Below are 72,089 nucleotides of genomic sequence, written 5' to 3'. Positions count from 1 at the left end.
TGGGAATATTCCTCCCTCGTACTCCTTCCTGCCGCGGCACGCACACCGCGCTGGGAATATTCCTCCCTCGTACTCCTTCCTGCTGCGGCACGCGCTCCGCGCTGGGAATATTCCTCCCTCGTACTCCTTCCTGCCGCGGCACGCGCTCCGCGCTGGGAATATTCCTCCCTCGTACTCCTTCCTGCCGCGGCACACGCTCCGCGCTGGGAATATTCCTCCCTCGTACTCCTTCCTGCCGCGGCACACGCTCCGCGCTGGGAATATTCCTCCCTCGTACTCCTTCCTGCCGCGGCACACGCTCCGCGCTGGGAATATTCCTCCCTCGTACTCCTTCCTGCCGCGGCACGCGCTCCGCGCTGGGAATATTCCTCCCTCGTACTCCTTCCTGCCGCGGCACGCGCTCCGCGCTGGGAATATTCCTCCCTCGTACTCCTTCCTGCCGCGGCACGCGCTCCGCGCTGGGAATATTCCTCCCTCGTACTCCTTCCTGCCGCGGCCCGCGCTCCGCGCTGGGAATATTCCTCCCTCGTACTCCTTCCTGCCGCGGCACGCGCTCCGCGCTGGGAATATTCCTCCCTCGTACTCCTTCCTGCCGCGGCCCGCGCTCCGCGCTGGGAATATTCCTCCCTCGTACTCCTTCCTGCCGCGGCCCGCGCTCCGCGCTGGGAATATTCCTCCCTCGTACTCCTTCCTGCCGCAGCACGCGCTCCGCGCTGGGAATATTCCTCCCTCGTACTCCTTCCTGCCGCGGCCCGCACTCCGCGCTGGGAATATTCCTCCCTCGTACTCCTTCCTGCTGCGGCACGCGCTCCGCGCTGGGAATATTCCTCCCTCGTACTCCTTCCTGCCGCGGCCCGCGCTCCGCGCTGGGAATATTCCTCCCTCGTACTCCTTCCTGCCGCGGCACGCGCTCCGCGCTGGGAATATTCCTCCCTCGTACTCCTTCCTGCGGCGGCACGCGCTCCGCGCTGGGAATATTCCTCCCTCGTACTCCTTCCTGCCGCGGCACGCGCTCCGCGCTGGGAATATTACTCCCTCGTACTCCTTCCTGCCGCGGCATGCGCTCCGAGCTGGGAATATTCCTCCCTCGTACCCCTTCCTGCCGCGGCACGCGCTCCGCGCTGGGAATATTCCTCCCTCGTACTCCTTCCTGCCGCGGCCCGCGCTCCGCGCTGGGAATATTCCTCCCTCGTACTCCTTCCTGCCGCGGCGCGCGCTCCGCGCAGGGAATATTCCTCCCTCGTACTCCTTCCTGCCGCGGCACGCGCTCCGCGCTGGGAATATTCCTCCCTCGTACTCCTTCCTGCCACGGCACGCGCTCCGCGCTGGGAATATTCCTCCCTCGTACTCCTTCCTGCCGCGGCCCACGCTCCGCGCTGGGAATATTCCTCCCTCGTACTCCTTCCTGCGGCGGCACGCGCTCCGCGCTGGGAATATTCCTCCCTCGTACTCCTTCCTGCCGCGGCACGCGCTCCGCGCTGGGAATATTCCTCCCTCGTACTCCTTCCTGCGGCGGCACGCGCTCCGCGCTGGGAATATTCCTCCCTCGTACTCCTTCCTGCCGCGGCACGCGCTCCGCGCTGGGAATATTCCTCCCTCGTACTCCTTCCTGCGGCGGCACGCGCTCCGCGCTGGGAATATTCCTCCCTCGTACTCCTTCCTGCCGCGGCCCGCGCTCCGCGCTGGGAATATTCCTCCCTCGTACTCCTTCCTGCCGCGGCCCGCGCTCCGCGCTGGGAATATTCCTCCCTCGTACTCCTTCCTGCCGCAGCACGCGCTCCGCGCTGGGAATATTCCTCCCTCGTACTCCTTCCTGCCGCGGCCCGCACTCCGCGCTGGGAATATTCCTCCCTCGTACTCCTTCCTGCCGCGGCACGCGCTCCGCGCTGGGAATATTCCTCCCTCGTACTCCTTCCTGCCGCGGCCCGCGCTCCGCGCTGGGAATATTCCTCCCTCGTACTCCTTCCTGCCGCGGCACGCGCTCCGCGCTGGGAATATTCCTCCCTCGTACTCCTTCCTGCGGCGGCCCGCACTCCGCGCTGGGAATATTCCTCCCTCGTACTCCTTCCTGCTTTGGCCCGCGCTCCGCGCTGGGAATATTCCTCCCTCGTACTCCTTCCTGCCGCGGCACGCGCTCCGAGCTGGGAATATTCCTCCCTCGTACTCCTTCCTGCCACGGCACGCGCTCCGCGCTGGGAATATTCCTCCCTCGTACTCCTTCCTGCCGCGGCCCGCGCTCCGCGCTGGGAATATTCCTCCCTCTTACTCCTTCCTGCCACGGCACGCGCTCCGCGCTGGGAATATTCCTCCCTCGTACTCCTTCCTGCCACGGCACGCGCTCCGCGCTGGGAATATTCCTCCCTCGTACTCCTTCCTGCCACGGCACGCGCTCCGCGCTGGGAATATTCCTCCCTCGTACTCCTTCCTGCCGCGGCCCACGCTCCGCGCTGGGAATATTCCTCCCTCGTACTCCTTCCTGCGGCGGCACGCGCTCCGCGCTAGGAATATTCCTCCCTCGTACTCCTTCCTGCCGCGGCACGCGCTCCGCGCTGGGAATATTCCTCCCTCGTACTCCTTCCTGCGGCGGCACGTGCTCCGCGCTGGGAATATTCCTCCCTCGTACTCCTTCCTGCCGCGGCACGCGCTCCGCGCTGGGAATATTCCTCCCTCGTACTCCTTCCTGCGGCGGCACACGCTCCGCGCTGGGAATATTCCTCCCTCGTACTCCTTCCTGCTGCGGCGCGCGCTCCGCGCTGGGAATATTCCTCCCTCGTACTCCTTCCTGCCGCGGCACGCGCTCCGCGCTGGGAATATTCCTCCCTCGTACTCCTTCCTGCCGCGGCACGTGCTCCGCGCTGGGAATATTCCTCCCTCGTACTCCTTCCTGCCGCGGCACGCGCTCCGCGCTGGGAATATTACTCCCTCGTACTCCTTCCTGCCGCGGCACGCGCTCCGCGCTGCGAATATTCCTCCCTCGTACTCCTTCCTGCCGCGGCCCGCACTCCGCGCTGGGAATATTCCTCCCTCGTACTCCTTCCTGCCGCGGCACGCGCTCCGCGCTGGGAATATTCCTCCCTCGTACTCCTTCCTGCCGCGGCATGCGCTCCGCGCTGGGAATATTCCTCCCTCGTACTCCTACCTGCCGCGGCCCGCACTCCGCGCTGGGAATATTCCTCCCTCGTACTCCTTCCTGCCGCGGCACGCGCTCCGCGCTGGGAATATTCCTCCCTCGTACTCCTTCCTGCCGCGGCCCGCACTCCGCGCTGGGAATATTCCTCCCTCGTACTCCTTCCTGCCGCGGCACGCGCTCCGCGCTGGGAATATTCCTCCCTCGTACTCCTTCCTGCCGCGGCATGCGCTCCGCGCTGGGAATATTCCTCCCTCGTACTCCTACCTGCCGCGGCCCGCACTCCGCGCTGGGAATATTCCTCCCTCGTACTCCTTCCTGCCGCGGCATGCGCTCCGCGCTGGGAATATTCCTCCCTCGTACTCCTTCCTGCCGCGGCCCGCACTCCGCGCTGGGAATATTCCTCCCTCGTACTCCTTCCTGCCGCGGCACGCGCTCCGCGCTGGGAATATTCCTCCCTCGTACTCCTTCCTGCCGCGGCCCGCACTCCGCGCTGGGAATATTCCTCCCTCGTACTCCTACCTGCCGCGGCACGCGCTCCGCGCTTGGAATATTCCTCCCTCGTACTCCTTCCTGCCGCGGCACGCTGGGAATATTCCTCCCTCGTACTCCTTCCTGCCGCGGCCCGCGCTCCGCGCTGGGAATATTCCTCCCTCGTACTCCTTCCTGCCGCGGCACGCGCTCCGAGCTGGGAATATTCCTCCCTCGTACTCCTTCCTGCCGCGGCGCGCTGGGAATATTCCTCCCTCGTACTCCTTCCTGCCGCGGCACGCGCTCCGCGCTGGGAATATTCCTCACTCGTACTCCTTCCTGCCGCGGCACGCGCTCCGCGCTGGGAATATTCCTCCCTCGTACTCCTTCCTGCCGCGGCATGCGCTCCGCGCTGGGAATATTCCTCCCTCGTACTCCTTCCTGCCGCGGCGCGCTGGGAATATTCCTCCCTCGTACTCCTTCCTGCCGCGGCACGCGCTCCGCGCTGGGAATATTCCTCCCTCGTACTCCTTCCTGCCGCGGCCCGCACTCCGCGCTGGGAATATTCCTCCCTCGTACTCCTTCCTGCCGCGGCACGCGCTCCGCGCTGGGAATATTCCTCCCTCGTACTCCTTCCTGCCGCGGCATGCGCTCCGCGCTGGGAATATTCCTCCCTCGTACTCCTTCCTGCCGCGGCCCGCACTCCGCGCTGGGAATATTCCTCCCTCGTACTCCTTCCTGCCGCGGCACGCGCTCCGCGCTTGGAATATTCCTCCCTCGTACTCCTTCCTGCCGCGGCACGCTGGGAATATTCCTCCCTCGTACTCCTTCCTGCCGCGGCCCGCGCTCCGCGCTGGGAATATTCCTCCCTCGTACTCCGCGCTGGGAATATTCCTCTTTCGTACTCCTTCCTGCCGCGGCCCGCGCTCCGCGCTGGGAATATTCCTCCCTCGTACTCCTTCCTGCCGCGGCGCGCGCTCCGCGCAGGGAATATTCCTCCCTCGTACTCCTTCCTGCCGCGGCACGCGCTCCGCGCTGGGAATATTCCTCCCTCGTACTCCTTCCTGCCACGGCACGCGCTCCGCGCTGGGAATATTCCTCCCTCGTACTCCTTCCTGCCGCGGCCCACGCTCCGCGCTGGGAATATTCCTCCCTCGTACTCCTTCCTGCGGCGGCACGCGCTCCGCGCTGGGAATATTCCTCCCTCGTACTCCTTCCTGCCGCGGCCCGCGCTCCGCGCTGGGAATATTCCTCCCTCGTACTCCTTCCTGCCGCGGCCCGCGCTCCGCGCTGGGAATATTCCTCCCTCGTACTCCTTCCTGCCGCAGCACGCGCTCCGCGCTGGGAATATTCCTCCCTCGTACTCCTTCCTGCCACGGCCCGCACTCCGCGCTGGGAATATTCCTCCCTCGTACTCCTTCCTGCCGCGGCACGCGCTCCGCGCTGGGAATATTCCTCCCTCGTACTCCTTCCTGCCGCGGCCCGCGCTCCGCGCTGGGAATATTCCTCCCTCGTACTCCTTCCTGCCGCGGCACGCGCTCCGCGCTGGGAATATTCCTCCCTCGTACTCCTTCCTGCGGCGGCCCGCACTCCGCGCTGGGAATATTCCTCCCTCGTACTCCTTCCTGCTTTGGCCCGCGCTCCGCGCTGGGAATATTCCTCCCTCGTACTCCTTCCTGCCGCGGCACGCGCTCCGCGCTGGGAATATTCCTCCCTCGTACTCCTTCCTGCCACGGCACGCGCTCCGCGCTGGGAATATTCCTCCCTCGTACTCCTTCCTGCCGCGGCCCGCGCTCCGCGCTGGGAATATTCCTCCCTCTTACTCCTTCCTGCCACGGCACGCGCTCCGCGCTGGGAATATTCCTCCCTCGTACTCCTTCCTGCCGCGGCCCGCGCTCCGCGCTGGGAATATTCCTCCCTCGTACTCCTTCCTGCCACGGCACGCGCTCCGCGCTGGGAATATTCCTCCCTCGTACTCCTTCCTGCCGCGGCCCACGCTCCGCGCTGGGAATATTCCTCCCTCGTACTCCTTCCTGCGGCGGCACGCGCTCCGCGCTGGGAATATTCCTCCCTCGTACTCCTTCCTGCCGCGGCACGCGCTCCGCGCTGGGAATATTCCTCCCTCGTACTCCTTCCTGCGGCGGCACGTGCTCCGCGCTGGGAATATTACTCCCTCGTACTCCTTCCTGCCGCGGCACGTGCTCCGCGCTGGGAATATTCCTCCCTCGTACTCCTTCCTGCCGCGGCACGCGCTCTGCGCTGGGAATATTCCTCCCTCGTACTCCTTCCTGCCGCGGCACGCGCTCCGCGCTGGGAATATTCCTCCCTCGTACTCCTTCCTGCGGCGGCACGCGCTCCGCGCTGGGAATATTACTCCCTCGTACTCCTTCCTGCCGCGGCACGCGCTCCGAGCTGAGAATATTCCTCCCTCGTACTCCTTCCTGCCGCGGCCCACGCTCCGCGCTGGGAATATTCCTCCCTCGTACTCCTTCCTGCCGCGGCACGCGCTCCGCGCTGGGAATATTACTCCCTCGTACTCCTTCCTGCCGCGGCACGCGCTCCGCGCTGCGAATATTCCTCCCTCGTACTCCTTCCTGCCGCGGCCCGCACTCCGCGCTGGGAATATTCCTCCCTCGTACTCCTTCCTGCCGCGGCACGCGCTCCGCGCTGGGAATATTCCTCCCTCGTACTCCTTCCTGCCGCGGCATGCGCTCCGCGCTGGGAATATTCCTCCCTCGTACTCCTTCCTGCCGCGGCCCGCACTCCGCGCTGGGAATATTCCTCCCTCGTACTCCTTCCTGCCGCGGCACGCGCTCCGCGCTTGGAATATTCCTCCCTCGTACTCCTTCCTGCCGCGGCACGCTGGGAATATTCCTCCCTCGTACTCCTTCCTGCCGCGGCCCGCGCTCCGCGCTGGGAATATTCCTCCCTCGTACTCCTTCCTGCCGCGGCACGCGCTCCGATCTGGGAATATTCCTCCCTCGTACTCCTTCCTGCCGCGGCGCGCTGGGAATATTCCTCCCTCGTACTCCTTCCTGCCGCGGCACGCGCTCCGCGCTGGGAATATTCCTCCCTCGTACTCCTTCCTGCCGCGGCACGCGCTCCGCGCTGGGAATATTCCTCCCTCGTACTCCTTCCTGCCGCGGCATGCGCTCCGCGCTGGGAATATTCCTCCCTCGTACTCCTTCCTGCCGCGGCGCGCTGGGAATATTCCTCCCTCGTACTCCTTCCTGCCGCGGCACGCGCTCCGCGCTGGGAATATTCCTCCCTCGTACTCCTTCCTGCCGCGGCCCGCACTCCGCGCTGGGAATATTCCTCCCTCGTACTCCTTCCTGCCGCGGCACGCGCTCCGCGCTGGGAATATTCCTCCCTCGTACTCCTTCCTGCCGCGGCATGCGCTCCGCGCTGGGAATATTCCTCCCTCGTACTCCTTCCTGCCGCGGCCCGCACTCCGCGCTGGGAATATTCCTCCCTCGTACTCCTTCCTGCCGCGGCACGCGCTCCGCGCTGGGAATATTCCTCCCTCGTACTCCTTCCTGCCGCGGCACGCGCTCCGCGCTTGGAATATTCCTCCCTCGTACTCCTTCCTGCCGCGGCACGCTGGGAATATTCCTCCCTCGTACTCCTTCCTGCCGCGGCCCGCGCTCCGCGCTGGGAATATTCCTCCCTCGTACTCCTTCCTGCCGCGGCACGCGCTCCGCGCTGGGAATATTCCTCCCTCGTACTCCTTCCTGCCGCGGCACACGCTCCGCGCTGGGAATATTCCTCCCTCGTACTCCTTCCTGCGGCGGCACGCGCTCCGAGCTGGGAATATTCCTCCCTCGTACTCCTTCCTGCCGCGGCACGCTGGGAATATTCCTCCCTCGTACTCCTTCCTGCCGCGGCCCGCGCTCCGCGCTGGGAATATTCCTCCCTCGTACTCCTTCCTGCCGCGGCACGCGCTCCGAGCTGGGAATATTCCTCCCTCGTACTCCTTCCTGCCGCGGCGCGCTGGGAATATTCCTCCCTCGTACTCCTTCCTGCCGCGGCACGCGCTCCGAGCTGGGAATATTCCTCCCTCGTACTCCTTCCTGCCGCGGCACGCGCTCCGCGCTGGGAATATTCCTCCCTCGTACTCCTTCCTGCCGCGGCCCGCGCTCCGCGCTGGGAATATTCCTCCCTCGTACTCCTTCCTGCCGCGGCACGCGCTCCGCGCTGGGAATATTCCTCCCTCGTACTCCTTCCTGCCGCGGCCCACGCTCCGCGCTGGGAATATTCCTCCCTCGTACTCCTTCCTGCCGCGGCCCGCGCTCCGCGCTGGGAATATTCCTCCCTCGTACTCCTTCCTGCGGTGGCACGCGCTCCGCGCTGGGAATATTCCTCCCTCGTACTCCTTCCTGCCGCGGCACGCGCTCCGCGCTGGGAATATTCCTCCCTCGTACTCCTTCCTGCCGCGGCACGCGCTCCGCGCTGGGAATATTCCTCCCTCGTACTCCTTCCTGCCGCGGCACGCGCTCCGCGCTGGGAATATTCCTCCCTCGTACTCCTTCCTGCCGCGGCCCGCGCTCCGCGCTGGGAATATTCCTCCCTCGTACTCCTTCCTGCCGCGGCACGCGCTCCGCGCTGGGAATATTCCTCCCTCGTACTCCTTCCTGCCGCGGCCCGCGCTTCGCGCTAGGAATATTCCTCCCTCGTACTCCTTCCTGCCGCGGCACGCGCTCTGCGCTGGGAATATTCCTCCCTCGTACTCCTTCCTGCCGCGGCCCGCGCTCCGCGCTGGGAATATTCCTCCCTCGTACTCCTTCCTGCCGCGGCACGCGCTCCGCGCTGGGAATATTCCTCCCTCGTACTCCTTCCTGCCGCGGCACGCGCTCCGCGCTGGGAATATTCCTCCCTCGTACTCCTTCCTGCCGCGGCGCGCTGGGAATATTCCTCCCTCGTACTCCTTCTGTGTGTTTCAGATTTCGGTATTCGCATCCCTGTGGGACACGTCGATTTCTTCATCAACGGTGGCAGAGACCAGCCGGGCTGTCCCTCCTTCCGGAAACGTGAGCCGAACCGACTGCCGCTGCAATCCCCAAATATTACTGAAGGACCGGGGGGCTCAACTCCAGTCCTCCACTCCCCCCCCCCCCCAAACAGGTCTGGCTTTCAGGATATTGCAGCTTCAGCACAGGTGGCTCAATCAGAAGCTCAGTTGAAAACTGAGCCACCTGTGCTGAAGCAGGGACTGATTGAGCCACCTGTGCTGAAGCAGGAATATCCTGAAAACCTGACCCGTTGGGGGGGTCTTGAGAATTGGAGTTGAACACCCCTGCTGTAGAAGATAACCTCGACGCTTGAGTTTAGAAACACTTTAGGGCCGGTTTAGTAGTGAACACTCCGAGCACCTTTTTTGGCACACGAAAATCTCATTTTAAATAGCGCTTGTGTGCGTCTCCGTACTCACCTAAACATTTCTGCGCCGGCCGTGTCACAAATGGACTGTGCTTGGTGTACCGATGCAGAAGCTATGTGCTAAAAATAAAGGTTTCTGTGCAACCCACAAATGGAGAAAGCGCTTCAAAAGTGTCCGCAAAATTCAACTGTTCGCAAACCGTTATAATAGTGTTTGCGCAGAATGAAGCTGCGATGTTCCAACCCAAAAAATGTATTCCATACCGCACGGGGGTTTCCTTAGCACAATGTCATCTTTTACAGTATGGCTATTATAAATAAATAATAATAATAATATTATAAATAATATTCCACGAATCACTGATATTTACTAATACTCGTTATAAAGAAATAACAAATACACATTGTTTTCATTTAAATTGGATCCTTGGGGTATTCAGCGTGAGGGCGGTGTCATATTAAAGAACAAACTGTGACGTGTGTATTAAGTCTGCCCACGTACGACACAGTTGTGTTACGGTTTGCATTCCTTTTTATCTCTGAAACATTGACGTGGCGCCTCAGGGACTAATCTGAGGCCTTCCCTGTACTGAGAAAACAAATTGTACTGTGGTTTAAAGAGGCAATCCAGGCCGCTTAAAAAATGTTTTTTGTTTTAATATATCCCGCCTTTCATTACCTTTTATTGAAAACGAATTAATTAAGCTGGCGATCGATTAGCTCTCCCGTGATCGATCAGCAAAGGTCCGGCTTCCCAGGTCAATCCGTCAGTCAGTGTAACTCAGCAGCTACAATGTATCCTGATATTACTCAGATAACATTATCTATTGTTACAGTTTGCAGCTCCAACTGCTGGGAACAGTGGCAACAAATTATCACAAACAGGAAAGTGTTGCAAAGATCTTGCACTGCTGGGGAGGTGGGATAAAGACTGATATAGAGATCAAAAGATGCTCCGTATATTAAAACGGATTACAAACGGCACTCGGAGATTACAATTTGCCACTTACTGCCGGTTCTGTGAATTCGCACATTCCTCGTTCTCATGAAAAAAACAGTTAGAGGCAATAAAAAAATTAGGATTGAAGCTGGGGGTCTCGGGAGCTGAACCCCGTTAATTTCAGCTCTGCGGACCCCCTGCTTCCGGAGATACAGACCCCTGTGGAAGGTTCCGGTAGCCGCTCCGGCTACGATACCTCTGGTTCACATAATGGCGACTCTATGGTCCCGTGGGCCAATAGGAATCCGTGACGTCATCCCTTGCGGCTTCCTATTGGCCAGCACGTCCGGGAGCGTAAAACCTGCAGGAGATACCGGCGCCCCCCACGCAGGAAAGTATCTCAGAAAGCAGGGGGTCCCCGGAGCTGAAATTAATGGGGTTCATCTCCGGAGACCCCCGCTTAATCCTATATATTTTTTATATAATTTTGATTGCTTCTTTCTCATCCTTTGGTTGTAAATGTCGCGTTTTGTATTTGTCGGGGGTTAAAGGTGAAAGGTGCCTCAGAACTTGGACCTTTTAATTGTGGGTTCAAGAAAATCTGAGTAGGGATTCTCTGGATTAATTATGTTACTATTGTTTATTGACAAGCTCCTAATTAAATCTGTGTTTACGTTTTTTTTTAATGTGTGTTACCTCTTGGATAGAAATTGAGGTAAAGGAATGATTATTGTCCTTTATTACTAACTTTTATTCTAGTTAAATGGCACCGTGATTCTGTATTTTCGAGGCGTATTCAGTGAGATAGCGCGGCCTTGTCACTACCCAGCGGAAAGTTCCATTCAAGTAATGGGATTTTCCGCGCGGTAGCGCCAAATCGGCATTCTGGTACTTTATTGGTTCAGCGCCTTTGTACCCCGCTTCTGAGAAGAGTATCTTAAATATGATGGAAATTCACAATATGAGGGGTTTAACCGAAAAGACTTCTGCTTCTGTTTATGTACAAGACTTGTACAGGGTATGTGTACCAACCTGGGTATGGGTAGGGTATGTGTGCCCACCTATGTATGGGTATAAGTAGGGTATATACAGGGTATGTGTGCCCACCTGGGTATGGGTAGGGTATGTGTGCCCACCTACGTATGGGTAGGGTATGTACAGGGTATGTCTGCCCACCTGGGTATGGGTAGGGTATGTGTGCCCACCTATGTATGAGTAGACTATGTACAGGGTATGTGTGCCCACCTGGGTATGGGTAGGGTATGTGTGCCCACCTATGTATGGGTATGGGTAGGGTATGTACAGGGTATGTGTGCCCACCTGGGTATGGGTAGGATATGTGTGCCCACCTATGTATGGGTAGGCTATGTACAGGGTATGTGTGCCCACCTGGGTATGGGTAGTGTATGTGTGCCCACCTATGTATGTGTACGGGTAGTGTATGTACAGGGTATGTGTGACCACCTGGGTATGGGTAGGGTATGTGTGCCCACCTATGTATGGGTACGGGTAGGGTATGTACAGGGTATGTGTGCCCACCTGGGTATGGGTAGGGTATGTACAGGGTATGTGTGCCCAGCTGGGTATGGGTGGGGTATGTGTGCCCACCTATGTATGGGTAGGGTATGTACAGGGTATGTGTGCCCACCTGGGTATGGGTAGGGTATGTGTGCCCACCTATGTATGGGTATGGGTAGGGTATGTACAGGGTATGTGTGCCCACCTGGGTATGGGTAGGGTATGTGTGCCCACCTATGTATGGGTAGGCTATGTACAGGGTATGTGTGCCCACCTGGGTATGGGTAGTGTATGTGTGCCCACCTATGTATGGGTACGGGTAGGGTATGTACAGGGTATGTGTGCCCACCTGGGTATGGGTAGGGTATGTGTGCCCACCTATGTATGGGTATAGGTAGGGTATATACATTGTATGTGTGCCCACCTGGGTATGGGTAGCATATGTGTGCCCACCTATGTATGGGTACGGGTAGGGTATGTACAGGGTATGTGTTCCCACCGATAAGGGGTTACTTGCTGCTCTTAGGAGAATACATACAGCCGCTTGTCTGCGTCACGTGATGAAGGACGTTTCCCGACACGCTAGAACAGCTGATAAAGACCTGACATGTATTTGTTACACGGTGTCCATCGAGATGTCAGACCAACGTTACATGAGACCTACAGATGTAGCCAGACTTCCTGTCCCCGGCACCGCGGCCGAACAGGCAACAGCCAGCGGCGCCCAGGACACTGTCTGCCGCGATCATGCTGCGGGGGTCCATGCTTCTGAATGCCCCCTCGGCCCCCTGGCAGCATTAATTCTTTGGTGCGGCAACAGCAGCGGTCACGTGACTGCATGCGGTAAAGGCACCGACGACACCAAAACCTCGCTATACCTGTATTTAACCCTGGTGAAGGCCTGTGTGGCCGAAACGTTGGTCTGACACCTGCAGGGATTGACACAAACACAATAAATCTTAGGTCTCATTCAGCTGGAGAGCCAGGAAGCGCCTTTATCACCCGTGTAGTGACCGCCACAGTCTACCTGCTCCGTATGCAACAGTTCAAAGGTTATTTGACCGTGTCCCGGCTGCATAACTAGAGCAAAAATCTGCAGCAATTTATTCACAGAATAAAGGTCCCGTGTAATTTAACGGGATTTTAATATTTATTTAATATTTAATTCCAGATTTATAAAGATGTGATATTTATTTAATATTTAATACCAGATTTATAAAGATTTATAAAGATGTAATATTTATTTAATATTTAATACCAGATTTATAAAGATGTAATATTTATTTAATATTTAATACCAGATTTATAAAGATTTATAAAGATGTAATATTTATTTAATATTTAATACCAGATTTATAAAGATTTATAAAGATGTAATATTTATTTAATACCAGATTTATAAAGATCTGGCGCTGTTTTTGCGCCGGTGCTGCGGTGATAAACGGGCGCGTCGGTGAGTCTCCGCGAGTGACCATGCTGGCGCTTCTTCTCTTGCAGTGTACGAGTATCTGATCTGCGACCACATGAGATCCGTCACCATGTATATCAATGCCGTGCGCGGGCTCTGCTCGTTCATCGGTTTCCCCTGCTCCAGCTACAAGGAATTCAGCGATGGTGGCTGCCTGGACTGCACACACCCACTCCTCTCATCCTGTCCGCGTATAGGTACCAGGCTTTCGTTAAGGCGCGTAGCGCAGCACTGTATACAGGACCCCGCTCGCCCCATGAGACCCCAGAGAGCTAACACCCTGGTGTTTACCACCTAGGGTGCAAAGGGGATAAAGTAAGAGGTGAATGAAGTGGGAATAGACATTGACGCACTGCTCCTTTATCTGTTTGATATTTGCATCAGATTTAACACAAAGGAAATGAAAGAGCACAGCCAAAGTCCGTAGATTAAAAATGAAATATTCCAACGCAGCTCCAACTAGAGAAGTGTTTATTGTGTTAGCTCGCCATTTGCAAGGGTGAAAGAAAACGCACCTACGCGTTTCGTGCAAAGCACTTCATCAAGGTGCTAGCCTGGCAGGCTTTATCCCTGTATCACATTACTGTTGCTGCATATTTATCACATTATCCCTTATGGGGGAAAGTATTGTGGCCAATTATTGTGGTTGTCATGTGGACGCATTAGGTCCTTATCTCTCCTGGGCTGTATACACTATATGGACTGCTTTTTTGGGATATCTTTATAGCACTCCGGATACTTATGGATTATATACATACACTTGGGTAGAGTATACATTTGATATTTTGGGGACCATCTCTCAACCAATCGCAATATTGGAAATGATGGTGAGTGGGGAAGTGACAATAACCCTCCCGCGTACAGTGTGCCGCGAATACAAACACCGCGTCTCCGGCAGGTGCGCAACGCTGCCTTTCCCCATTCTCTCTAAGCATACACATGCGGCCAGGGATTCTGGGTAATGACATGCAAATGAGCACTTGCAGTGTGTCAACTTTTGCTTCTTATCCCTTGTAACATGGTTCCCTATAAGCTTATGCCTGCCGCATTACACAGCTGCGTGGGGTAAAGAAGTGCAGAGCCAGTAACCCCACTCACAGACAGCAGTTTCCACCTTTTGGGGGTCTCCTCAGTGTGAGGCTGGTTGCTGGCTGTGCAACGTGAAGCTGCTCGTGGCTGCAACCAGACACTTCATATGTAACGGGGTCTCCACCGTGGGGTGCAAAGTGTTACCCGGAGACGTTTACTCAACTTCAGACTTTTTATTATTTTAACACACATATAATATAAAAACCGCGACGTCCTGAGAAGGGGGCGTTTCGTATTATAACCTCTCGTGTAACTCCTCCGGCTGACAGGCCGCGAATCACCGGCTGGCGCAATGCGGCAAAACTTGGGGCTTTATTGACAAAACACTGTACAGACATTGACATACGTTGCACGCGGATAGTAATTTGTGGCAAACAACCCATGCCAGTACTTCATCCCCTAATACTTCCCATCCCTATTCAGGGGAGGTGCACGGCTTAGTGTAGTTCCCCATTAATAAGCAGAGAGTGGAAACCCCTTGCGGGGAGACACTTATGCAGACGAGAACCCGCTGGATGTGCAGGGTCAGAATCAAGCAAGGGATGCAGTATAGCAAACCCTATGAGACCAGCTCACTCGCCATCCCTATCCCCCAAACTTGGGGTTTCCTGGTCCTTTTATTAGGTGCTAACTTAGAAAGGGGCCCGTTCCTAACTGTAAAACCATACAGAATGACAGGACACATCTTAATACTGGTTCCCGAAACACACCAACCTCTTTACAGGACTCACAGTGAGGATCCCAGTGATAACACTGAAGAACCTACTTCTAGAACATTGGGTGGAGTTATATATACCCTTACATCAACATCATACATCACATGATGGGGAGGGGAATATCTGGAGTGAGCCCACACAGCTAACCCCTTAGGGCAATCAAACCGTTTACAGATCTAGTAGATCTCCCCAAAGATGCGGCTGCAAGTAGTTCAGTAGGGGCGAGTAGCCCTCGGGAAATCCTTCGGATAAGGAATATGCAATGAATACTTCAAGGGATGCAGAATTCTGACCTTCTTGTGACCTTATTCCAACATTCAAAACCACACTTCGTTAGAAAAAGGATATTTAAAGATGCACTCCCACATTACAGAGCCAAAAAACAAGGTTTTGTAAGTAATTTAACAATCTAATTGGCTCCTGAAACAAATCTAACGGTGCTAAAAGCAAAGATTTGGCCAGTTTTTGGTTGCTTTGGAAATCCAGTACAGATTGCATTTCTGAGGGGCCCCAGATTTGCCCCAAGTGTTTGTCTGTCACATGCTTAATTTACCCTTAGCCCACACTGCCCATCTCAGAGAGCCAATACAAGTGAAGGGAGGGAGAGAAATGGGGGGTTTCCCTGTGCAAACTCTTATTGAACACACCATGACATGACACAAAAGGAGGAAATACCGCCACTGCCCCTCCCCCCACCGCCCCCCACCCCCAGCATGTTCACAAACTAACTTGAAAAAAATGACTATTTCCTAGGCTCAATGTTATTAGATCGTTCTGGAGCTGAATCTCCATGATTTCAGCTCGGGGACCCCCTGATTTCAGCTCTGGGACCCCCTGATTTCTGAGATACTTACTTGCATAGGTGCTGCAGGTTATTTCCTGGTTCTTAAATCTCCATATTGTGCATGAACCATCGGGACTGGGGGGCACTTTCAGAAGGAAGTATCTCGGGAACGAGGGGGGTCACTTTCAGAAGGAAGTATCTCGGGAACGAGGGGGGTCACTTTCAGAAGGAAATATCTCGGGAACGAGGGGGGTCACTTTCAGAAGGAAGTATCTCAGGAACGAGGGGGGTCACCAGAGCTGAAAATGTACAAGATTCAGCTACAGAGACCCCCTACTTCTCACCTATGTAAAAACAAGAAAAAAAAGTGAGTAGGTGGAACTACCCCTTTAAATATGGCCCTGCCATTAGTACACTCTGAGTCAGTAATTTAGCATTAGATAATCATAATTATCCAGATTATTATTTGGTGGTAAAAACCCCAGGTTACATGAATCCATGTTTATATGATTTCCGGCTTGGTCCTCTCGTCTCCATTTTGTTTTGTTTTTTGGTCCAGGGCTGGGGGAAACGGTGGTGGTGGCTGGCGGAGAGAAGTCACCCAAGGAAGTCCAGGTTTTCATGATGACCACGCCCACAGCTCCTTTTTGTGGTGAGTGACCGGTCGGGCGGCCCCACTGTATCTGGTGAAACCCGAAGAGCAGAACACTAGGACGTAGGTATTAAGTCCAAAGTGGTGCAACTCGGGAGCAAAAACAATACTCAAAAAGGTATCAATGGGATTGAACTCTTTGCCTCAGAATTGCACCACTTTGACATTGATACATAAGCCCCATACAGAGGTGTTTATATAGTGATATCTGTAGGAGAAGGGTATTTAGTCGCTACCGCAGTGCATTATTTGTAACCAGGACATTGATAAGACATATGGTGATACCTTCTTTTCTAGACGATGGATGATATAAATATATATATCGATTTTATTATTTTTTTAATACCAGGTGCCATATGATACTCATATATATATATATATATATATATATATATATATATATATATATATATATATATATATATATATATATATATATATAAGATGCAGTGATGTATTGTGGTCCCACGAGGCGATCAATGCTTTTAGAATGGTTGTGATGACGTCTTGTGGTGCGTGGATCCTGGACAATGGGTTTGGAGATGATGCCTCGGTCTCTTGTGTATCATAGCTGTGGATTCCCTGTTCACAGCTTACCACACTCTGGTGGAGTTCACCCTGACTGAGCCACGAGACAAGAGCATCAACATTAGAATACAGTTTGAGAGCGACAATTCAACCGCCAGCATGAAGATCACAATGTGAGTTCTCTCTCCTTCCTTTAGTGAACTATTGCTTGTCTTGCTCCCCTTCCCACCAGCCCCATCCTTCTATGCTCCCCATTTATTCTCCGCCCCCTTTCATGAATTAAGCAGAAATAGCCGTGTTCCCTTTTCAAACTCTTCTCCTGTTTATCCACACCCCATTTTTATCCCCCTACTTTTCCCATATCCACTCCTATCTTTCTGCCTCTCCTCCACTTTGTTTTCTCTTTCACTTCTCCCATCTCTATTTACCTTCCCCTTCTTTCACTTCTCATATCTTCTCTTCGTCTTACAGTATTTCCTCCTTTCTGTTCTCCACCAGTCTCCTTTGCTTTGGGTCTCCTCTTAGCCTCTACCCATCTTCTTTCTAGGTCCTCTCAGCCTGGCCATTGGTCATCGTATCCTCCTCTTGGTCTCCTTGGTATCCTCTTGGCCTCTTCTTGCTTCTCTCAACCACCTCTGGTCCTATTATCGGCCTGTATTTTTCTCTGTCTCCTCTCGATTCCCTTGGTCTCCACTTCATACTCTCCATCTGCTGTTGGTCCTCTTAGCCTTACTTTAACCTCCATACTCTTTGCCTCTCTTGGATTTCATATCTTCTTCTCCCAGGCTCCTCTTGTTCTAGACTTCTTTTACTCTGCGTTCTTTCTGCTTGCTCCCAGTTTTGCTAACTTACATTCATTTCTCTCAGCCCAAAACATGCTCAGCAAGGCAGAGGTCTGATCGCCCACGAGGTTCCTCTGTGTCAGGTTCACACTGTGGTTCTGTGGGTCACCAACTCATTTTCCAGCTTGTGGGGAAGAACGCCAGACATCAGCGGCAAATTATGTGTCTCTGCGCTGCCCATGAGCCACAGGTAAAAAACTAAACAAAGAACGACTGATCTATGAACACACAACTTTGTGCATCCGCATGTCACCCAACATCTGCTGTCTCCGTATATCACGGGATAGGGGAAGACTCTAATCACCCGATCGCAGCTCTTTATGTGAACTACATTTACTATCAGAAAGCAGAAACAGGAGTGATATTGGCTTCCCCACCACAGGGGACACAGGGGCCTAGTGACAAGCACAGATACAGCTAATTGAGGTGTCCTCTCCCAGGGCAGAGTGACACAATGACACGGTGACAAAAATGACCTACAGCCACGAGGGGTCTTTATTGTATTAAGGACTCCAGGTTGAAAAACTGGGACCAAAAAATCCAGCACCAGATTGATAGATCTATGCAGATTTTGTGCATTGATCTGTTCCAGTTTTTCAGCCAGAGACGACAATAAATGACCCTCAAATGGTCATCTGAAACGGAGACAAAAAGGACCTACAGCTTGTCAACCCGGTGCCTGTATCACGGATGGACGGACAAGCCCAGGGTGGAGCTGTTGGAAGTAAACGTGTTAAGAATAAAGAGGCTACAGTTTATATATCTTTGGGAGTATCATTAGCTCTCCCAGCAATGCTGCTGAGACACATCGCTATTCATATGTCAGAATAAGAATCTGCTCATATTACGGGGTATTGCTCATCACTCTCCTTCCCCCTCTTCTCCTGCACACCGGATCTAGTTTTTAATGTATATTACATGTGCTTTGATTGGGCATCCCTGGACTGATCTGAGCTGCCTTTTGTTCTCCGCAGAAGTGAGATGGTTTGCGTGTCCCGCGAACTGACACTATTATGGAACGGCCGCCTAACTCAGGAATTGGTAACTCAATGCAAGTAACGTTTGTTCCACCGGCTTCCGTCAGAGCCGGCTGCCCTACGACAGGGAATGTGCCAAGCGTCTACAACCCACCATCTCAACAACTAGAGTCTCCAACAATCTACAGGACCACAAGCCCCCACAGAGAGTACTGTTCCACACACCCTCCTACTGTCTCTGTAACTTCACCCCACTTACCACTTAGATTGTAAGCTCTTCGGGGCAGGGACTCCCTTTTCCTACTGTGTTATGTCTGAAGCGCTTATTCCCATTGTGTTATAATATTATCAACTAAAACCACTAATTAACCACTAAAGAAAATGCGTTCAAAAATATATAATAGTGATATATATTAAAGTAAGATGGTGAATAAGTGTTTTGGTTTTTTTTAGATCCCTTGTCGCTGTTATAATTTTGTGACGCACTATGTACCTATTATATGGATGGTGCTATATAATTAAAGATATACATACTCTGAGAGAAGTGTCATATAATAAGGGACATTAATGTGCAATGAATGACCTTATGACCCAATGATCCTTTACTTCTTATCATGGAGGATCATGATAGTTGCACTGTCAACAAAGAAACAGAGCTGATTCAGTTCTCCTTCGCTGCGGAAGGGAGATCTAATTGCAGAGGCAAGATAGTCCTAACCTGATTCGTTCTGGGTTGTGATACTTTGTGGCGAAACAACATTGGAGTTCTTCATAGATGAAATGATGGTGTACAGAGCTTTCGGAACCTCTATAACTTCTTCTTGTTGTGTACAGTAGTTACACAACAAATGTGTTTTTCTCCCAAGCTCAAGTTGCTAAGTGTTGTGGTGATAGACCTCCATGTGTGGTCATGGTCTCCTAGAACGAAACGCGCGTCGGGTGACGACGTTGTCAATTATTCAGGCAGCGTTTGTTACCATGGCTAAGGAATCATTATACAACTAGCAAACTAAGATGTGGACCCACAGAGGTAACCACTAGTGGTAGCGAGCACAGACCGCGACTGCACATGGAGGTCCTTCTCCACAACACTGGTTTTTAGCAGCTTGGTTTAGCACTATTCCTTACTCGGGTTGTTTTATCTGGCACTGTTGGTTTATTTTGCACAGCGATCCCAGACAGTTAACACAGATGTGGAACCTCCGATGGTAGCCACTAGCCGAAGCTTATCATCGGCTCCTGTCTGCTGATACAGCCATCCCTATACATGCTATTCCACATAGGAATTATGATTAGCACTAACTCCTGTGTACCTCCGAGGGGTTGTGCTCTGATGTGAACCACTAGCCTTACAATATAAAGGTAGAAAGTATAAAGTTTTTAGCAGCACCTAAAATAAAGCATATTTAGAAGTGAAAACGTGGATGGTGTCCGGGAACACGGAGGAACCCTGATTTCCTCCAAAGTTACAATATAGAACAAAGGATTATGTTCCCAGCACTCAGAGAAAAAATTATGGAAATATAATATGTCATAAAATATCATTTTTACTTGTATATAAAAAGATTACACAAGGCAAACATCATGCCAAACCGCACAAACCTGCGGGTGTCCTGTAGTCGGAGTTTCCAGCTGGCAGTCTGTTTGTGCGTTTGAGTCTTGCAGTTAGTTGGACAGCCAGTTCACACAGCGGTAGTGTCTTACACAAATGGTGTTAATAGTACCCCACTTTGGGATATCTATCCATAGGCATTACCCACCTGTACATTCTTTTATGTTTTGTGGGATATCTATACACGGGTATTACCCACTTGGATATCCTTTGATGTTTTGTGTATGGTAGTAGGGAACACCTATCTATGACAGGGGTAAGGGAAGTACCTAGATGGGATTGATCTAAGGGAATGGGCCAGAAGAAGGGGCTAGGTGCCCCAAAACGTTGCCCCCCTTATTCTCCTGACTATCCCCCTTCCTTTTCTCTTGTCTATCCCTACTGTGTTCCCCTCGCCACACGTATTATCTCTTGTTCTGTGTGCTTTTGTATCGTGTAAAACATATTGCTGATCTGCTATTCAGTTTGTATCAATAATATCATGGATATGTGCAATCTCTTTATATACAAGTAAAAATGATATTTTATGACATATTTTTTCTCTGAGTGCTGGGAACATAATCCTTTGTTCTATACAACATAAAGGTGTGCATACCTGATAATTAAAGTGTCAGATCTCTCAGCAACAGTACAGGGAAGAACTTGCAGCCATTTTTAAACTCTAAGCTTATCAACCGCATCTAAATATTGATCTGTAGTGACAGCTACAGACAGTATAACATCTTTAACTGCCTATTGGTCTATTGTTTATTAGACATCAAGTGCATTGATTTGTTTGATTTGTGACAGCAAATCCACAAACATCTATTATTTTTATTTTCTGGCTTAATTAAGCGGTGAACGCATGCAGCAGGGACACAAGGCCAGGCGGTGATTGATATTGATAATTTAGCAACAAATGATGTCATTCCTTTACCTATATAAGGATCAATGCCGCACACCTGCGCTATTTAGGTTTAAACCATATTTATATAATAAAATGTATTTATTTTATTATTATTTTAATTATTATTATTATTACTTATACTGCTAGTGGAGGTTGAGTGCATCATATGGTATTCTCCTTTTTCTCTCGTGTTCTCCAAAAGAAATAGGCCCACGTTTACTAAGCAATGCTATCCTATAAAACCCCTTCCCGCACCGTAAGGAACGTTACGGCCCATCTAAGTGAATGAGCAGTAAGTGGTGTTCCGGCAGAGGGCGCGGTTTTATTTACTAATCCCTGTTTAGTAGACATGGCTCGGAATGATTCATGTCAGTTACAGGTTGAAGCCGTTGGACATTCAGAAACCCATCATTCTGCCAGAACGCTGTACATTATTGGCGCAGGAAAGCCCAGGATATTGAACCAGTAAATGTCTGCTCGCATTCAAATAACATGTTAACAATAGGAACAAAACCACCAAACAAATGCAGCCTTTATTAGTAATAATCCCTCCAGAATAGAGCATTACCTGGCGATTTATGTCCCAACTTGATTGAAGTCCCTCAAAGGGGACTACCCCAGCCAGGACTTTATCAGCTAGGTAGGACCTGTTCTTTATTAGATCGGATCTGTCCTTAGTGTAACCCTGTGTGATGAGCGCCACACCCTCACACTGCCCCCTGGCAGGTTCCTCTCCAGTGTGCTATAGACATGTGACTGTTAATGGACATGAGTAGCCAATAATAATAACGGCTGTGGAAGAAGTGGGACTAACAGGGAGAGGAGCCGTTTAAAGAGGGGTGCGGGGCGGCCATGATGAGGAGATCTGCGGGGATCTGAGTGCAATCCGGTTCGTCTGAGGATTGTGGAGTGTGCGTGAGTGCACGTGGCAGTACGAGCAGTGGATTCCGGTCAGGGTGTGATCAAGAGAGCGAGCACCCTCGGAGGGGACATTCAATGGCTGCAAAGCACCGTGGTCCAGAAGCACCATTTTGTGAAGTACAGGTCTGAAACACATTAGTACAGGGGTGCGCAAACTTCCCCCGTGCACACCCCTGCCTGCCCTCAGCGCCTCACGTGACCCCGCGGCGTCATTTGACACCGGGATACCAGGGCTCAAGGGATGCACATGTGGCCCTTCAGGTATATCATGCTGCCTGCCAATACTTCCTAGGGTCGGGTGAGTGTGTTAACAAGCGGATGCCCGAGTGACAGGTCAGGTGAGATGAGAACAAGGGGCCGAACTAGAAGAGAGGTTGCGATATGTCGCATTGCTATGTATTGCAGTTCTGCACACACTGGCTATAGAGACCAGACCCGTGGGTCAGTGTCGCATTGCTGTGTAATGCGGTTCTGCGCACACTGGCTATAGAGCCCAGACCCGTGGGTCAGTGTCGCATTGCTATGTATTGCAGTTCTGCGCACACTGGCTATAGAGCCCAGACCCGTGGGTCAGTGTCGCATTGCTATGTATTGCAGTTCTGCGCACACTGGCTATAGAGCCCAGACCCGTGGGTCAGTGTCGCATTGCTATGTATTGCAGTCCTGCGCACACTGGCTATAGAGCCCAGACCCGTGGGTCAGTGTCGCATTGCTATGTATTGCAGTTCTGCGCACACTGGCTATAGAGCCCAGACCCGTGGGTCAGTGTCGCATTGCTATGTATTGCAGTTCTGCGCACAATGGCTATAGAGCCCAGACCCGTGGGTCAGTGTCGCATTGCTGTGTATTACAGTTCTGCGCACACTGGCTATAGAGCTCAGACCCGTGGGTCAGTGTCGCATTGCTGTGTAATGCGGTTCTGCGCACACTGGCTATAGAGCCCAGACCCGTGGGTCAGTGTCGCATTGCTGTGTATTGCAGTTCTGCGCACACTGGCTATAGAGCCCAGACCCGTGGGTCAGTGTCGCATTGCTGTGTATTGCAGTTCTGCACACACTGGCTATAGAGCCCAGACCCGTGGGTCAGTGTCGCATTGCTGTGTATTGCAGTTCTGCGCACACTGGCTATAGAGCCCAGACCCGTGGGTCAGTGTCGCATTGCTGTGTATTGCAGTTCTGCGCACACTGGCTATAGAGCCCAGACCCGTGGGTCAGTGTCGCATTGCTGTGTATTGCAGTTCTGCGCACACTGGCTATAGAGCCCAGACCCGTGGGTCAGTGTCGCATTGCTGTGTATTGCAGTTCTGCGCACACTGGCTATAGAGCCCAGACCCGTGGCTCAGTGTCGCATTGCTGTGTATTGCAGTTCTGCACACACTGGCTATAGAGCCCAGACCCGTGGGTCAGTGTCGCATTGCTGTGTATTGCAGTTCTGCGCACACTGGCTATAGAGCCCAGACCCGTGGCTCAGTGTCGCATCGCTATGTATTGCAGTTCTGCACACACTGGCTATAGAGCCCAGACCCGTGGGTCAGTGTCGCATTGCTATGTATTGCAGTTCTGCACAAACTGGGTATAGAGCATTGCTGTGTATTGCAGTTCTGCGCACACTGGCTATAGAGCATTGCTGTGTATTGCAGTTCTGCACACACTGGCTATAGAGCCCAGACCCGTGGGTCAGTGTCGCATTGCTGTGTATTGCAGTTCTGCGCACACTGGCTATAGAGCCCAGACCCGTGGGTCAGTGTCGCATTGCTGTGTATTGCAGTCCTGCGCACACTGGCTATAGAGCCCAGACCCGTGGCTCAGTGTCGCATTGCTGTGTATTGCAGTTCTGCGCACACTGGCTATAGAGCCCAGACCCGTGGGTCAGTGTCGCATTGCTGTGTATTGCAGTCCTGCGCACACTGGTAATAGAGCCCAGACCCGTGGGTCAGTGTCGCATTGCTATGTATTGCAGTTCTGCGCACACTGGCTATAGAGCCCAGACCCGTGGGTCAGTGTCGCATCGCTGTGTATTGCAGTTCTGCGCACACTGGCTATAGAGCCCAGACCCGTGGGTCAGTGTCGCATTGCTGTGTATTGCAGTTCTGCGCACACTGGCTATAGAGCCCAGACCCGTGGCTCAGTGTCGCATCGCTGTGTATTGCAGTTCTGCGCACACTGGCTATAGAGCCCAGACCCGTGGGTCAGTGTCGCATCGCTGTGTATTGCAGTTCTGCGCACACTGGCTATAGAGCCCAGACCCGTGGGTCAGTGTCGCATTGCTGTGTATTGCAGTTCTGCACACACTGGCTATAGAGCCCAGACCCGTGGGTCAATGTCGCATTGCTATGTATTGCAGTCCTGCGCACACTGGCTATAGAGCCCAGACCCGTGGGTCAGTGTCGCATTGCTATGTATTGCAGTTCTGCACACACTGGCTATAGAGCCCAGATCCGTGGGTCAGTGTCGCATTGCTGTGTATTGCAGTTCTGCACACACTGGCTATAGAGCCCAGACCCGTGGGTCAGTGTCGCATTGCTATGTATTGCAGTTCTGCGCACACTGGCTATAGAGCCCAGACCCGTGGGTCAGTGTCGCATTGCTATGTATTGCAGTTCTGCACACACTGGCTATAGAGCCCAGACCCGTGGGTCAGTGTCGCATTGCTGTGTATTGCAGTTCTGCACACACTGGCTATAGAGCCCAGACCCGTGGTCAGTGTCGCATCGCTGTGTATTGCAGTTCTGCACACACTGGCTATAGAGCCCAGACCCGTGGGTCAGTGTCGCATTGCTGTGTATTGCAGTTCTGCACACACTGGCTATAGAGCCCAGACCCGTGGGTCAGTGTCGCATTGCTAAGTATTGCAGTTCTGCGCACACTGGCTATAGAGCCCAGACCCGTGGCTCAGTGTCGCATTGCTAAGTATTGCAGTTCTGCGCACACTGGCTATAGAGCCCAGACCCGTGGCTCATTGTCGCATTGCTAAGTATTGCAGTTCTGCACACACTGGCTATAGAGCCCAGACCCGTGGGTCAGTGTCGCATTGCTGTGTATTGCAGTTCTGCACACACTGGCTATAGAGCCCAGACCCGTGGTCAGTGTCGCATCGCTGTGTATTGCAGTTCTGCACACACTGGCTATAGAGCCCAGACCCGTGGGTCAGTGTCGCATTGCTGTGTATTGCAGTTCTGCACACACTGGCTATAGAGCCCAGACCCGTGGGTCAGTGTCGCATTGCTAAGTATTGCAGTTCTGCGCACACTGGCTATAGAGCCCAGACCCGTGGCTCAGTGTCGCATTGCTAAGTATTGCAGTTCTGCGCACACTGGCTATAGAGCCCAGACCCGTGGCTCAGTGTCGCATTGCTAAGTATTGCAGTTCTGCACACACTGGCTATAGAGCCCAGACCCGTGGGTCAGTGTCGCATTGCTGTGTATTGCAGTTCTGCGCACACTGGCTATAGAGCCCAGACCCGTGGGTCAGTGTCGCATTGCTATGTATTGCAGTTCTGCACACACTGGCTATAGAGCCCAGACCCGTGGGTCAGTGTCGCATTGCTATGTATTGCAGTTCTGCACACACTGGCTATAGAGCCCAGACCCGTGGGTCAGTGTCGCATTGCTGTGTATTGCAGTTCTGCGGACACTGGCTATAGAGCCCAGACCCGTGGGTCAGTGTCGCATTGCTGTGTATTGCAGTTCTGCACACACTGGCTATAGAGCCCAGACCCGTGGGTCAGTGTCGCATTGCTATGTATTGCAGTCCTGCACACACTGGCTATAGAGCCCAGACCCGTGGGTCAGTGTCGCATTGCTATGTATTGCAGTTCTGCACACACTGGCTATAGAGCCCAGACCCGTGGGTCAGTGTCGCATTGCTATGTATTGCAGTCCTGCACACACTGGCTATAGAGCCCAGACCCGTGGGTCAGTGTCGCATTGCTATGTATTGCAGTTCTGCGCACACTGGCTATAGAGCCCAGACCCGTGGGTCAGTGTCGCATTGCTATGTATTGCAGTTCTGCGCACACTGGCTATAGAGCCCAGACCCGTGGGTCAGTGTCGCATTGCTATGTATTGCAGTTCTGCACACACTGGCTATAGAGCCCAGACCCGTGGGTCAGTGTCGCATTGCTATGTATTGCAGTTCTGCACACACTGGCTATAGAGCCCAGACCCGTGGGTCAGTGTCGCATTGCTATGTATTGCAGTTCTGCGCACACTGGCTATAGAGCCCAGACCCGTGGGTCAGTGTCGCATTGCTGTGTATTGCAGTTCTGCACACACTGGCTATAGAGCCCAGACCCGTGGGTCAGTGTCGCATTGCTATGTATTGCAGTTCTGCACACACTGGCTATAGAGCCCAGACCCGTGGGTCAGTGTCGCATTGCTTTGTATTGCAGTTCTGCGCACACTGGCTATAGAGCCCAGACCCGTGGGTCAGTGTCGCATTGCTGTGTATTGCAGTTCTGCGCACACTGGCTATAGAGCCCAGACCCGTGGGTCAGTGTCGCATCGCTGTGTATTGCAGTCCTGCGCACACTGGCTATAGAGCCCAGACCCGTGGGTCAGTGTCGCATTGCTATGTATTGCAGTTCTGCGCACACTGGCTATAGAGCCCAGACCCGTGGGTCAGTGTCGCATTGCTGTGTATTGCAGTTCTGCACAAACTGGGTATAGAGCCCAGACCCGTGGCTCAGTGTCGCATTGCTATGTATTGCAGTTCTGCTCAAACTGGCTATAGAGCCCAGACCCGTGGGTCAGTGTCGCATTGCTGTGTATTGCAGTTCTGCGCACACTGGCTATAGAGCCCAGACCCGTGGGTCAGTTTCGCATTGCTATGTATTGCAGTTCTGCACACACTGGCTATAGAGCCCAGACCCGTGGGTCAGTTTCGCATTGCTATGTATTGCAGTTCTACGCACACTGGCTATAGAGCCCAGACCCGTGGGTCAGTTTCGCATTGCTATGTATTGCAGTTCTGCGCACACTGGCTATAGAGCCCAGACCCGTGGGTCAGTTTTGCATTGCTATGTATTGCAGTTCTGCGCACACTGGCTATAGAGCCCAGACCCGTGGGTCAGTGTCGCATTGCTATGTATTGCAGTCCTGCACACACTGGCTATAGAGCCCAGACCCGTGGGTCAGTGTCGCATTGCTATGTATTGCAGTTCTGCGCACACTGGCTATAGAGCCCAGACCCGTGGGTCAGTGTCGCATTGCTATGTATTGCAGTTCTGCGCACACTGGCTATAGAGCCCAGACCCGTGGGTCAGTGTCGCATTGCTATGTATTGCAGTTCTGCACACACTGGCTATAGAGCCCAGACCCGTGGGTCAGTGTCGCATTGCTATGTATTGCAGTTCTGCACACACTGGCTATAGAGCCCAGACCCGTGGGTCAGTGTCGCATTGCTATGTATTGCAGTTCTGCGCACACTGGCTATAGAGCCCAGACCCGTGGGTCAGTGTCGCATTGCTGTGTATTGCAGTTCTGCACACACTGGCTATAGAGCCCAGACCCGTGGGTCAGTGTCGCATTGCTATGTATTGCAGTTCTGCACACACTGGCTATAGAGCCCAGACCCGTGGGTCAGTGTCGCATTGCTGTGTATTGCAGTTCTGCGCACACTGGCTATAGAGCCCAGACCCGTGGGTCAGTGTCGCATTGCTGTGTATTGCAGTTCTGCGCACACTGGCTATAGAGCCCAGACCCGTGGGTCAGTGTCGCATTGCTATGTATTGCAGTTCTGCACACACTGGCTATAGAGCCCAGACCCGTGGGTCAGTGTCGCATTGCTATGTATTGCAGTTCTGCACACACTGGCTATAGAGCCCAGACCCGTGGGTCAGTGTCGCATTGCTGTGTATTGCAGTTCTGCGGACACTGGCTATAGAGCCCAGACCCGTGGGTCAGTGTCGCATTGCTGTGTATTGCAGTTCTGCACACACTGGCTATAGAGCCCAGACCCGTGGGTCAGTGTCGCATTGCTATGTATTGCAGTCCTGCGCACACTGGCTATAGAGCCCAGACCCGTGGGTCAGTGTCGCATTGCTATGTATTGCAGTCCTGCACACACTGGCTATAGAGCCCAGACCCGTGGGTCAGTGTCGCATTGCTATGTATTGCAGTTCTGCACACACTGGCTATAGAGCCCAGACCCGTGGGTCAGTGTCGCATTGCTATGTATTGCAGTCCTGCACACACTGGCTATAGAGCCCAGACCCGTGGGTCAGTGTCGCATTGCTATGTATTGCAGTTCTGCGCACACTGGCTATAGAGCCCAGACCCGTGGGTCAGTGTCGCATTGCTATGTATTGCAGTTCTGCGCACACTGGCTATAGAGCCCAGACCCGTGGGTCAGTGTCGCATTGCTATGTATTGCAGTTCTGCACACACTGGCTATAGAGCCCAGACCCGTGGGTCAGTGTCGCATTGCTATGTATTGCAGTTCTGCACACACTGGCTATAGAGCCCAGACCCGTGGGTCAGTGTCGCATTGCTATGTATTGCAGTTCTGCGCACACTGGCTATAGAGCCCAGACCCGTGGGTCAGTGTCGCATTGCTGTGTATTGCAGTTCTGCACACACTGGCTATAGAGCCCAGACCCGTGGGTCAGTGTCGCATTGCTATGTATTGCAGTTCTGCACACACTGGCTATAGAGCCCAGACCCGTGGGTCAGTGTCGCATTGCTGTGTATTGCAGTTCTGCGCACACTGGCTATAGAGCCCAGACCCGTGGGTCAGTGTCGCATTGCTGTGTATTGCAGTTCTGCGCACACTGGCTATAGAGCCCAGACCCGTGGGTCAGTGTCGCATCGCTGTGTATTGCAGTCCTGCGCACACTGGCTATAGAGCCCAGACCCGTGGGTCAGTGTCGCATTGCTATGTATTGCAGTTCTGCGCACACTGGCTATAGAGCCCAGACCCGTGGGTCAGTGTCGCATTGCTGTGTATTGCAGTTCTGCACAAACTGGGTATAGAGCCCAGACCCGTGGCTCAGTGTCGCATTGCTATGTATTGCAGTTCTGCTCAAACTGGCTATAGAGCCCAGACCCGTGGGTCAGTGTCGCATTGCTGTGTATTGCAGTTCTGCGCACACTGGCTATAGAGCCCAGACCCGTGGGTCAGTTTCGCATTGCTATGTATTGCAGTTCTGCACACACTGGCTATAGAGCCCAGACCCGTGGGTCAGTTTCGCATTGCTATGTATTGCAGTTCTACGCACACTGGCTATAGAGCCCAGACCCGTGGGTCAGTTTCGCATTGCTATGTATTGCAGTTCTGCGCACACTGGCTATAGAGCCCAGACCCGTGGGTCAGTTTTGCATTGCTATGTATTGCAGTTCTGCGCACACTGGCTATAGAGCCCAGACCCGTGGGTCAGTGTCGCATTGCTATGTATTGCAGTCCTGCACACACTGGCTATAGAGCCCAGACCCGTGGGTCAGTGTCGCATTGCTATGTATTGCAGTTCTGCGCACACTGGCTATAGAGCCCAGACCCGTGGGTCAGTGTCGCATTGCTATGTATTGCAGTTCTGCGCACACTGGCTATAGAGCCCAGACCCGTGGGTCAGTGTCGCATTGCTATGTATTGCAGTTCTGCGCACACTGGCTATAGAGCCCAGACCCGTGGGTCAGTGTCGCATTGCTATGTATTGCAGTTCTGCGCACACTGGCTATAGAGCCCAGACCCGTGGGTCAGTGTCGCATTGCTGTGTATTGCAGTTCTGCACACACTGGCTATAGAGCCCAGACCCGTGGGTCAGTGTCGCATTGCTATGTATTGCAGTTCTGCACACACTGGCTATAGAGCCCAGACCCGTGGGTCAGTGTCGCATTGCTGTGTATTGCAGTTCTGCGCACACTGGCTATAGAGCCCAGACCCGTGGGTCAGTGTCGCATTGCTGTGTATTGCAGTTCTGCGCACACTGGCTATAGAGCCCAGACCCGTGGGTCAGTGTCGCATCGCTGTGTATTGCAGTCCTGCGCACACTGGCTATAGAGCCCAGACCCGTGGGTCAGTGTCGCATTGCTATGTATTGCAGTTCTGCGCACACTGGCTATAGAGCCCAGACCCGTGGGTCAGTGTCGCATTGCTGTGTATTGCAGTTCTGCACAAACTGGGTATAGAGCCCAGACCCGTGGCTCAGTGTCGCATTGCTATGTATTGCAGTTCTGCACACACTGGCTATAGAGCCCAGACCCGTGGGTCAGTGTCGCATTGCTGTGTATTGCAGTTCTGCGGACACTGGCTATAGAGCCCAGACCCGTGGGTCAGTGTCGCATTGCTGTGTATTGCAGTTCTGCACACACTGGCTATAGAGCCCAGACCCGTGGGTCAGTGTCGCATTGCTATATATTGCAGTCCTGCGCACACTGGCTATAGAGCCCAGACCCGTGGGTCAGTGTCGCATTGCTATGTATTGCAGTCCTGCACACACTGGCTATAGAGCCCAGACCCGTGGGTCAGTGTCGCATTGCTATGTATTGCAGTTCTGCACACACTGGCTATAGAGCCCAGACCCGTGGGTCAGTGTCGCATTGCTATGTATTGCAGTCCTGCACACACTGGCTATAGAGCCCAGACCCGTGGGTCAGTGTCGCATTGCTATGTATTGCAGTTCTGCGCACACTGGCTATAGAGCCCAGACCCGTGGGTCAGTGTCGCATTGCTATGTATTGCAGTTCTGCGCACACTGGCTATAGAGCCCAGACCCGTGGGTCAGTGTCGCATTGCTATGTATTGCAGTTCTGCACACACTGGCTATAGAGCCCAGACCCGTGGGTCAGTGTCGCATTGCTATGTATTGCAGTTCTGCACACACTGGCTATAGAGCCCAGACCCGTGGGTCAGTGTCGCATTGCTATGTATTGCAGTTCTGCGCACACTGGCTATAGAGCCCAGACCCGTGGGTCAGTGTCGCATTGCTGTGTATTGCAGTTCTGCACACACTGGCTATAGAGCCCAGACCCGTGGGTCAGTGTCGCATTGCTATGTATTGCAGTTCTGCACACACTGGCTATAGAGCCCAGACCCGTGGGTCAGTGTCGCATTGCTGTGTATTGCAGTTCTGCGCACACTGGCTATAGAGCCCAGACCCGTGGGTCAGTGTCGCATTGCTGTGTATTGCAGTTCTGCGCACACTGGCTATAGAGCCCAGACCCGTGGGTCAGTGTCGCATCGCTGTGTATTGCAGTCCTGCGCACACTGGCTATAGAGCCCAGACCCGTGGGTCAGTGTCGCATTGCTATGTATTGCAGTTCTGCGCACACTGGCTATAGAGCCCAGACCCGTGGGTCAGTGTCGCATTGCTGTGTATTGCAGTTCTGCACAAACTGGGTATAGAGCCCAGACCCGTGGCTCAGTGTCGCATTGCTATGTATTGCAGTTCTGCTCAAACTGGCTATAGAGCCCAGACCCGTGGGTCAGTGTCGCATTGCTGTGTATTGCAGTTCTGCGCACACTGGCTATAGAGCCCAGACCCGTGGGTCAGTTTCGCATTGCTATGTATTGCAGTTCTGCACACACTGGCTATAGAGCCCAGACCCGTGGGTCAGTTTCGCATTGCTATGTATTGCAGTTCTACGCACACTGGCTATAGAGCCCAGACCCGTGGGTCAGTTTCGCATTGCTATGTATTGCAGTTCTGCGCACACTGGCTATAGAGCCCAGACCCGTGGGTCAGTTTTGCATTGCTATGTATTGCAGTTCTGCGCACACTGGCTATAGAGCCCAGACCCGTGGGTCAGTGTCGCATTGCTATGTATTGCAGTCCTGCACACACTGGCTATAGAGCCCAGACCCGTGGGTCAGTGTCGCATTGCTATGTATTGCAGTTCTGCGCACACTGGCTATAGAGCCCAGACCCGTGGGTCAGTGTCGCATTGCTATGTATTGCAGTTCTGCGCACACTGGCTATAGAGCCCAGACCCGTGGGTCAGTGTCGCATTGCTATGTATTGCAGTTCTGCACACACTGGCTATAGAGCCCAGACCCGTGGGTCAGTGTCGCATTGCTATGTATTGCAGTTCTGCACACACTGGCTATAGAGCCCAGACCCGTGGGTCAGTGTCGCATTGCTATGTATTGCAGTTCTGCGCACACTGGCTATAGAGCCCAGACCCGTGGGTCAGTGTCGCATTGCTGTGTATTGCAGTTCTGCACACACTGGCTATAGAGCCCAGACCCGTGGGTCAGTGTCGCATTGCTATGTATTGCAGTTCTGCACACACTGGCTATAGAGCCCAGACCCGTGGGTCAGTGTCGCATTGCTGTGTATTGCAGTTCTGCGCACACTGGCTATAGAGCCCAGACCCGTGGGTCAGTGTCGCATTGCTGTGTATTGCAGTTCTGCGCACACTGGCTATAGAGCCCAGACCCGTGGGTCAGTGTCGCATCGCTGTGTATTGCAGTCCTGCGCACACTGGCTATAGAGCCCAGACCCGTGGGTCAGTGTCGCATTGCTATGTATTGCAGTTCTGCGCACACTGGCTATAGAGCCCAGACCCGTGGGTCAGTGTCGCATTGCTGTGTATTGCAGTTCTGCACAAACTGGGTATAGAGCCCAGACCCGTGGCTCAGTGTCGCATTGCTATGTATTGCAGTTCTGCACACACTGGCTATAGAGCCCAGACCCGTGGGTCAGTTTCGCATTGCTATGTATTGCAGTTCTGCACACACTGGCTATAGAGCCCAGACCCGTGGGTCAGTGTCGCATTGCTATGTATTGCAGTTCTGCGCACACTGGCTATAGAGCCCAGACCCGTGGGTCAGTGTCGCATTGCTATGTATTGCAGTTCTGCGCACACTGGCTATAGAGCCCAGACCCGTGGGTCAGTGTCGCATTGCTATGTATTGCAGTTCTGCGCACACTGGCTATAGAGCCCAGACCCGTGGGTCAGTTTTGCATTGCTATGTATTGCAGTTCTGCGCACACTGGCTATAGAGCCCAGACCCGTGGGTCAGTATCGCATGACTCACCTTTACTTCCCTGATTGTGGTTACATAAAGAAAACTGCACACCTTCTGCCTGAATGTTCTTTGTCAAAACATTTGCCTTGTATTGAACGGTGCATACAAAGATCATCAAATATTGTACAGAAAACACATCTCCCAGCATGCTTAGCAGTTCTACTGCAACCCACCTGGTCCTTCTATAGGGGTGACACATGCACAGGGGTGCCGCCAGTCCAGAGTTTCGCAGGGGTTTAGACATATGTAAGCATTTATCATTTATGAAAGACATAGAATGTAATTCGCAGAACATCAAGGCACTCTTGAATTGGGTTACCATCATGGAATACGATTGCATATGGCCCATAGGGTTTCCATCACATAACTCATCAACACCACTTCATATTGCCTTAGAGAGCAAGGACTATGAGAGAAGTGACCACAGGTTGAAAACATGGTGGAAATGACAGTGTGTGAATGTCACTGCTGCTGGAGTTCCTTGTTGTACCTCGGCACAGACACACAGACACACACACAGCAGAGCTGGCAGTAACATAGTGGAATATTTGTCAGGAGGTAGTGGGGAGCGTGTAGATGTGCCCTTGTGAGTGGGAATTGACACGCACACACTAGTGGGTCATGCTCAGAGCATAACTGGATGGGGTCACTCGGTTGTTCCCTAAAGTTCTGGGGTCTGTGTTGGGGCAAGAGGGGCACGTTCGTGAGACTGGATTCGGGGGTGACCCTTCTTCAGGACCTCAGAGGCTGGAAAAGAAAGGAGGCAGACACTGCATTACTGCAATGACAGAACATAGAGACACAAGAGAGGAATGGGTATTTACTCTCTGCATTTACATCTTCCATACTGATATTTAACCCATACCATTATTAATATTTACTACTTTATATGTATATATTCAGTAAATGTGCATGTGTAAAACTACGTTTCACCATTGGATATTTCCTCTGAACGCCTGTTCTTTAGACGAATACGTTCTACAAACATTTACAGAACACCCGGGCAATTTGCAAGGACGTTTTGTTAGTGCCTTTATTTTCTGTTTATATTCATTTATCCATTTATTAATTTAATAAATTCACAAACACACAGTGGCGAGAAAACGTTTGTGAACCCCAACGATAATTACAGAGATTCCATCATTTTTCCATGAAGACCTTCATGAATTAAAACCTTTTCTTTAATATCCTATACGGATTATATTAACCAATTCCATATCTTTTTAAACATGATGTCTGAATTAGACAAACAATGAGAAATTAAGAGTCAGGGTATGTGCAAAAGTAAGTGATACCCTGGTATTAGCTAAATTAAAGGGGATAATTAGAATCAGGTGTTTAAATAATTAGGTAGATCTTCAGTGGTGAATTTTGGATGCTCCAACCTATATAAAGATCAGAAACTTTGTGAGTTTGGTCTTCACAATACAGGTGTGTGGAAAAACGTAATGTCACAATCAAAATAAATCTCTGAGGACCTCAGAAAAGCAGTTATTGATCATCAGTCTAGAAAAGGTTACAAAACCATTTCTAAGGATTTGGGGCTCCACCAATCACCTCTCAGACAGATAGTCTACAACATGGAGAAAGTTCAAGACCACAGTCACTCTACCCAGAAGCGGACGTCCAACCAAAATCTCTCTAAGAACAAACAGGCAAATCATCCAGGAAGTCACAAAGAACCCCAGAGTACTGTCCATGGATCTGCAGGCCACTCTCGTCTTGGCTAATGTGAGTGTTCATGACTCAACTATCAGAAAAAGGCTGAACAAGAACGATGTTCATGGAAGGATTGCCAGGAGGAAACCACTGCTCTCTAAAAAGAACATTGCTGCCCATCTGAAGTTCACCAAAGAGCACATAGATGATCCACAAGACTTCTGGAAAAATGTTCTCAAGACAGATTAGTCAAAAGGTAGAACTTTTTGGCCTCAATGAGAAACTTTATGTTTGTTTTTTGCTTAACTCTGTGTTCGAACAGAAGAAACTCATCCCAATCGTCAGGCATGGTGGTGGGAGTGTGACGGTTTGGGGCTGCTTTGCTGCCTCAGGACCTGGACGGCGCGCCATCAATGACACAACCATGAACTCTGCATTATATGAAAAGATTCTAGAGGAGAATGTCAGGCCATCCGTCCATGAGCTGAAGCTGAACCAAAAGTGGGTCATGAGTTGAAGCAGTACTGTAAGGAGAAATGGACCAAAATTCCTCAAAACCGATGTGAGAGACTGACCAGCAGTTACAGGAAACTCTTAGTTGAAGTCATTGCTGCTCAAAGACCCCCTAAAGGTTCGCAAACTCTTTTACACGTGGATATTGAATGTTGAATGATTTGTGGATACATAAATGATGAATAAATATCATGTCATTGTGTAATTTGTTTGATCAGGTTATCTTTACCGATTATTAGGACTTAGATTAAGATCTAACAAAATTTCAGGTTAAAAATATGTGAAAATCCTAAGTGGTCCACAAACGTTTTGTCACCACTGTATGTATTTACCACTGTGTATATATATATATATATATATATATATATATATATATATATATATATATATATATATATATATATATATATATATATATATATGTATATATATATACATACATATATATATATATATACATATATATATATATACATATATATATACATATATATATACATATATATATATATACATATATATATACATATATATATATATACATATATATATATACATATACATATATATATATATATACATATATACATATATATATATATATATATATATATATACATACATATATATATATATATATATATATACATACATATATATATATATATATATATATATATATATATATACACCGCGGCCTAGGCACAAAAAAATAGAGAAAAAGACATAGCGTAGTGCGTCCTAGCACACAATTATCTGCTTGCAAGGTAAGTATTGCACTGCTTGCAAGGTAAGTATTGCACTGCTTGCAAGGTAAGTATTGCACTGCTTGCAAGGTAAGTATTGCACTCACATTTTGCATATCTTTGAAAACGCATCCGTCCAAAAACATTGGGTCTGGAACTGCCGCATACAATGCAGGGCCTTGCAGTCACACGGGATCCGGTGTCTTTAGGAACTGCCGCATACAATGCAGGACCTTGCAGTCACACGGGAACCGGTGTCTTTAGGAACTGCCGCATACAATGCAGGACCTTGCAGTCACACGGGAGCCGGTGTCTTTAGGAACTGCCGCATACAATGCAGGGCCTTGCAGTCACACGGGAGCCGATGTCTTTAGGAACTGCCGCATACAATGCAGGACCTTGCAGTCACACGGGATCCAGTGTCTTTAGGAACTGCCGCATACAATGCAGGACCTTGCAGTCACACAGGCACCGGTGTCTTTAGGAACTGCCGCATACAATGCAGGACCTTGCAGTCACACGGGAACCGGTGTCTTTAGGAACTGCCGCATACAACGCAGGACCTTGCAGTCACACGGGAACCGGTGTCTTTAGGAACTGCCGCATACAATGCAGGACCTTGCAGTCACACGGGATCCGGTGTCTTTAGGAACTGCCGCATACAATGCAGGACCTTGTAGTCACACGGGAGCCGGTGTCTTTAGGAACTGCCGCATACAATGCAGGACCTTGCAGTCACACGGGATCCAGTGTCTTTAGGAACTGCCGCATACAATGCAGGACCTTGCAGTCACACAGGCACCGGTGTCTTTAGGAACTGCCGCATACAATGCAGGACCTTGCAGTCACACGGGAACCGGTGTCTTTAGGAACTGCCGCATACAACGCAGGACCTTGCAGTCACACGGGAACCGATGTCTTTAGGAACTGCCGCATACAATGCAGGACCTTGCAGTCACACGGGAACCGATGTCTTTAGGAACTGCCGCATACAATGCAGGACCTTGCAGTCACACGGGAGCCGGTGTCTTTAGGAACTGCCGCATACAATGCAGGACCTTGCAGTCACACGGGATCCGGTGTCTTTAGGAACTGCCGCATACAATGCAGGACCTTGCAGTCACACGGGAGCCGGTGTCTTTAGGAACTGCCGCATACAATGTAGGACCTTGCAGTCACACGGGATCCGGTGTCTTTAGGAACTGCCGCATACAATGCAGGACCTTGCAGTCACACGGGAACCGGTGTCTTTAGGAACTGCCGCATTCAACGCAGGACCTTGCAGTCACACGGGCACCGGTGTCTTTAGGAACTGCCGCATACAATGCAGGACCTTGCAGTCACACGGGAGCCGGTGTCTTTAGGAACTGCCGCATACAATGCAGGACCTTGCAGTCACACGGGAACCGATGTCTTTAGGAACTGCCGCATACAATGCAGGACCTTGCAGTCACACGGGATCCGGTGTCTTTAGGAACTACCGCATACAACGCAGGACCTTGCAGTCACACGGGAACCGATGTCTTTAGGAACTGCCGCATACAATGCAGGACCTTGCAGTCACACGGGATCCAGTGTCTTTAGGAACTACCGCATACAACGCAGGACCTTGCAGTCACACGGGAACCGGTGTCTTTAGGAACTGCCGCATACAATGCAGGACCTTGCAGTCACACGGGATCCGGTGTCTTTAGAACTGCCGCATACAACGCAGGACCTTGCAGTCACACGGGAACCGGTGTCTTTAGGAACTGCCGCATACAATGCAGGACCTTGCAGTCACACGGGAGCCGGTGTCTTTAGGAACTGCCGCATACAATGCAGGACCTTGCAGTCACACGGGATCCGGTGTCTTTAGGAACTGCCGCATACAACGCAGGACCTTGCAGTCACACGGGAACCGATGTCTTTAGGAACTGCCGCATACAACGCAGGACCTTGCAGTCACACAGGATCCGGTGTCTTTAGGAACTGCCGCATACAATGCAGGACCTTGCAGTCACACGGGAACCGGTGTCTTTAGGAACTGCCGCATACAATGCAGGACCTTGCAGTCACACGGGAGCCGATGTCTTTAGGAACTGCCGCATACAATGCAGGACCTTGCAGTCACACGGGATCCGGTGTCTTTAGGAACTGCCGCATACAACGCAGGACCTTGCAGTCACACGGGATCCGGTGTCTTTAGGAACTGCCGCATACAATGCAGGACCTTGCAGTCACACGGGAACCGATGTCTTTAGGAACTGCCGCATACAACGCAGGACCTTGCAGTCACACGGGCACCGGTGTCTTTAGGAACTGCCGCATACAATGCAGGACCTTGCAGTCACACGGGAACCGATGTCTTTAGGAACTGCCGCATACAATGCAGGACCTTGCAGTCACACGGGAGCCGATGTCTTTAGGAACTGCCGCATACAATGCAGGACCTTGCAGTCACACGGGAACCGATGTCTTTAGGAACTGCCGCATACAATGCAGGACCTTGCAGTCACACGGGAGCCGATGTCTTTAGGAACTGCCGCATACAATGCAGGACCTTGCAGTCACACGGGATCCGGTGTCTTTAGGAACTGCCGCATACAATGCAGGACCTTGCAGTCACACGGGAGCCGGTGTCTTTAGGAACTGCCGCATACAATGCAGGACCTTGCAGTCACACGGGAACCGGTGTCTTTAGGAACTGCCGCATACAATGCAGGACCTTGCAGTCACACGGGAACCGGTGTCTTTAGGAACTGCCGCATACAACGCAGGACCTTGCAGTCACACGGGAACCGATGTCTTTAGGAACTGCCGCATACAATGCAGGACATTGCAGTCACACGGGAACCGGTGTCTTTAGGAACTGCCGCATACAATGCAGGACCTTGCAGTCACATGGGAGCCGGTGTCTTTAGGAACTGCCGCATACAACGCAGGACCTTGCAGTCACACGGGATCCAGTGTCTTTAGGCAGCGAAGTTCCTCACTCTCCCATCACGTTTAAAAAAGAGGCGCTTTAAGACGAGCTGCTCGCGTTCGATTATCTCCTCCCTGGCGATTACGTCAGTCAGTGCCCGGGTGCTCAGCAATCTATTGGTTTCTTCCTCTACTCCACCCATCTCTGTGCCGCAAAGCACCTTCACCCTACGCGTTTCACCTGACGGCTTCTTCAGGGGTTAAAGTTTCCGGAGAGATGCGTTTTTAACGATATCCCAATGTGAATGCAATACTTACCTTGCAAGCAGATAATTGTGTGCTAGGACGCACTACTCTATGTCCTTTTCTCTATTTGTTGCGTCTTGGTCATTCTTTCTGTGCAATTTCTACCATCTCAATGCCCGTGGGGCTGCGGACTTACTGGCAGCGTCTACAGGGACAGCTTTAGTTAGTATTCTAACACCTTTACTCCACGTGAATTTATGCGAGTTTATTATGAATTTCATTTGTTGATGTGCTTTTTGTTATTTCTATATGTGTGTGTATATGTGCGTCTTAGGCAGGTCTGCAACCCCACCTTTCCCCATTATCACCCAGCATACAGCACTTCCACTGCAGCAAGGGATTCTGGGAAATGACATGCAAATGAGCACACAGTGTCACTTTTTGCCTCAATAACCATTTTTAACATGGTTCCCTATAGGCTTAAGCTTGCTGCATGGTCACAGCTTTGAGCACAGCCAGGGTTAAGGTGCATACCCAGAAAACCACCCACAGACAGCCGTTTCGACCTTGATGGGTCTCATCAGTGTGGAGTTGATTTTACTGGGAATGCAAGAGAGGCTATGGGATAGGCTAAACCATAATACTGAGTTAAGTTATGGTGAGTAAAAAAAGTGACAAAAACCCTCCACAGGAAAGCAAATATGCAAATATAACTGTATGCTCATCTGTATGTCTTAGGCAGGTCTGCAACCCCGCCTTTCCCCATTATCACCCAGCATACAGCACCCAGCATACCCTGGCTGTGCTCAAAGCTGTGACCATGCAGCAAGCTTAAGCCTATAGGGAACCATGTTAAAAATGGTTATTGAGGCAAAAAGTGACACTGTGTGCTCATTTGCATGTCATTTCCCAGAATCCCTTGCTGCAGTGGAAGTGCTGTATGCTGGGTGATAATGGGGAAAGGCGGGGTTGCAGACCTGCCTAAGACATGCAGATGAGCATAGTTATATTTGCATATATATATATATATCTATATATATATATATATATATATATATATATATATATATATATAGATATATATCTATATCTATATATATCTATCTATATATATATATATATAGATACACACACACACACGGGAAAAAAAGAATTTAACACTTTCAAAAATGTATTACTCAGTAGCTAGGTTATATATGAACATGTAGTCAAAACCAATGTGTAAAGGAACTATCGCAGTTATTTCTATAATCTTACAAATGCTCACTATGCACCCTCGTGTCACACGGCACACACCAATCCTGTCTAATATTTCCTCCCAGACCCTTTGTAGCATATCACCGTCGATGGTTGAATTGGCAACCACAATGCGTTCCTTCATTTCCTCCAGGCTGCGAGGAACAAGTGGTACAAACACGAGGCTCTCGGGGTATCCCCACAAGAAGAAGTCGTGTGGTGGGGTATCTGGGAATTTGGGTGGCCACTGTTCCAGAGGCAGGTCAATGTTTTCAACAGAACGCACAAACACACAGATAGAGACACACACAGAGACACACACAGAGACACACAGATAGAGAGGTAGATACACATACATACATACACACACACACACACACACACACACACACACACACACACACACATCGACATAGAGAAAGGTAGATACACATACACACACACACACACACACAGAGACACAGAGAAACACAGATAGTAGAGGTAGATACACATACATACACACACATACACACACACAGAGAGACACACAGATAGAGAGAGGTAGATACACATACATACACACATACACATGTAACGGGTATTCCCCCACCCAATCGAAAATAGGGTCTCCTAAGGGAAATGCTACTCTGGTTACAAGGCATAATAGTGTGGCGCACCTGCTGGCTTACAGGACTCCTGAGTCTCCCGCTTGATGTTATTATGGGGAAGGTCAGGACAGGCTTCTGGGGACATACCCAGTACGTACTCACGGTGACAGTGCCTCCATCTATTGCAGGCCCCAGGATATGGGGTGGAATCCCTGGAATAGAAAGTCCCACTCAGGGATGAGAGATTCCAGTCTCACAACCGCTTCTTTATAATCAGGAACACTTTATTTCCTCTGCAGCACACTGTACAGCATACACAGTCACAGCAGTACTTCTCAGGAGTTCTCCCTCAGGATGACCCTGGCCTTTCACTCCCAGTCAGGGCCCTGGAAGCAGGCCTAGCTCTTCCACTACCCCCTATCAGAGTAGTGGGAAAAGTCTACCAGCCTCTCCCAAGGGGAGGGCCTCAAGCCTGCCAGGTCCCTGACAGCTTGGTTAGGTAATACTCAGCTCCTCTCAGGGTAGGAGCAACTGACTCAATACAGGAAATGCAGATCATTAAGACAGATACAACAAGAGCCCGCCCCCGTCCCTTATTGGACACAGGCCTGACTGCACTGCTTTCTCTGCCACTGATCTGCAGTGAGTGGGGAGAACCCATCTTAACTCCTGGCAAACCTGCCCTTACCAGGGATTATTGCACAGAAGGAGGACAGAATAATAGCCCCAAACCTACCAGGGCTATACACACATACACACACACACACACACACACACATATCGAGATAGAGAGAGGTAGATACACATACATACACACACACGCAAATTGTATTATTTAAAAAGATATATATTATTAGATAGATAACCATGACAGCTATCATCCTGCCAACACCCCGTTTTGTGTTGTAACCATGCGAACCCCTAACTTGCTGCCTTGTCTCTGCCTGCACAGCAAAGCCCAGGTTACGGAAGCGGAGAACCAGCGGGTCCATTCACATTTCCTCCTTAGTGGCGCACGTGTGTGGCTGTGCATTGTGAAGCTGGCGGTGGATACAAAGCACCAAAGACAAAAGGACGAGGAGAACTGTCTCTGAGTGGGTTTTCTTACTCTGCACTTCCTCTGCCCAATAGGTAAAATCTCTAGGAAACCATCCATTGATAAATTGGACAGGAAGGGGGAGAGAGGTTGAGAGGTATGGGGGGCGTCATGCTGGGGATGCCCACGAGCGGGACGGTGTATGGAGGATGGTAGCGCTCTAGCCTCAACGAGAGTCACGGTTGTATACTGGGTTTTCCCTATTAGTCATGTCATGACTTATATCTGACTATTTATCAGTGGTGCCACTGTCACCGTGACACTCACGGAATAAATACTTGCTTCATAAATACAGGCTGCTGTGATTAGCTGCCACACTGATATATGCCGCAGAGAGCTCTCACTGACCAGCACCCTGCGGACTAACACCAGCTTATTTTTGGGATTCCGTGTGATACAATCCAGCGAGGTCCAAGCACTGCAGCAGACTATTCAGTCATTTAGTAACTATACTTTAAGGAAGGGTATTTGTGCTGATATTTATCCAGACTGTTGTCACATTTGATCAGTTATTCCTTACTACTACCTTCCCTCCATCGCTTGTTCCCAACCTGGGGATTTATATTATTTCATTTTTAAATACACTTTTTGCATACTTTATCCCCTGTGTTTCGGCGTTGCTATTTGCATAATATTTAAAGTTTATTATTTTTTTATTTTAGCAGTCTAGACATTCTGCCTCCATAGTTTACTAGTCGAGTTGGATATCTTAGTCCTTCTGCGGATATTATATCCCTTTGTATATTTGTTCATTAATGTACCATGAGTGCGTCTCTAAGGGGACTGCTGTGACCTCGCTCACTGTTCTTGTGCTTTCTACTATATATATATTTCCCCGTGCACCTGGTTTTTATGTATATTAATTGTTTTGGGGTTTGAGCAATATCTTCACCACTGCAACACGCTCGACACACACCCTCTCACTGCTCCATGCTGTTTCCTCCTCTCATTTACCCCACCCCCAGGCTCCCGACACCTCCTCCTGATTAGCTGCATTACCCAGCAGCAGCCAATCAGGATGGCGGAAGCTGCCCAGCCCCCAAGCAAAACAGCCCTGCTCTCTCCCTAGGGGAAATCCAGAGGTCTCCCCCAAGCAGTCAGGTCACTATGTCCAGAGAGGTAATACCGGTATACACATACTGCCCAGTATTACCTCTAATTTTTTACTGGACAGAGTGTCCAAATACAGGACAACCCAGTTCAATACTGGAAACCTGGCAACCCTAATTGCCAAACGAATCCAGCCAACCGTTTGGTCAGCGTGTGTGAAGCCCTTTTGTTTCTTTGTGTCCTCTGCCGGAGAGGCGGTGTGTGTCGCATGCACCCCCTGGTTCTGACAACATTACCAAATAAACATTGGTTGGGATGGCTGGTTTAACATGGGGGGTTAACAGATAATAAGATAGGCATGCAGTAAGCGTCATACGTAAAACTCAGCTTCCAGCTTTTCTCAACCCTGGAACGTTCCCGTTAGATCATGCCAGCACCCCGGGCAGCCACATGCCGTAATTATAAGCCAAGGAGATTTAGTAGGACAAGGTGGGAGATCCCTTCGTCTTCCGTTGACTTGCACTTGGGGATTTTTTTAAGGGACAAAGTAGAGAAATGAGACATTTCTTCAACAAAGTGAAAGGGAGCTGGGTAGACTGTAAGTCGGCGAGAGAGTTACCTTACCGCTCTCCGAGACTTAACGTGCTGCCATATATAGTACGACCGCACACTTCCAACCAGCTAAAGCATCTCCTATTCCACTGCGTACCCGTCTGACAGCAGCAAAAGGGTTAAACTAGTGGATGCAGGCGTAAGCCACCGCACGCTTCCCATGGCCGGGCAGGCAGGGTGGGTACTTACGGGGCACTCCCATACCGGCCGCCTCGACCCCTCTCACTTCATATACTCCCTCTCGCTCACATACTCCATATAGGAACCGGGCATCTCGGCAAAATCCTCCAGGACCAGGCTGGTGGAGTCCTCACCCAGAATGCCGCTCTCGGGCCGGGGAACCCTGGTGCCGGGCGGCTGGCGAGGAAGAACCGGCGCCACCTTGTGTATAGGCGGAGGGGCCTGCGGGAGGAGGGAAGCCAGGGGCTCGGCCAGAGGGCCGATATCCCCCTCGGAGCACGGCCCCAGCACGTGGTAGAGGCTGGGCAGGCGGATGTCGAAGCGCAGACCGAACTTGGCGAACAGCTTGTCGTTGAGGGCGTAGAGTTTCTTGGAGATGTCGAAGCCGAGGAGGACCGAGAAGAGGCGGCCGATGTACCTCTCCCGGGACAGGAGAAGGTAGAGCTTCCTCCTGGGCCAGCTGATGTACGTGCTGTCTGTCTCGGCCGTCAGGGTGACCTGAGAAAGGAAGGGGGTCAGTTTGTAACAGGGATCGAATGGGGCTTATAAAAAGTAGCACTGTTCTAAAAATGTAAGCGGATTAAACATTAGGGCGATCGTGATCGGACCGGCATCGCCAACGCGTTTCTAAAAACCAAATTCTTCCTATGTAAAATGAAAGTGAGAGTGGGGGGGGGGATATTGAGAGTATGTGGGGGGGGGGTATTGAGATAGTGTGGGGGGGGGATATTGAGAGTGTGAAGGGGGGATATTGAGAGTGTGTGGGGGGATATTAAGAGTGTGTGTGTGGGGGGGGGATATTGAGAGTGTGTGAGGAGAGATTTTGAGTGTGTGTGTGGGGGGGGATATTGAGTGTGTGTGTGTGTGGGGTGGGGTATTGAGAGTGTGTGTGGGGGGATATTGAGAGTGGGGGGGGATATTGAGAGTGTGTGATGGGGGTTAGTGAGTCTGTGTGAGGGGGATTTTGAGAGTGTGTGTGGGGGGGATATTGAGAGTGTGTGTGGGGGGGATATTGAGAGTGTGTGTGGGGGGGATATTGAGAGTGTGTGGGGAGGGATATTGAGAGTGTGTGTGTGGGGGGGATATTGAGAGTGTGTGAGGAGAGATTTTGAGTGTGTGTGGGGGGGGATATTGAGAGTGTGTGAGGGGATATTGAGTGTGTGTGTGGGGTGGGGTATTGAGAGTGTGTGTGGGGGGGATATTGAGAGTGTGGGGGGGGATATTGAGAGTGTGTGATGGGGGTTAGTGAGTCTGTGTGAGGGGGATTTTGAGAGTGTGTGTGGGGGGATATTGAGAGTGTGTGTGGGGGGGATATTGAGAGTGTGTGTGGGGGGGATATTGAGAGTGTGTGTGGGGGGGATATTGAGAGTGTGTGGGGAGGGATATTGAGAGTGTGTGTGGGGGGATATTGAGAGTGTGTGTGGGGGGGGGGATATTGAGTGTGTGCGTGGGGGGGATATTGAGAGTATGTGCGTGGGGGGGATATTGTGTGTGTGTGTGTGTGGGGGGGGGATATTGAGAGTATGTGTGGGGGGGAAATTGAGAGTATGTGTGTGGGGGGGATATTGAGTGTGTGTGCATGGGGGGGATATTGAGAGTGTGTGTGTGGGGGGGGATATTGAGTGTGTGCGTGGGGGGATATTGAGAATATGTGCGTGGGGGGGATATTGTGTGTGTGTGTGTGGGGGGGGATATTGAGAGTATGTGTGGGGGGGATATTGAGAGTATGTGTGGGGGGGGATATTGAGAGTGTGTGTGTGTGTGGAGGGGATATTGAGAGTGTGTGTGTGTGGGGGGGATATTGAGAGTATGTGTGTGGGGTGGGATATTGAGAGAGTGTGTGTGTGGGGGGGATATTGAGAGTGTGTGGGGGGGTATATTGAGAGTGTGTGTGGGGGGGGGATATTGAGAGTGTATGTGTGGGGGGGGATATTGAGTGTGTGTGGGGGGGGTATTGAGTGTGTGGGGGTGGATATTGAGTGTGTGGGGGGATATTGAGAGTGTGTGGGGGGGATATTGAGTGTGTGGGGGGGATATTGAGAGTGTGTGGGGGGGATATTGAGTGTGTGTGGGGGGGTATTGAGTGTGTGGGGGGATATTGAGTCTGTGTGTGGGGGGGGGGGGATATTGAGTGTGTGGGGGGATATTGAGTGTGTGGGGGGGTATTGAGTGTGTGGGGGGGATATTGAGAGTGTGTGTGGGGGGATATTGAGTGTGTGGGGGGATGATATTAAGTGTGGGGGGGATATTGAGAGTGTGGGGGGGTGTATTGAGTGTGTGTGCATGGGGGGGATATTGAGTGTGTGTGGGGGGGATATTGAGAGTATGTGCGTGGGGGGGATATTGAGTGTGTGTGTGGGGGGGATATTGAGAGTATGTGCGTGGGGGGGATATGGAGTGTGTGTGTGGGGGGGGGGATATTGAGTGTGTGGGGGGCATATTGAGAGTATGTGTGGGGGGGATATTGAGAGTGTGTGGAGGGGATATTGAGAGTGTGGGGGGGATATTGAGAGTATGTGCATGGGGGGGATATTGAGTGTGTGTGTGTGTGTGGGGGGTGATATTGAGTGTGTGGGGGGGGGATATTGAGAGTATGTGTGTGGGGGGGGATATTGAGAGTGTGTGTGTGGGGATATTGAGAGTGTGTGGGGGGGGATATTGATTGTGTGGGGGGGGGAATTGAGTGCGTGGGGGGAGGATATTGAGTGTGTGGGGGGGATATTGAGAGTATGTGTGTGTGGGGGGATATTGAGAGTGTGTTTGTGTGTGGGGGATATTGAGATTGTGTGGGGGGGGATATTGAGAGTGTGTGTGGGGGATATTGATTTTGTGTGGGGGGGGGTATTGAGTGTGTGGGGGGGATATTGAGAGTGTGTGTGGGGGGATATTGAGTGTGTGGAGGGGATATTGAGTGTGTGGGGGGGATATTGAGAGTGTGTGTGGGGGGGATATTGATTGTGTGTGGGGGGGGCGAATTGAGTGCATAGGGGGGATATTGAGAGTGTGGGGGGGATATTGAGAGTGTGGGGGGGATATTGAGAGTGTGTGGGGGGGATATTGAGAGTGTGCAATGGGGGGATATTGAGTGTGTGTGTGCATGTGGGGATATTGAGAGTGTGTGTCCGTGTGTGGGGGATATTGAGTGTGTGTGGTGGAAATATTGAGTGTGTGGGGAGGGATAGTGGGTCTGTGTGAGGGGGGATATTAAGAGTGCGTGGGGGGGAAATTGAGTGTTTGTGGACGGGATATTGAGAATGGGTGTGGGGGGGATATTGAGAATGGGTGTGTGGGGGGGATTAAGAGAGTGAGGGGGAGGAATAGAGAGAAGGGTGGGAAGTGCGAGACAAGGCAGGGAAGTGACTGAGAGGGAGAAAGATATGGAAGACCGAGCTTAATACCGACATCCAGCAAACAGCCGCATTACTATGTGTTATATGCGGATTCTGAGCATGTAGGGTACGTGAGGCCCAAATTAAATCTACGAAATCTAACCGGGCTCATTATATGAGATGAGTTCGACGCCCCCGGTTATTATCCTGCTCTGGAAGAGCTCATCCGACTGAAGAAGTAGGTAATGATTCCAGGTGCGGAGCTTGCTCTAAATATGTACAATAGACACAGAATAAGGTTGACCAGGCCTGCGTGCGGTATCCAAAGCAGGGCTCTTCAAAGAGCGCCGGGGGGGTTTTAATAAGCAGCAAGGACGCAAGCAGCAAGCACCCAAGCAGCAAGCAGCAAGGGCGCAAGCAGAAAGCACGCAAGCAGCAAGGACGCAAGCAGCAAGGACACAAGCAGCAAGCAGCAAGGGCGCAAGCAGCAAGCACGCAAGCAGCAAGCACGCAAGCAGCAAGGACGCAAGCAGCAAGGACACAAGCAGCAAGGACGCAAGCAGCAAGGACGCAAGCAGCAAGCACCCAAGCAGCAAGCAGCAAGGACGCAAGCAGCAAGGACACAAGCAGCAAGGACGCAAGCAGCAAGGACGCAAGCAGCAAGCAGGAAGGACACAAGCAGCAAGCAGAAAGGACGCAAGCAGCAAGCAGGAAGGACACAAGCAGCAAGGACGCAAGCAGCAAGCACGCAAGCAGCAAGGACGCAAGCAGCAAGCACGCAAGCAGCAAGGACGCAAGCAGCAAGGACGCAAGCAGCAAGGACGCAAGCAGCAAGCAGGAAGGACACAAGCAGCAAGCAGAAAGGACGCAAGCAGCAAGCAGGAAGGACACAAGCAGCAAGGACGCAAGCAGCAAGGACGCAAGCAGCAAGCAGCAAGGGCGCAAGCAGCAAGGGCGCAAGCAGCAAGGACGCAAGCAGCAAGGATGCAAGCAGCAAGCACGCAAGCAGCAAGGACGCAAGCAGCAAGGACGCAAGCAGCAAGGACGCAAGCAGCAAGGTCGCAAGCAGCAAGGACGCAAGCAGCAAGCAGCAAGGACGCAAGCAGCAAGGACGCAAGCAGCAAGGGCGCAAGCAGCAAGAACGCAAGCAGCAGCAAGGGCGCAAGCAGCAAGGACGCAAGCAGCAGCAAGGGCGCAAGCAGCAAGCATGCAAGCAGCAAGGGCGCAAGCAGCAAGGACGCAAGCAGCAAGGACGCAAGCAGCAAGGGCGCAAGCAGCAAGGACGCAAGCAGCAAGGACGCAAGCAGCAACAAGGACACAAGCAGCAAGGACGCAAGCAGCAGCAAGGGCGCAAGCAGCAAGGACACAAGCAGCAAGGGCGCAAGCAGCAGCAAGGGGCGCAAGCAGCAAGGACACAAGCAGCAAGGGCGCAAGCAGCAGCAAGGGCGCAAGCACGCAAGCAGCAAGGATGCAAGCAGCAAGGGCGCAAGCAGCAAGCACGCAAGCAGCAAGGGCGCAAGCAGCAAGGACGCAAGCAGCAAGCACGCAAGCAGCAAGGACGCAAGCAGCAAGGGCGCAAGCAGCAAGGACGCAAGCAGCAAGGACGCAAGCAGCAAGGACGCAAGCAGCAACAAGGACACAAGCAGCAAGGACGCAAGCAGCAGCAAGGGCGCAAGCAGCAAGCAGCAAGGACACAAGCAGCAAGGGCGCAAGCAGCAGCAAGGGGCGCAAGCAGCAAGGACACAAGCAGCAAGGGCGCAAGCAGCAGCAAGGGCGCAAGCACGCAAGCAGCAAGGACGCAAGCAGCAAGGGCGCAAGCAGCAAGCACGCAAGCAGCAAGGGCGCAAGCAGCAAGGACGCAAGCAGCAAGCACGCAAGCAGCAAGGGCGCAAGCAGCAAGGACGCACGCAGCAAGGGCGCAAGCAGCAAGGGCGCAAGCAGCAAGGACGCAAGCAGCAAGGACGCAAGCAGCAAGGACGCAAGCAGTAAGAACAGAATGAATACAATAGATGAAACTTCCAAGCTTTTAAGCGTCGTTCCATCTGGGGACCAAAGTGAAGTAATGACAGTGACATGTTTAAGGGGTCACATCTGGGGGGTTCATGTCTTTTTTTCCAAAATCTAACACCTATAAGTATTTTAAAATCATGTTTAGTTAGTTTATAAACACGGTGAGCTGAGACTTTGCACGGGCAAAGCCCCTCTCTCTCCCCCTCCCCTTATCAGCTCTCTGATAAAGACAGGGTGGATAAGGGGAAAGAAAACACTTTCAGCTTTAAGCACGGTTACATATGTTTAAGGCAGTGCATTAGATTGCTACATTCTTCACAAAATGTTGGCTTTTTTTGGTTATCCATGTGGGTTTGCACCTTTGCCAATGGACGCAGAAGGCACTGGCAGCTTCACCCCCTGGCAGATATAGGTGCAGTAGGTGCAGCTGCAATTCAATAAGCTTAGGATAAAAAACACAGGTACGGTGCCCAGTTGGAGGGTCTGAGTCTGTGACCTTACCTGGAAGGTCCCTTCCTCCGAGGGGCGCAGAGATTCCCACTCAGGGGAGTCGAGAAACTGATACGGGAAGATATAGTGCAGGAACTGACCGTCCAGACTCACCTTCACCCTGCGGGAAAGACACAGCACGCACGGTCACTGCAGCCGGCACCCTTCAGTTACGTTACCATTAATACAACTGCAGTTGCCAGGGTGCCAGAGAAATAATAAACAGGTGAAAACTCTGCATTATATATTTGGGGAAAATGAAAGGTTATGAATAGATTAGCACAGCACGAACGGTCCAGAAGTGACCTTATCACCTCATTTTTAGTTTTTTTTTGGGGTGGGGACAGCTGCTTTAGGGAATTTGAGGCTATATTATATTTAGAACGGGGTCAATGGTCCTTTGATAATGTAACTACCATATGTCGATATGGGTGTGGCCCAAAACCACGGCATCTCCGTTCTCTTTGGTTTTATTACTTTGTGTAGTTTGCACAGTGTTTGTGTAACTGGCTTTGATTTGTTCTTCCATTAAGGAACGCATGCGCTCAAATACGCCAGAGCTGCAACGCGTTCATTTCAGCTCTGGGGACCCCCTGCTCTGTGAGACACTTACCTTCCGTAGGGGAGGCCTGTAGCCGTAGATTTCAATGTCCCGGTCACGCAGGTCAATCGGAAGCCCCAAGGGATGACGTCAGGGCTTCCTATTGGCCTGAGTGACGTGGGACATTGAAACCGCCATTATGTTAGCCACACACAGCCTAGCCGGCACCCCGTACGGAGGGATCTCGGGAAGCAAAGTGTCCCCGGCACTGAAATGACCGTGGTTCAGCTCCGGAAACCCCCTGCTTCAATCCTATTAAAAAACACAACCTCCACCCAAAAAAATCCAACCAGGGGCGCTGTCCTGGCCCGCTAGCTCCTTGTAACAAAGGGGTGGGGTCAGGCAGGTTAACCTGCTCCCTTTATAATATATATTATCTAACTGTGCATGCAATGTCTTGTATATAATGTATATCCTGTTCACTTATGTAACTATGTATCTGTAACCATGTATTATTTGTCTTAACTCTGTGCCCAGGACATACATGAGAACGAGATGTAACTCTCACTGTATCACTGCCTGGTAACACATGGTATAAATAAATAAAATGCACACTGAGTCCCTTCTTTCTGTTCTTTTATTGTTTTTTCTATGAGTATTCTTGTTTGGTGCTACAGAAGTGTAGCCCCGGTCTTATTTTGGTCCCAGAGACCCCCCTCACTAAGTGCTGAGCGGTCGCGGGTGCCACCGGAGGCAGCGACGGACCCGCCGGCACAACGCGAGGGTGGGGGCCGGAGCAGGGAGCGCTCCGAGTCCTCGGAGCCTCGGCGGCGCACCCGACTAGCGGGGGCCGCCATTGTGTCTGCTCGCGGTTGCGCAGTGTAGTCGCGCACGCGCTGTACAGTGCCAGGAGTGCCGGCGGCAATGTTAAGGTTGGCGTGAGGTCGCACATGCGTAGAACCACCGCGGTAGCCATTACAGGATCGCGCAGGCGCAGTAAGGGTAGCGCACGCGATCCCAATGCTAATGAGGTCCTGAGTGGACTACAATTCCCAGCAGCCTCTGGGGATTGCCCTTTCACCCACATCACGTGCAGCCAGCCAGCAAATAGGGTTTTGCAGCTTCTCCTGTGGAGGAAGGCTACAATGTTGCGGGGACCACGTTTGGCAGTTGGAGCTGGGAGCAGGAAGGGGAAGGAAGGGTGTAGGGAGCAAGTGGCTCCTACACCAGGTAAGGTAGTTCCCCAGATCCCAGGCAGGCCCCAATCCCCACCAGGGTAGGGGGTAGGTACTGAGGAACGGCCTCTAGGTTAGGGACCCTGCCCTTAGGTGTGAGTGTGCAGTCTTGTCAGTGTCACGGCTGGTAGGGCTGTGAGCGCTGACAAGTAGGCACAGTGTGTGTGTGCAGTGCAGTTGCTGCAGGTACCGAGTGAGTGCAGTGGGTTGCTGCAGGATCAATGTGTGTGCAGTGCGGTTGCTGCAGGTACCGAGTGAGTGCAGTGGGTTGCTGCAGGATCAATGTGTGTGCAGTGCGGTTGCTGCAGGTACCGAGTGAGTGCAGTGGGTTGCTGCAGGATCAATGTGTGTGCAGTGCGGTTGCTGCAGGTACCGAGTGAGTGCAGTGGGTTGCTGCAGGTTCAGTGTGTGTGCAGTGCGGTTGCTGCAGGTACCGGTTGAGTGCAGTGCGGTTGCTGCAGGTTCAGTGTGTGTGCAGTGCGGTTGCTGCAGGTTTCGGTTGAGTAGTCAGAGGGGATCCGGGAGGTGAAGAGAGAGGTAATGTGGGTGCAGGGGGTCAGTGACCCACCTGCATAAGACAGGCTACCCCGTATGCCCCTAGGAGTGTTCCCTGAAGTCACTGAAGGTTGCTGTGCTGCAGGGACACCCATAGTGATAGCGAGCATCACCCTTACTGTGTAGACAGCGAGGGACAAAGCGACAAGCGTGTGGAGCAGGTTTGCTGGCGAGTCGTCTGGGACCAGACGGCTGGACATTGAGACCCAGGAGGCAGACCGCTGATTCATCTGACCCTTTGCGAAGAGGTACCGGTCACCGCCGTGACCGGAAGGTACTATAACAACAAGTGCACCAATACCGGTCAACAGGCGCTGATCCCGCCTTAGGCGTAACTCTTTAGGAACACTGAGCGAGTGGTTAAAGAACTGAGCCTATACCAATAATACTGTACATGGACACGTGTGTGGGGCACGCGGTGAGGGGATGGAGACGTTGCTCCTGATGAATGGCCGAGCCACTAAGGTTACACGTTAAGGTTATATTGCTATAATATAGAGTGATAAGGTTCCGTGCATTATCATATAGTAAAACTGGTTGCCTACATATGTGTGTTGAAGTATTTCTAGCCCAGGGGAATCTCACATCACGGGGATCCTGGGTAAGTGGAGGCGCTGCGCTAAGTAAGTGTATGAGTGTTACCCCAGGCTCCCAGCTAGCGGAGGCTCAGATCTCCTGGAGCCGCAGGTGTTGTACAGCGACCAGTAGTTCCTTTGGGAGGGTTCAGAAAAAGGGCTACAGAAGCAAATATGCGTCCCCCGGGCGGGTAACGTAAAACAGTAATAACCGACAAGTGAACAAGGAACTGGGATTGCAGCTTTGAGACACTGTGGGATGGCACGGAGGGGCGGCGGGGCTGAGGGCCGGCGGCGGGGCTGAGGGGCGGCGGCGGGGCTGAGGGGCGGCGGCAGGGCTGAGGGGGGGCGGTGGCGGGGCTGAGGGGGGGCGGTGGCGGGGCTGAGGGGCGGCGGCGGGGCTGTGTGGCTGAGGTCCGGCTGCGGGGCTGAGGGGGGGCGGTGGGGCTGAGGGGGGCGGCGGGGCTGAGGGCCGGTGGCGGGGCTGAGGGGCGGCGGCGGGGCTGAGGGGCGGCGGCAGGGCTGAGGGGGGGCGGTGGCGGGGCTGAGGGGCGGCGGCAGGGCTAAGGGGGGCGGCGGGGCTGAGGGCCGGCGGCGGGGCTGAGGGGCGGCGGCGGGGCTGAGGGGTGGCGGTGGGGCTGAGGGCCGGCAGCGGGGCTGAGGGCGGCGGCGGGGCTGAGGGGGGGCGGCGGGGCTGTGTGGCTGAGGTCCGGCTGAGGGGGGGCGGTGGCGGGGCTGAGGGCGGCTGAGGGGCGGCGGCGGGGCTGAGGGCCGGCGGCGGGGCTGCGGTGCGGCGGCGGGGCTGAGGGCCGCGGTGGGGCTGAGGGCCGGCGGCGGGGCTAAGGGCCGGCTGAGGGGCGGCGGGGCTGAGGGCCGGCAGTGGGGCTGTATGGCTGAGGTCCGGCGGCGGGGCTGAGGGGGGCTGAGGGGGGCTGAGGGGTGGCAGCGGGGCTGAGGGGCGGCGGGGCTGAGGGCCGGCGGCGGGGCTGAGGGGCGGCGGCGGGGCTGAGGGGTGGCGGCAGGGCTGAGGGGGGGCGGTGGCGGGGCTGAGGGGGGGCGGTGGCGGGGCTGAGGGGCGGCGGCGGGGCTGTGTGGCTGAGGTCCGGCTGCGGGGCTGAGGGGGGGCGGTGGGGCTGAGGGGGGCGGCGGGGCTGAGGGCCGGTGGCGGGGCTGAGGGGCGGCGGCGGGGCTGAGGGGCGGCGGCAGGGCTGAGGGGGGGCGGTGGCGGGGCTGAGGGGCGGCGGCAGGGCTAAGGGGGGCGGCGGGGCTGAGGGCCGGCGGCGGGGCTGAGGGGCGGCGGCGGGGCTGAGGGGTGGCGGTGGGGCTGAGGGCCGGCAGCGGGGCTGAGGGCGGCGGCGGGGCTGAGGGGGGGCGGCGGGGCTGAGGGGGGGCGGCGGGGCTGTGTGGCTGAGGTCCGGCTGAGGGGGGGCGGTGGCGGGGCTGAGGGCGGCTGAGGGGCGGCGGCGGGGCTGAGGGCCGGCGGCGGGGCTGCGGTGCGGCGGCGGGGCTGAGGGCCGCGGTGGGGCTGAGGGCCGGCGGCGGGGCTAAGGGCCGGCTGAGGGGCGGCGGGGCTGAGGGCCGGCAGTGGGGCTGTATGGCTGAGGTCCGGCGGCGGGGCTGAGGGGGGCTGAGGGGGGCTGAGGGGTGGCAGCGGGGCTGAGGGGCGGCGGCGGGGCTGTGTGGCTGAGGTCCGGCTGCGGGGCTGAGGGGGGCGGCGGGGCTGAGGGCCGGCGGCGGGGCTGAGGGCCGGCGGCGGGGCTGAGGGGCGGCGGTGGGGCTGAGGGGGGCGGCGGGGCTGAGGGCCGGCGGCGGGGCTGAGGGGCGGCGGCGGGGCTGAGGGGCGGCGGCAGGGCTGAGGGGGGGCGGTGGCGGGGCTGAGGGGCGGCGGCAGGGCTAAGGGGGGCGGCGGGGCTGAGGGCCGGCGGCAGGGCTGAGGGGCGGCGGCGGGGCTGAGGGCCAGCGGCAGGGCTGAGGGGGGGCGGTGGCGGGGCTGAGGGGCGGCGGCAGGGCTAAGGGGGGCGGCGGGGCTGAGGGCCGGCGGCAGGGCTGAGGGGCGGCGGCAGGGCTGAGGGGGGGCGGTGGCGGGGCTGAGGGGCGGCGGCAGGGCTAAGGGGGGCGGCGGGGCTGAGGGCCGGCGGCGGGGCTGAGGGGCGGCGGCGGGGCTGAGGGGTGGCGGTGGGGCTGAGGGCCGGCAGCGGGGCTGAGGGCGGAGGCGGGGCTGAGGGGGGGCGGCGGGGCTGTGTGGCTGAGGTCCGGCTGAGGGGGGGCGGTGGCGGGGCTGAGGGCGGCGGCGGGGCTGAGGGCCGGCGGCGGGGCTGCGGTGCGGCGGCGGGGCTGAGGGCCGCGGTGGGGCTGAGGGGCGGCGGCGGGGCTAAGGGCCGGCTGAGGGGCGGCGGGGCTGAGGGCCGGCAGTGGGGCTGTATGGCTGAGGTCCGGCGGCGGGGCTGAGGGGGGCTGAGGGGTGGCAGCGGGGCTGAGGGGCGGTGGCGGGGCTGTGTGGCTGAGGTCCGGCTGCGGGGCTGAGGGGGGCGGCGGGGCTGAGGGCCGGCGGCGGGGCTGAGGGCCGGCGGCGGGGCTGAGGGGCGGCGGTGGGGCTGAGGGGGGCGGCGGGGCTGAGGGCCGGCGGCGGGGCTGAGGGGCGGCGGCGGGGCTGAGGGGCGGCGGCAGGGCTGAGGGGGGGCGGTGGCGGGGCTGAGGGGCGGCGGCAGGGCTAAGGGGGGCGGCGGGGCTTAGGGCCGGCGGCAGGGCTGAGGGGCGGCGGCGGGGCTGAGGGCCGGCGGCAGGGCTGAGGGGGGGCGGTGGCGGGGCTGAGGGGCGGCGGCAGGGCTAAGGGGGGCGGCGGGGCTGAGGGCCGGCGGCAGGGCTGAGGGCCGGCGGCAGGGCTGAGGGGCGGCGGCGGGGCTGAGGGGTGGCGGCGGGGCTGAGGGGTGGCGGTGGGGCTGAGGGGCGGCAGCGGGGCTGAGGGCGGCGGCGGGGCTGAGGGGGGGCGGCGGGGCTGTGTGGCTGAGGTCCGGCTGAGGGGGGGCGGTGGCGGGGCTGAGGGCGGCTGAGGGGCGGCGGCGGGGCTGAGAGCGGCGGCGGGGTGGAGGGGGGGTGGCGGGGCTGTGTGGCTGAGGTCCGGCTGCGGGGCTGAGGGGGGCGGTGGCGGGGCAGAGGTGGGGCTGAGGGCCGGCGGCGGGGCTGAGGGGGGGCGGCGGGGCTGTGTGGCTGAGGTCCGGCTGCGGGGCTGAGGGGGGGCAGCGGGGCTGAGGGCCGGCGGTGGGGCTGAGGGCCGGCTGAGGGGCTGCGACACCCATTATTATTCGCTCTACCTCAGCGGAGGTCAACATTAAAAACTTCACGGGCCTCGTGTGCAGCCCCGGAGCCCTGAAAGGGCCGCACCGTGTAACGTGCGCACGCAGAATGAACGCTGCAGCTGTGTGGAGGAGCTCCTCCCCCCACCTGGCGGTCAGATGCTTAAGGCCGAGTCTCCGCTGGCGCTGACCACGCTCAGGCTTGAGCGGTGACGTTACCAACTCTCCAAGGATGAGCGCTCAGCTGTCCGGCATAGATTTTTTTATGCGCGAGCGGAAGGGGGGGGGGAAGGGGCGTAGTTGAGCACTGATTGAAGCTGATTGGTTGAAGAGATCATGTGACCCCTCAGCGTGCCTGAAAGACAAATTAATCTGTCTCTGCAAGCGCCTAGCGCCCGCGAGCGTACAGGCGCGCACACCGTGTGAGTGTGGCCGGACACCTCCCCATTCCATTGTGCTGACCACGCCAAGCGCGGTCAGCGGCACAGATGATGCAGCCTAATGCTGGTGCATACTGCCGCGCTCCTTAACCCCCTGCATTCGGAAAGCGACTATTAGCCATCGTTCAGCCACTGGGGACAGTTGGCCTTTTTGGCATCTGAGACAGGTGTTGTGTCCAGGATAATTAGCATTTGGGGTGAAGGTTTCTAGAGTACGGTGTTAAGGTAAGAGTAAGGGTTTTTAGGGCAGAGGGTTACGGTTAGGGTAACGGATTATGGTTTTTAGGGTAAGGGTTTAAGAGAGGGAGGGTCGACTGCTGCCCCTCTGTGCTGGGGAGAGAGGGAGGCTGCTGTAGCACTCTAAAATTACCTACATATTTTTTGACAGCACCGAACTCCTATACGTTGACAGCCATGGGACAGCAAACACCGCTCATTGAACGGGACCTGCCTACTGTACGGAAGCACCTCCTGTACTGAGCCTCCAATGGTACTGCACCAATTGGACAGTAACCACAGAGTAGCACCCACCTTTCACAGAATAGTAACCACCTCCCATAGATTGAGACCCATGGGAGAGCATCCACCTCTGAGAGGACATCTTCCAGCACCGCTCTCCTACATGAAAACACCCTCCCCCCTAACACGACACCTATCTCACATGGAACAACATGCATTCCACCTGAAACTAAACAATCCTGCACCCTAGTGAGGCACCTCTGCTGTCCTAGGAAAGCACCCAAATTCCATCCTCAATTAGGACAGTACCAGCCCCTATAGAACAGCACCCACCTCCCAGAGATGAGAAGAGACAGGCGGTCAATGGGCGTCTTCCCCTCTAGGGCGTAGCTCTGGTCTCTGTCCAGTGCCTGGACCTGCAACCCGCTGCAGTGAGCGATCTCCTTAAAGACGGGCATGGGAACTTGGAGGGGTTGGTACAAGGTGCGGAACAAGGCATCATACTCCTCCCCATACGAGTCCTTCCGCATCCGGAACAGGAGGTGGCCTATCTGCACGACGCAGGCGGTCACCAGCAGCAAGTTCCATATGAAGATGTCCAAACCGCAGGCCGTCAGCCAGCCCCACACGGCAAGGCACACGAAGCCGGCGCCCAGCAGCAAGAAGATGTAGATGCAGCCGCAAATGCCGCTGCCACCCATGTAAGCCAATAGGAAGATGAAAGAGGCCAGATGGTACAGGGCCCCCTCCTTAGTGGTGTTCCAGCCCACACACTGAGGGGAGGTATACAGGATCTGCTCCAGCACTGTGCTATTGCCCATCATCCTTCTTCTGTCACTTGGGCCGGGACAACGACAACTGGGGAAGTAAGAATGGGCCACACGGTCAAGACAACAAGAAGAAAGGAGATGGCCAAGTTCCCTCTGATGAAGGCTTTCACTGTGACAGAAACGTCAGCACCATAACACATCTTTCTGTTGCATGTAACGTATGTCATTTTAGAAAAGTGCTTTTCTTGCTACATGTATGTTCAAAAACAAAAATCAATAGAAAGGAAAGTAGCAGTATAAGTGCACTCTGGGGTATAATATAGAACGTAACATTTATTTAAAACAGATAAAAGCATCCCTTTATGTGTTTATAATAAAAATAAAGTTTAATTAGATCCATGTGGGATGATAACCTCACCCGGTGCAATTGTATTATAAATTACCGGAGAGCTGCTGAGGTTCCACCAAAAATACACATACACAATCAGCATATATCGTCTTCACTAAGAACCAACGTATTCTCATTCTAACACATTGTATTACTTGTACCATGCTGCACAATGGCCTTCCCGTCGTTAACTATTTCTACTATTTCCTATAAATTAGAGTGTTGGTGACATATACGATTAGTCTGCCCACAACACCAAGATAACCCCAGATTTGGAAAGTCCTAACTTCTTGTTTTTATTACTGTGTTACCTTGTCCTCTGAGACGAGTTCCCCTGGCTTCTCGCTTCCATTTTCACGGAGGAAGACTCTCCGACTTGCAAATATACATGTATTTTATACCTTGCCATTAGCAGATCATCTGGGAGTAGGTGGGTAGGGAGTTTAAACCATTCCAGGCTGGTCACCTCACCATTGTTCCAAGTGAATTATGTCTAAAATCGTTGAAATGCCCATTTAACCACATGTAGCGAGGGTGTATATACACAAACCTTTAGATCAGTGTTTTTGAACAGAGGTTCCTATGAGCCCGTGGGTTCCCTGAGCACCCCTAAAGGGTTCCCTGCAATTTTCAGGTCATTTGAAAATTGCACAAATACAGATGAATTTACAATGCATCTGGTCTCAGACGTGCTATTAGAGAGGGTTGGGGTTCCTTACAATGCATCTGATCTCAGGCGCGCTATTAGAGAGTGTTGGGGTTCCTTACAATGCATCTGATCTCAGACGCGCTATTAGAGAGGGTTGGGGTTCCTTACAATGCATCTGATCTCAGACGCGCTATTAGAGATGGTTGGGGTTCAACAGAACGTCACAATATAATTATAGGGTTCCTTAACCAAAACAGGTTGGAAACCACTGCTTTAAATGAACAATCCATGCTTATATAGAGCTTCTTAATATAAAGGTTTGTCCCCCTCGCTGTGCCTCCCTGAATATCCGAACGTTACTTTCTGTACCTACCTATTTCTTGTTTTAAAAAACAGCTTCATTACCCTAGAGTAACCCCATTCATATATAATATCCCTAAGGTGGAGACATCTGTTCACCGTCCCCAGAGCAGAAGAATTTATTTGGTTTGATATACAACTACTTACTAAAGTGTCCCAACTGCAAAACAGGGGCAAAAACTCCAACTGATTTCAAAAGGAGTCATTTTCTTTCATAATTCTGGTGCTCTTTTGGGCCAGAGTTTTGCAGCCAGGAGTTTGTGTTAAATAGATTCAAATGATTTATGTCAGAAGTAATAAACAGAATAACGATTGCTGGTTTCTCTGGCGCATTCGAGGTTCGTTCAGATGTCCGAGTCAAATTTGTGGGCACGTGTAACATCCAAGCCCAAAGATGTGCCAACACCAGACAGATTTATTTCATAAAAGACAGGGGTGCCCAATGCTACATCCAATTGACAAAACATGTATGGTAATAAGTATAAAGTTTAAATACTTCAATAATAATAATAACTTGGTTATTTAGTTAAACCCTTTGGCCAAAGCGTCGGAAGCCTGCATACCAAACGTCAAGGTATAACCAATAATGCAGGTCCTACACTACACTGTGAACCCTCCCCTTTTACCTCTGTATGAGGGGAAGGAACTGCAGTGAGTCCTGTTCTTGCAGCAAAGTGAAAAGACCTCCCAAGTTATAAAGGTGGGGAGGGGCGAGCTCTGGGGGGAGGTGCCACCTACCTCCATACAACTGTTACCAGTCAGAAATTGATTAACACACATTCCCAGTTAGCTCAAACTCCCCCACCCAGCAAATCATGAATATATACTGTATGTATGTCAAAAAAGAGTGCTACTGGGCATGGTATGCAGGCTTACGACGCCTTGTCCAAAGGGTTTAACTAAATAACCAAGTTATTATTATTATTATTGAAGTATTTAAACTTTATAATTATTACCATATATGTTTTGTCAATTGGCTGTAGCATTGGGCACCTCTGTCTTTTGTTGTATACATTTGCCACGCTCAGTAGCACTCTTTTTTTTTTTTACATAAATATATATTCATGACGTGGTGGGTGTAGGGGTTTGAGCTCGCTGGGAATGTGTGTTAATAGATTTATTTAATAAACTGGGTGAGCTTTGGGGGTTTTGCGAATGGAACATTCTGAAACTTATGCGCAATTGTTTGAATTTCCCCCCAAAAATGTAAAAAATCTCCAGCTCGTTTTGAATTTTGTTCATCATTTTTTTACAAATCCAAAACCAATCGGATTCCTAAACGCAAGTTATTTTTAGCACCAAAACGCCATTGAAAGTGCAGACTGTCCATTTTCACATTGTATATAACTTCCCTTCCGTTACCATAACCGTATACTGAAAATATTACAAGAATTAGTGTAAAACAATATTTTTTTTAAAAACCTTATTTAGTCAAGATCTCTATTATGTATCAAAGTCTCCCGCTTTAAACGTACGGAAAAATTGTGTCAGAAAAAAAAACCCAGCACCAGATTTACCAAAGAGAAAAGTCCCATAGAATGCAAGATATTTTTTATGTTAAAAAAAAAAATGTGATTTGGGCTTTTGCTAAAAATTTCACAATGACGGCCATATTTCCGGAGCCCAGCAAAAACGATATCCTAGCAATCTGTAGTTTTAAACCCACTGGAGGATTTCATAGTGAAGCTTGTGGCAAATTCTTAAAGGGAAATACAGATCCGAGGGTGGACATTTGAACCCCTTTGTGACCAGAGGCGTTGGCATGAGTGGCAGCAGTGGAATTCGTTTAACGTGCCCAGCTCTTACCTGTTATACAGGCTGTATATATCGCCCTGACATACCCCAGCTCTTACCTGTTATACAGGCTGTATATATCGCCTGAGATACCCCAGCTCTTATCTGTTATACAGGCTGTATATATCGCCCTGAGGTACCCCAGGTCTCACCTGTTATACAGGCTGTATATATCGCCCTGACATACCCCAGCTCTTACCTGTTATACAGGCTGTATATATCGCCTGAGATACCCCAGCTCTTACCTGTTATACAGGCTGTATATATCGCCCTGACATACCCCAGCTCTTACCTGTTATACAGGCTGTGTATATCGCCTGAGATACCCCAGCTCTTAGCTGTTATACAGGCTGTATATATCGCCTGAGATACCCCAGCTCTTACCTGTTATACAGGCTGTATATATCACCCTGAGATACCCCAGCTCTTACCTGTTATACAGACTGTATATATCTCCCTGAGATACCCCAGCTCTTACCTGTTATACAAGCTGTATATATCTCCCTGAGATACCCCAGCTCTTACCTGTTATACAGACTGTATATATCGCCCTGAGATACCCCAGCTCTTACCTGTTATACAGACTGTATATATCGCCTTGAGATACCCCAGCTCTTACCTGTTATACAGGCTGTATATATCGCCCTGAGATACCCCAGGTCTTACCTGTTATACAGGCTGTATATATCGCCCTGAGATACCCCAGCTCTTACCTGTTATACAGACTGTATATATCGCCTGAGATACCCCAGCTCTTACCTGTTATACAGGCTGTGTATATCGCCCTGAGATACCCCAGGTCTTACCTGTTATACAGGCTGTATATATCGCCCTGAGATACCCCAGCTCTTACCTGTTATACAGACTGTATATATCGCCTGAGATACCCCAGCTCTTACCTGTTATACAGGCTGTATATATCGCCTGAGATACCCCAGGTTCTCCGGGTCCTGACTCCACGTGGGATACTGGTCCAAAATCAGATAGCGAAGCGACAGACACAGGTCCTTCCAGGAAATATCCCTGCTACTCCATGTGGCACAAATAGCCAGAGACAGGACTAGCAGCTCCGCCTGGCCTTCAGAATCCACACAGGGCTACGGAAATATTACTAAGCACGCCAGAGCCCAGCATGTTCTCTAAAGCAGGACCGGTCATTAAAAGTTCCTCTTTATTCCTCTTCTTCCTACTCACTGATTTCCTGTCCTTTGTCCCCACTCTCTGTACCTCTGCTTCACTTTGTAATAACTCTCTCTCACTGCCTTTCTCCCTCTCACCCCTGTCTCGCCCTCTCTCACTGCTTCCCACTCTCCCCTTTCTCTCACCCCCTATCTCTCTCTATCCCCTCTCTCTCTATCCCCTCTCCCTTTCTCTCTCACTACCTCCCTTTCTCTCCCCCTCTCACTGCCTCCCCCTTTCTCTCACGTCTCCTTTTCTCTATCCCCCCTCTTCTCCCTTTCTCTCTCTCACTCCCTCCCCCCCTCCCTTACTCTCTAACCCCCTCTTTCTCTCTGTCCCCCCCCCCTCTCTCTCCCTCTTTCAGCATTTACAACCTTCCCTTCTTTCTGCTCCCTCTCTCCCCGTCCCTCCCCTGACAAATGTACAATCCCCGCACACAGGCAGCAGGCTGGGAGTAGTGCGGAATGTGGATCTCCTGGCGACAGCTTGAAGTGTGACCCCAAATGGATATCCATGTTTGGAGTTGAAATCCAAGGAGGGTTACGCAGGCCGGGCGAGTGTAGGGAGTGCGAGAGATGAGCCAGGGCAGGCACTTGGCATAGCTCATCGTCCTGCCAGATAACAGGGGGGGACACACACACAATGCCATATTTCTGGGAGGGGGACACTGGAATGAAAGTGTGGTGGACAGAACCAGAGCCCTTTCTAGGTTCTTGCACGAGACGGACCTCTTTGGCGGGCAATTGCTGCTTAACCGTTTAGTGTCCAGAGAGGCCAGCAACGCATTGCAAAGCGTAACGTCACTGTCCTTTGAAGTGGGACAAAAACTGCATCAATTCCCAGTGTCGGCTCCTTGTGACCTTACTTACCGTACTTTACCCCTCCACACCTCAGGCACAACAGCGCTAATTAAACGCTAAATTAAACTTCAGCGCTAATTAAACACACATATATTTTTTGTGATTTCCACACCACGTTGCAGTCTCTTTTATCCCAATTTAAGGCGGGAAACACTGTATTTCTCTATATGAGGTTTATTTAGAGGGATTAAATCATACACCAACAGGCCCTTTAAGTCCAAACAAAACATAAAAAGAACACCTATTCCCTTTTGGGAAAGCTAACTACACCGTAGCTGTCGCCCTCACTTGTTGGATGGCCAGTTAAGTTGGTTCCCACACCCCAAAACGTGCCCTGGCATATGCAACAATGTATACAGGCTCTGCACACAATAATAAAGCGTTTTGCTAATCTGTTAGGCCCGTAATATAGTGGGCGCGCTTGCTGCACCGTGCGCGCGCGCAGCACTTATAATTGGCTGTGGTTAGCCAGCACTTATAATTGGCTGTGGTTAGCCAGCCATTGTATGCTAGGGCCGCGTGCGCACGGCAGTGAGCGTGGAGCCGGCCGACAGGGGGAAGACTGTGAAAACGATGTTTTCGCGCCGCTACTGCTCAGTGTCTGCAGTGTGTGTGTGTGTGTGTGTGTGTGTGTGTGTGTGTGTGTGTGTGTGTGTGTGTGTGTATGTATGTGTGTGTTTATGTGATGTGCGTGTGTGCACAATGTTAATAGATAATTCCTCCCTCACACATACTATCCCTTTCCATTTTCTTCTCCCCCCTCCGTTCCTATCCTCTCTTCCTCCCGTCCCTCATGTCCTCTTACCGCTGTGTCTTGCATGAGCAGGTTCACATAGCAGGAGCTGACAGCACTGGAACATTTTAATGTTGTAGAGCAGCGTTTCCCAAATGGTGTGTCGCGACCCGGCACCGGGCCACGGCAACAAAATTGTCGGGTCGCAGCGAGGCTGGCCGCGCGGTGTCTCCCCCATCCCCCCCCCCCCCCCCCCCCCCCCCCCCCCGCTCAAGGTAAAAAAATGGCGGCGATTCCCCCCCCGCTCCCTTCCTCCCCCCCGCTCCCAACGTGGGACGGAGGAGGAAGTACCAGCTCCTACTGTGGCCCGCTTCCCCCCGCGGCCAGCTTCCCGAGCTGACCTCCCATGGCACACCCCTCCGAGCCCATCTCCCGTGCCCCCAAGCCCACCTCCCATCCCGGGCAGCAGGGGATATCGGGGGCAGCAGGGGAAAGCGTCCGGCGGCAAGGTAAGTCACCCCACCCAGTCACTGTCACCCAGTGACTCTCTCCCACCCAGTCACTGCCTCCCACCCACCAAGTCACTGTCACCCACCCAGTCACTGCCTCCCACCCAAGTGTCCCTGCCCCCCCCTCCCACCCAAGTGTCCCTGGCCCCCTCCTCCCACCCAGTCCCTGGCCCCCTCCTAGTCCCTGGCCCCCTCCTCCCACCCAGTTCCTGGCCCCCTCCGACCACCCACCCAGCCAGTCCCTGGCCCCCTCCAAGTCCCTGGCCCCCTCCTAAGTCCCTGGCCCCCTTCTAAGGTCCCTGGCCCCCTCCTCAAGTCCCTGGCCCCCTCCTCCCAAAGTCCCTGGCCCCCTCCTCCCACCCACCCAGTCCCTGCCCCCCCCCCGACCACCCAGTCCCTGGCCCCCTCCTCCCAAAGTCCCTGGCCCCCTCCAAGCCCAGTCCCTGGCCCCCTCCTCCCACCCACCCAGTCCCTGGCCCCCTCCTCCCACCCACCCTCCCAATCCCTGGCCCCCTCCTCCCACCCACCCAGTCCCTGGCCCCCTCCGCCCACCCAGTCCCTGGCCCCCTCCTCCCATAGTCCCTGGCCCCCTCCTCCCAAGTCCCTGGCCCCCTACTACCACCCACCCAGTCCCTGGCCCCCTACTACCACCCACCCACCCAGTCCCTGGCCCCCTAATCCCACCAACCCACACCGGAGGGTGGCCCCCTACTCCCACCCAACCACCCAGTCCCTGGCCCCCTAACCCCACCCACCCACCCAGTCCCTGGCCCCCTACTCCCACCCACCCACCCTGTCCCTGGCCCCCTACGCCCAAATGTCCCTGGCCCCCTACTCCCACCCACCCACCCAGTCCCTGGCCCCCTCTGTATCAGTGTGTGTGTGTGTGTGTGTGTGTGTGTGTGTGTGTGTGTGTGTGTGTGTGTGTGTGTGTGTGTGTGTGTGTGTGTGTGTGTGTGTGTGTGTGTGTGTGTGTGTGTGTGTGTGTAGCAGTGTCTCTGTGTGGCTGCGTGGCTGTCAGTGGCTGCGTGTCTGTCAGTGGCTGCGTGTCTGTCAGTGGCTGCGTGTCTGTCAGTGGCTGCGTGTCTGTCAGTGGCTGCGTGTGTGTGTGTGTATCAGTGGCTGTGTGTGTGTGTGTGTGTGTGTGTGTATCAGTGGCTGTGTGTGTGTATCAGTGGCTGTGTGTGTGTATCAGTGGCTGTGTGTGTGTGTGTGTGTGTGTATCAGTGGCTGTGTGTGTGTGTGTGTGTGTGTGTGTGTGTGTGTGTGTGTGTGTGTGTGTGTGTGTGTGTGTGTGTGTGTGTGTGTGTGTGTGTGTATCAGTGGCTGTGTGTGTGTATCAGTGGCTGTGTGTGTGTATCAGTGGCTGTGTGTGTGTGTGTGTGTGTATCAGTGGCTGTGTGTGTGTGTGTATCAGTGGCTGTGTGTGTGTGTGTGTGTGTGTGTGTGTGTGTGTGTGTGTGTGTGTGTGTGTGTGTGTGTGTGTGTGTGTGTGTGTGTGTGTGTGTGTGTGTGTGTGTGTGTGTGTGTGTGTGTGTGTGTGTGTGTGTGTATCAGTGCTGTGTGTGTCTGTGCAGGCCTATAGGCGATAACATTTTTAGTGGGTCACGAAGGAGAAGTTCAAAAATAACCGGGTCACTGAAAAAAAAGTTTGGGAACCCTGTAGTAGAGTAAACTCTAAACTCTGTAAACTCTTTTTACACAATATGTGGGTTTTTTTAATTTTAAATATATATAATAAATTAATAACTCACACAATACACACACACACACACACACACACACACACACACACACACACACACACACACACACACACACACACACACACACTCTCTCTCTCTCTCTCTCTAAGATTAACACCTTGAGAGCTGACACACTCCCTAGCTGCCCTGTTCCAGCACCTAGAGGAACAGTGATGGTATCACAATATATATAATAGTATGTTCTTGTATAGCGCTGCTAGTTTTACGTAGCGCGTTACAGAGACATTTGGCAGGCACAGGTCCCTGCCCCGTGGAGCTTACAATCTATGTTTTTGGTGCCTGAGGCACAGGGAGATAAAGTGACTTGCCCAAGGTCACAAGGAGCCGACACCAGGAAATGAACCAGGTTCCCCTGCTTCACACTCAGTGGCGCGTGCGTGCGTGTAGACCAGCAATCAAGATATATATGAAACGGTGTGCAGTGATACAGACCCCTCTGTACAACTACTATTTTATCATTGAATAAATTGATTATAATAGGCTACATCATTCCTGTCTCATATTAATAATACATGTAGCACAACAAAATAAAAACATACGTTAACATCAATAATGAGATGGAAGAGATCATTAACCGATCAATATACTGATAACTCCAAATGGAGGAGGACATATGATATGGATGAGGCATTAATGTGGGAGCTGGGTGATGGTGTGTTGACTTGGCTATTAATTCACTGATTTGATGGATGTCCACCAGTACAGGTAGTCCTCGCTATCCAACGTTTCACTTTACAACGAATGGCATATCCAACGCTTTACAATGCCACCCTATGGGCCGTTTTTCGACGCCGGAATGCATTATCCGACGCTCACCGCCACTGACTAACATGGGACTCGCTTTACAGCAGTTTCAAAATCCAACGCTACTCCCAGAACGGATTCCGTTGGATAACCGAGGACGGCCCGAACACATATAATCGCCAACCCGTGGGATATTAACAATAATTAATTATTCTCTCTGATCCAGGAGGCCCGCTGCACTGGACCGCTCAAGAGGGATCACCCTGTAGATTGGACCTTCTCTCCCACCCTCCTTCTTAGCCAGAGGGGAGGAAGCCGGGGCCCGGAAATAACGGAGCTCCACACTACTTCAGTGATTGTTGTTAGTAAGGGGCCTAGCCCCCCAACCCATAGATATGGTGAGGAGTAGTAAGTGGTCCCTATAGGAATTAGGCCTGGTTTGCTGTTCCCTTTAACCCTGTCTTTGCTGAACACAAGCTGTTGTTTATATTAAAAGTTTGGCTTATTAAAAGCCTACATTTTTCCCGTATAATACGTCTCCCCCTTTGAACCTCTGCACGCACCTCCTACATATGGTGGCCGAGGTGAGGTCAGAGGTGGCCCTGGATTTCAAAGGGACCCCTGGAGACGTCAGGGATTTTTTTGCAAACAAGGGGTTTGCAAACAAGACCTGCAACAGCTTGAGCAACCAGAATAAAACGGAAGAACCACATGCAGAGGTGACCCGAAATACTGAGATACTGAGATAATGAGTTACTGATCCAGGTAGAAAAAGAACACTGCGCTGGATAAACGCCACGGTATGACTGGGGGGACGGGGACTGCTACAGACGGTGTCACTGCAGACCAGGTATTTACACCTTTATACCGGATCGTATCACTGAGCAAAACCAAGAAGTAAAACAAATTGTCATTTATTCCTTAGAAACAGACGTACACACAGTGAGTGTCAATAAACAGGAGGAAACACACTTACTGGGGATCTGGGAAACAGACGTACACACAGTGAGTGTCAATAAACAGGAGGACGCGCACTTACTGGGGGTCTGGGAAACAGACGTACACACCGTGAGTTACAATATACAGGAGGACACGCACTTACTGGGGATCTGGGAAACAGACGTACACACCGTGAGTTACAATATACAGGAGGAAACACACTTACTGGGGATCTGGGAAACAGACGTACACACCGTGAGTTACAATATACAGGAGGACACGCACTTACTGGGGGTCTGGGAAACAGACGTACACACCGTGAGTTACAATATACAGGAGGACGCGCACTTACTGGGGATCTGGGAAACAGACGTACACACCGTGAGTTACAATATACAGGAGGACACGCACTTACTGGGGATCTGGGAAACAGACGTACACACCGTGAGTTACAATATACAGGAGGACGCGCACTTACTGGGGATCTGGAAACAGACGTACACACCGTGAGTTACAATATACAGGAGGACACGCACTTACTGGGGATCTGGGAAACAGACGTACACACCGTGAGTTACAATATACAGGAGGAAACGCACTTACTGGGGGTCTGGGAAACAGACGCACACACCGTGAGTTACAATATACAGGAGGAAACACACTTACTGGGGATCTGGGAAACAGACGTACACACCGTGAGTTACAATATACAGGAGGAAACACACTTACTGGGGATCTGGGAAACAGACGCACACACCGTGAGTTACAATATACAGGAGGAAACACACTTACTGGGGATCTGGGAAACAGACGTACACACCGTGAGTTACAATATACAGGAGGAAACACACTTACTGGGGATCTGGGAAACAGACGTACACACCGTGAGTTACAATATACAGGAGGAAACACACTTACTGGGGATCTGGGAAACAGACGTACACACCGTGAGTTACAATATACAGGAGGAAACGCACTTACTGGGGATCTGGGAAACAGACGTACACACCGTGAGTTACAATATACAGGAGGAAACGCACTTACTGTGGGTCTGGGAAACAGACGTACACACCGTGAGTTACAATATACAGGAGGAAACACACTTACTGGGGGTCTGGACTACAGAACTAACCTTTCTAGTTGCAATAGCACAGAAAACCAAGTCTTTACCACAGTCCTTCAGATGACCGGGACTAAGCCGAAAAGTCCTGGAACTGATCTTGGCATGCAGTTCCTGACGTCACCGCTACATCCCCTCTGGAGGTGCTGAGATCCCATGACCGGGAGTGAGTACCAAACGTCCTGGTACTCTTTTCGGCTGGTGGTTCTAACCACGACCGCTTCAAAGTATTCTGAGAACTTGTCCCCAAAAAGTGGGACTTAGAAAAATTCTCGCCTTGAAATTTCCGAAGCCGGCTCACTGACATTTCTCACAGAGCATCTTTGAATTTCCCGCTCTGTTTTGGCGCTTAGAATCTCTTGAGCTGATTGGCTGCTTGGTCCGTTGACCAAATGGCCGCGACAGAGTCCCGTAATTATGGTTTCATTTACATTGTATCGAACTGTATCAATTATGTATTGAACATAACCAAATGTGTCAAAAATCCTTTCAAACAACGAATTATGCGTCATGTGCAGGAACTCCTCTTACGCATTAAGCATCATGCGCAGGAACTCCTCTTACGCATTAAGCATCATGCGCAGGAACTCCTCTTACGCATTAAGCATCATGCGCAGGAACTCCTCTTACGCATTAAGCATCATGCGCAGGAACTCCTCTTACGCATTAAGCATCATGCGCAGGAACTCCTCTTACGCATTAAGCATCATGCGCAGGAACTCCTCTTACGCATTAAGCATCATGCGCAGGAACTCCTCTTACGCATTAAGCATCATGTGCAGGAACTCCTTTTACGCATTAAGCATCATGTGCAGGAACTCCTCTTACGCATTAAGCATCATGTGCAGGAACTCCTCTTACGCATTAAGCATCATGCGCAGGAACTCCTCTTACGCATTAAGCATCATGCGCAGGAACTCCTCTTACGCATTAAGCATCATGCGCAGGAACGCCTCTTACGCATTAAGCATCATGTGCAGGAACGCCTCTTACGCATTAAGCATCATGTGCAGGAACTCCTCTTACGCATTAAGCATCATGTGCAGGAACTCCTCTTACGCATTAAGCATCATGTGCAGGAACTCCTCTTACGCATTAAGCATCATGTGCAGGAACTCCTCTTACGCATTAAGCATCATGTGCAGGAACTCCTCTTATGATTTAAGCATCATGCGCAGGAACTCCTCTTACGCATTAAGCATCATGTGCAGAAACTCCTCTTACGCATTAAGCATCATGTGCAGGAACTCCTCTTATCCATTAAGCATCATGTGCAGGAACTCCTCTTACGCATTAAGCATCATGTGCAGGAACTCCTCTTACGCATTAAGCATCATGCGCAGGAACTCCTCTTACGCATTAAGCATCATGCGCAGGAACTCCTCTTACGCATTAAGCATCATGCGCAGGAACTCCTCTTACGCATTAAGCATCATGCGCAGGAACTCCTCTTACGCATTAAGCATCATGTGCAGGAACTCCTCTTACGCATTAAGCATCATGCGCAGGAACTCCTCTTACGCATTAAGCATCATGCGCAGGAACTCCTCTTACGCATTAAGCATCATGTGCAGGAACTCCTCTTACGCATTAAGCATCATGTGCAGGAACGCCTCTTACGCATTAAGCATCATGTGCAGGAACTCCTCTTACGCATTAAGCATCATGTGCAGGAACTCCTCTTACGCATTAAGCATCATGTGCAGGAACTCCTCTTACGCATTAAGCATCATGTGCAGGAACTCCTCTTACGCATTAAGCATCATGTGCAGGAACTCCTCTTATGATTTAAGCATCATGCGCAGGAACTCCTCTTACGCATTAAGCATCATGTGCAGAAACTCCTCTTACGCATTAAGCATCATGTGCAGGAACTCCTCTTATCCATTAAGCATCATGTGCAGGAACTCCTCTTACGCATTAAGCATCATGTGCAGGAACTCCTCTTACGCATTAAGCATCATGCGCAGGAACTCCTCTTACGCATTAAGCATCATGCGCAGGAACTCCTCTTACGCATTAAGCATCATGCGCAGGAACTCCTCTTACGCATTATGCATCATGTGCAGGAACTCCTCTTACGCATTAAGCATCATGTGCAGGAACTTCTCTTACGCATTAAGCATCATGCGCAGGAACTCCTCTTACGCATTAAGCATCATGTGCAGGAACTCCTCTTACGCATTAAGCATCATGCGCAGGAACTCCTCTTACGCATTAAGCATCATGCGCAGGAACTCCTCTTACGCATTATGCATCATGCGCAGGAACTCCTCTTACGCATTATGCATCATGTGCAGGAACTCCTCTTACGCATTAAGCATCATGTGCAGGAACTCCTCTTACGCATTAAGCATCATGTGCAGGAACTCCTCTTACGCATTAAGCATCATGTGCAGGAACTCCTCTTACGCATTAAGCATCATGTGCAGGAACTCCTCTTTCGCATTAAGCATCATGCGCATGAACTCCTCTTACGCATTATGCATCATGTGCAGGAACTCCTCTTACGCATTAAGCATCATGTGCAGGAACTCCTCTTACGCATTAAGCATCATGTGCAGGAACTTCTCTTACGCATTAAGCATCATGCGCAGGAACTCCTCTTACGCATTAAGCATCATGTGCAGGAACTCCTCTTACGCATTAAGCATCATGTGCAGGAACTCCTCTTACGCATTAAGCATCATGCGCAGGAACTCCTCTTACGCATTATGCATCATGTGCAGGAACTCCTCTTACGCATTAAGCATCATGCGCAGGAACTCCTCTTACGCATTAAGCATCATGCGCAGGAACTCCTCTTACGCATTAAGCATCATGTGCAGGAACTCCTCTTACGCATTAAGCATCATGTGCAGGAACTCCTCTTACGCATTAAGCATCATGTGCAGGAACTCCTCTTACGCATTAAGCATCATGCGCAGGAACTTCTCTTACGCATTAAGCATCATGTGCAGGAACTCCTCTTACGCATTAAGCATCATGTGCAGGAACTCCTCTTACGCATTAAGCATCATGCGCAGGAACTCCTCTTACGCATTAAGCGTCATGTGCAGGAACTCCTCTTACGCATCATGCGCAGGAACTCCTCTTACGCATTAAGCATCATGCGCAGGAACTCCTCTTACGCATTAAGCATCATGTGCAGGAACTCCTCTTACGCATTAAGCATCATGCGCAGGAACTCCTCTTACGCATTAAGCATCATGCGCAGGAACTCCTCTTACGCATTAAGCATCATGTGCAGGAACTCCTCTTACGCATTAAGCATCATGTGCAGGAACTCCTCTTACGCATTAAGCATCATGTGCAGGAACTCCTCTTACGCATTAAGCATCATGCGCAGGAACTCCTCTTACGCATTAAGCATCATGTGCAGGAACTCCTCTTACGCATTAAGCATCATGTGCAGGAACTCCTCTTACGCATTAAGCATCATGTGCAGGAACTCCTCTTACGCATTAAGCATCATGCGCAGGAACTTCTCTTACGCATTAAGCATCATGTGCAGGAACTCCTCTTACGCATTAAGCATCATGCGCAGGAACTCCTCTTACGCATTAAGCATCATGTGCAGGAACTCCTCTTACGCATTAAGCATCATGTGCAGGAACTCCTCTTACGCATTAAGCATCATGCGCAGGAA

At 52.6% G+C, this 72,089-nt stretch overlaps 1 protein-coding gene across 7 annotated transcripts; it reads right to left on the bottom strand.

Annotated features, from left to right (window-relative positions):
* Positions 1-32,923: 32,923 nt before the first annotated feature.
* Positions 32,924-61,883, bottom strand: POPDC2 (popeye domain cAMP effector 2). Of its 7 annotated transcripts, none has more exons than XR_012800091.1 (6): positions 61,490-61,883; positions 56,963-57,487; positions 49,544-49,652; positions 43,713-44,201; positions 40,835-40,977; positions 32,924-33,618 (listed from the first exon to the last, which is right to left on the bottom strand). XR_012800091.1 is itself a non-coding variant. In XM_075592919.1 (5 exons), the coding sequence occupies exons 2-4, from the start codon at positions 57,451-57,453 to the stop codon at positions 43,746-43,748; spliced, it is 1,056 nt and encodes a 351-aa protein (XP_075449034.1). In that variant the 5' UTR covers positions 57,454-57,487; positions 61,490-61,883; the 3' UTR covers positions 32,924-33,618; positions 43,713-43,745. The 7 variants fall into 7 exon arrangements, 5 of the variants coding, with proteins under 5 accessions (XP_075449034.1, XP_075449039.1, XP_075449038.1 ...); XR_012800092.1 differs by having other exon boundaries at positions 40,928-40,977; XM_075592919.1 differs by lacking the exon at positions 40,835-40,977.
* Positions 61,884-72,089: the final 10,206 nt, after the last annotated feature.

The sequence above is a fragment of the Ascaphus truei genome, chromosome 3, assembly GCF_040206685.1.
Source record: "Ascaphus truei isolate aAscTru1 chromosome 3, aAscTru1.hap1, whole genome shotgun sequence".
Taxonomy (NCBI): domain Eukaryota; kingdom Metazoa; phylum Chordata; class Amphibia; order Anura; family Ascaphidae; genus Ascaphus; species Ascaphus truei.
Note: the sequence above shows the minus strand (reverse complement) of the source record. Positions and strands in the feature narration are given on the sequence as shown.

Bases quoted from the DNA above. Each gene is read 5' to 3' on its own strand.
- POPDC2 (XM_075592919.1), bottom strand. From the start codon at position 57,453: ATGATGGGCAATAGCACAGTGCTGGAGCAGATCCTGTATACCTCCCCT. The intron at 49,653-56,962 runs GTGGGTGCTGTT...TCTTTCCCGCAG, and splicing joins TCTCTTCTCATCTCTGGGAG to GGTGAAGGTGAGTCTGGACG. The intron at 44,202-49,543 runs GTAAGGTCACAG...TTCCTTTCTCAG, and splicing joins CGGAGGAAGGGACCTTCCAG to GTCACCCTGACGGCCGAGAC.